At 41.2% G+C, this 59,941-nt stretch overlaps 5 protein-coding genes and 1 pseudogene across 8 annotated transcripts; 3 read left to right on the forward strand and 3 right to left on the reverse strand.

Annotated features, from left to right (window-relative positions):
- The first annotated feature begins 6,346 nt into the window (after positions 1 to 6,346).
- Positions 6,347 to 17,834, forward strand: LOC115679338 (phenylalanine--tRNA ligase, chloroplastic/mitochondrial). Of its 4 annotated transcripts, XM_056310989.1 has the most exons (11): positions 6,347 to 6,728; positions 6,817 to 6,862; positions 10,314 to 10,504; positions 13,523 to 13,729; positions 13,841 to 13,958; positions 14,391 to 14,467; positions 15,307 to 15,486; positions 15,608 to 15,652; positions 15,871 to 15,975; positions 16,799 to 16,912; positions 17,031 to 17,399. In XM_056310989.1, the coding sequence occupies exons 2-11, from the start codon at positions 6,841 to 6,843 to the stop codon at positions 17,079 to 17,081; spliced, it is 1,110 nt and encodes a 369-aa protein (XP_056166964.1). In that variant the 5' UTR covers positions 6,347 to 6,728; positions 6,817 to 6,840; the 3' UTR covers positions 17,082 to 17,399. The 4 variants fall into 4 exon arrangements, with proteins under 4 accessions (XP_056166964.1, XP_056166963.1, XP_056166962.1 ...); XM_056310987.1 differs by lacking the exons at positions 6,817 to 6,862; positions 17,031 to 17,399 and adding an exon at positions 17,534 to 17,834 and having other exon boundaries at positions 6,348 to 6,728; XM_030602933.2 differs by lacking the exon at positions 6,817 to 6,862 and having other exon boundaries at positions 6,349 to 6,728.
- Positions 17,835 to 25,423: 7,589 nt separating this feature from the next.
- LOC115666202 (oligopeptide transporter 1-like) lies at positions 25,424 to 29,496 on the reverse strand. Its single transcript, XM_056310986.1, has 7 exons — positions 29,227 to 29,496; positions 28,238 to 28,677; positions 28,010 to 28,107; positions 27,352 to 27,924; positions 26,848 to 27,106; positions 26,585 to 26,767; positions 25,424 to 26,426 (listed from the first exon to the last, which is right to left on the reverse strand). The coding sequence occupies exons 1-7, from the start codon at positions 29,312 to 29,314 to the stop codon at positions 25,803 to 25,805; spliced, it is 2,265 nt and encodes a 754-aa protein (XP_056166961.1). The 5' UTR covers positions 29,315 to 29,496; the 3' UTR covers positions 25,424 to 25,802.
- A 4,688-nt stretch (positions 29,497 to 34,184) lies between these two features.
- Positions 34,185 to 38,189, reverse strand: LOC115663028 (oligopeptide transporter 1-like; annotated as a pseudogene).
- On the forward strand, positions 38,139 to 41,222 carry LOC115663029 (uncharacterized). Its single transcript, XM_030585084.2, has 4 exons — positions 38,139 to 38,164; positions 38,239 to 38,975; positions 40,082 to 40,479; positions 40,571 to 41,222. Exons 1-3 carry the CDS (start codon positions 38,139 to 38,141, stop codon positions 40,435 to 40,437), a joined length of 1,119 nt encoding a protein of 372 aa, XP_030440944.2. The 3' UTR covers positions 40,438 to 40,479; positions 40,571 to 41,222.
- A 1,179-nt stretch (positions 41,223 to 42,401) lies between these two features.
- On the reverse strand, positions 42,402 to 44,678 carry LOC115663030 (uncharacterized). Its single transcript, XM_056310397.1, has 5 exons — positions 44,067 to 44,678; positions 43,889 to 43,994; positions 43,221 to 43,260; positions 42,908 to 43,156; positions 42,402 to 42,769 (listed from the first exon to the last, which is right to left on the reverse strand). Exons 2-5 carry the CDS (start codon positions 43,895 to 43,897, stop codon positions 42,402 to 42,404), a joined length of 666 nt encoding a protein of 221 aa, XP_056166372.1. The 5' UTR covers positions 43,898 to 43,994; positions 44,067 to 44,678.
- A 3,120-nt stretch (positions 44,679 to 47,798) lies between these two features.
- On the forward strand, positions 47,799 to 48,596 carry LOC130138059 (lysine-specific demethylase JMJ26-like). Its single transcript, XM_056310990.1, has 2 exons — positions 47,799 to 47,996; positions 48,105 to 48,596. The coding sequence occupies exons 1-2, from the start codon at positions 47,955 to 47,957 to the stop codon at positions 48,444 to 48,446; spliced, it is 384 nt and encodes a 127-aa protein (XP_056166965.1). The 5' UTR covers positions 47,799 to 47,954; the 3' UTR covers positions 48,447 to 48,596.
- The last annotated feature ends 11,345 nt before the right edge of the window (positions 48,597 to 59,941 follow it).

Here is a 59,941-nt window from a genome sequence, read left to right on the forward strand (position 1 = left end):
GGTTGTTAGAGTAACTGGGGTCTAACTATTGGAGCTAGGATAAAATGCTATCAAGCTACCAATGCATCAATAAATAATTCCAAATTTTCAAACATTGAAGAACTCTAGTGTTTACTGTCCAATGGTTAGAGCTGTTTCCAAATGAACCACACCTACAATATCCTAGCTTCTCATATAAAAGTAGCAGTTTAACCGTACTACTCCATTTGTCACCTTAGATTGACATTCTCAATATCGATAGAAAAAAGACAAAATCCTTACCCTTTCAGAGTATATTATTATAAATAATCCACCTGTCCACAATGAAGGAACTTTTCCTCGTGCTAGTGCATCAAGCTCCCTATGGGATAAGGATACTAAAAGTGCCTTAACTTTTGTACAGCGCTCACTTGAGTGCCATAACTTTTTTTGGCTCACTTGAGTGCCAAATGCCACTTGGCAGCCGGAAAATCTGACGTGGCTTCGCCGGAGCTGACGTTGACAATATTTTAATATATATTTTTTTTGAATTTTTGAATTTTTTATTATTTTTTATTTTTGCAAAATAAAATTTCAATTCCGGCGAGGGTCACCGGCGACCCTCGCCAGCTATGAAGGCCTCGCCCAGATTGGGCGAGAGCCGCCGTGCCCTTGGCCGCGAAGGCCCTGGGCGAGGCCGTCGTGGCCTCGTCGGTGCTGGGCGAGGCCGCGAACGCCATTTCGCCGGCCGCGGGCAAGGCGGCCTCGCCAGATCTGGCGAAAACCTCCACCGCTACGGGCGAGCCAGCCTTGCCAGATCTGGCGAGGCCCTCGCCATCTCACCTGCGCTGGTGAGGCCGCGATAGCCTCGCCAAGGGCCTTCGCCGCTTCGCCCGCGGCCGGATCTGGCGAGAGCCATCGCTGCCGTGGGCGAGGCAGCCTCGCCGGATCTGGCGAGAGCCATCGCCTCCACGGGCGAGGCGGCCTCGCCGGATCTGGCGAGTGCCTTCGCCGCCACGCGTGCGACCGGTGAGGCCGCTGGCGAGAGCCTTCGCGGCCACCGGCGAGGGTCACCGGTGACCCTTGCCAACCTTTAAAAAAAAAGAAAAAAAAGAAAGAAAAAAAGAAGAAGATAAAGACAAATTAAAATTAAAAAAATCAATAAAATAAAATAAAATAAACATTAAAATAATCCACGTCAGCTCATTTGCCGAAAATGGCACTCAAGTGATCCATTTTCGCCGGAAATAGCACTCAAATAATTAATTTTACTCCGATGTGGCACTCAAGTGAGCCAAAAAAAAGTTATGACACTCAAATGAGCGCCGTACAAAAGTTATGGCACTCCTAGTGTCCTTATCCCAGCTCCCTATAACTCATCCACAAGATATCTCATAAAAAATACCAAAATAAACCATGCTGAGGTACTCGGACCAAACGAAAAGCATACTTGAACAAAAGGTATTGAGATAGATAAGGTATCCCCTTGTTAAGAGGAGCTTGGGCCCCATTCATTTGAAAGAGGAAGTAGCCCCAACTTTCACTTTACAAGTAGCTTTCCAAAACAAAGGCCTTTAAACCATTCCATTGATTTTTCATAATCTCAATCAAAGCAAAGGATTGCCAAATTCTCTTTTGGCCAATATCTTCAAAACTTGTAAAATAATAAAGCAAAAGATTCTTGGTCGGTGCATCTAGTATGGATTGCTACTTGGTGGATAAACCTACATGGACAACAATTAATAGTTGAATATCATTGGTAACAAATATTTTTAATTGATTCATCAACGGTAATAACGCAGCGGAATATAGAACCCTAGACAGGATTCATGTGTATATTGAAATCGAAAAGGAATTTCGAAACGTACCTTTTGCAGATTGAAGATAAATCGACAACCGATTGTGTCTGAATTAGCGCCTCAAGTATTGCGCCTCTACCGGTATCCACACACATGAACGGAATTCTCCAACGATCCACGTGCTAGCGAAAGATCTTGAAGTTTCTTTTCTTCAACGCCTTTTGATTTTCGATACTATATCGAAAAAACCCTAGACAGAGAACGATTCTCTATCTATTTATACAGTCTCATTATCCAGCGAAATTAAAAGAAGTGGGCCAGGTGATTTGGGCCCGCCAAACCATCCACCTTCAATCGTACATTTAATCGTTATCTCATAACGTGCACGACCGCATAGATAAGTTGAATAGGAGAATAAATTAAAATCTACTTCTTATTTTAAGTAGATCCCGGCGCACAGAAAATATTAACTCAGTTCGCTTTTGTGTGCGACCCTGTAGGTTCACTAAACATTAGCAATGTGCTCAAAACTCTTTTTGGCCCACAAGTCACAAGCGGTCTCTAGCAAGACATTATGACTACCTACGTATAGTGAAGGTCGATTTTCCGACACAATCTAATCCACAACTAATATTAGAGTATCAACCTTGATTGATTCCTAGGGCAGACCACTAATAATTTCGTTATTCGTTATATCTGAGTGAGTGATAGTTAACTTGATATGAGGAGCAGAGTCTTGGTGGATGCCACGTGAAATTTTGTTTCTTTGGATGAAATTAAGTAATTTTTGTTAATAATATTGAGTAAATTAGGGTTTTGGAATTTGAAAAGTGGATAATATCTTTTGAATTTTTTTAAAGGAACTCGAGCTTTAGCCCGAATCTGCCCCAAGTGAATAATTTTGATCCAGTTCTTTTTCATTTATCAAGTTGGGCCTACATATCTAGCCTATAAAAGTTAGGCCTAATTTGGTCATAAGTGATAGTATCGTGCTGGCTACACTATGGTGTTAGTGTGACGGGAGTCTAATTATTGGAACCGGGATAAAATGCTATTAAGCTACCAACGCATCAATAAATAATTCCAAAATTTCAAAGAATAAAGAGCCCTAGTGTTTACTATCCAACGGTTCGAGCTGTTTTCGAATAAACCGCACCTGCAATGTGATAGCATCTCATATAAAAGTAGCAGTTTAACCTTACTACTTCATTTGTCACCTTAAGTTGACATTCTCAATATCAAGAGAAAAAAGACAAAATCTTTACCCTTCCAAAGTATATTATTTCAAATAATCCAAATGTCCCCAATGAAGGAACTTTTCCTTATGTGAGTGTATCCAGGCTCGCTTGTAGCTTTTCCACAAGATATCTCATGAAAAAGACCGAAGTAAACCATGTTGAGGTCCCTGGAACAAACGAAAAGCAGGCTTGAACAAATTGTGTTGAGACAGATGAGCTTTTTACTTGTTAGGAAAAGCGTGGGCCCCACTCATTGGAGAGAAGAAGTAGCCCCAACTTCCACTTCACAGGTAGCTTTTCGAAACAAAGCCTTTCAGCCATTCCATTAACCATTGGGGTTTGCCCCAGTGGCCACCATTCCTACTTAAGAAGGGGTAGATTGGGAATTGAATTCACCACCTTCTCAAGAAGGATTAGGAGTGAAGACGTTTAATTTCAAATGTGGGTTTCAATTCCCACGCACTATAAAGAGGCAGGGTAAAACTCTAAAAGTGAAATGAGAGTTAAAGTAGGATATTCTCAATCAAAGCAAAGGACTGTCACATTCTCTTAGGCCAATATTTTCAAAACTTGTAAAATAATAAAGCTAAACATTCTCGGTCGATGCATTTAGTATGGCTTGCCACCTGGTGGATCAACCTCCATTGACAACAATTAGTAGTTGGATATCATTGGTATCAAATATTTTTAAAAAATATTTCATTGCCTATTGTGTTTGAGTGGGTGATAGTTAAGTTGATAAGAGGGATAGATTTTGGGTGGATGCCACGCGAAATTTCATTTCTTTAAATGAAATTCAGTAATTTTTGTTAATTATATTGAGTGTGCTAGGGTTTTGGAATTTGAAAAAGTGGATAATATATCTTTTGTATTTTTTTAAAGAAACTCGGGCTTTTGCTTGAATCGGCCCCAAGTGAATAATTTCAATCCGGTTCTTTTTATTTATCAAGTTGGGCCTATGAATCAATGCTAGAAAAGTTAGGCCCAGTTTGTTTAGAAGTGACAGTATCGCGGTGGCTACACTAGTGTTGTTAGTGTGACGAGAGTCTAACTACCGGAGCCAGGATAAAATGCTATCAAGCTACCAAAGCATCAAGAAATAGTTCCAAAATTTCAAATATTGAAGAGCCCTATTGTTTACTATACAATGGTTCAAACCGTTTCCAAATAAACCATACTTGCAATGTCCTAGCTTCTCATATAAAAGTAGCAGTTTAACTGTACTTCTCCATTTGTTACCTTAGGTTGACATTTTCAATATCAAGAGAAAAAAGACAAAATCCTTACCCTTCTAGAGTATATCATTTCAAATAATCTACATATCCCTAGTGATGGAAGTTTTCCCCGTGATAGTGCATGCAGGCTCTCTTGTAGCTTATCCACAAGATATACCATGAAAAAGACTCAAATAAACCATGCTGAGGTCCCCGGACCAAACGAAAAACAGGCTTGAACAAAAGTTGTGGAGACATATAATGTTTCCCCTTGTTAGGAGGAGCGTGGGCCCCGCTCATTTGAGATAGGAAGTAGCCCTAATTTTCACTTTACAAGTAACTTTCCAAAACAGAGGTCTTTTAACTATTCCAGTCTTGACCCAAAAAAACTATTCCATTGATTTTCCATATTCTCGGTCAAAGCAAAGGACTGTTAGATTCTCTCTTGCTAATTATCTTCAAAACTTATAAAATAATAAAGCAAAAGATTCTTGATGGATGCATTTAGTACAGCTTGCTACTTGGTGGATAAACCTCCATTGACAACAATTAGTAGTTGAATAACATTGGTAACAAAATATTTTTAAACGATATTTCATTACCTGATATGATTGAGTGAGTGATAGTTAACTTGATAAGAAGGGGAGATTTTTTGTGGATGTCGTGCGAAATTTCGTTTCTTTGGATGAAATTAAGTAATTTTTGTTAATTATATCGAGTATGTTAGGATTTTAGAATTTGAAAAAATGGATAATATCTTTTGAATATTAAAAAAAAAACTCGGGCTTTAGCTCGAATCGGCCCCAAGTCAATAATTTCGATTTAGTTCTTTTTCATTTATCAAGTTGCGTCTATGGATCAGGCCTAAAAATAACTCTATGCCCAACAAGTTTGCTCCCCTAGCTACATCTACCAAAATTTATGGTAATCAGAGGAGTACTACTTTTAAGTCATAGGGACCTATTTGGGAAAAAAATCAATGCATTACTTCTCCTTATTAATTTTCTTTCAAAATGTAAATAAGATTATGTTAATGAGTGTTACGGAGACACTTTTTAAGTATATTTAACTATGAATAAGTCAATTTTCAATGAATTAATTATACACAATACGGAAAAAGTCAATGCATAGAAAAATATAAATTTTTCTAGATTGATCGCTTAATAAGTATCTCTGAGCACTCGTTAAGAAAATTAATTTGAATATGAGAAGATATGTCGAATTTCAAGAATCATGAAGGGAATTAATATAGTAATACATATTGATATTGAAAATATTTGAATATCGAATATCTGGATAGACGGTTACTTTTTGCTTTTTGCTTGGTTTAAATCTTACAACAAAGGCATTTTGACTTTGCTTTGACCTCACAATATATGAATTTTTGACATGTAAATTCACGTACGATTTTTTTCATATCCTTTTAAAAAATAGTTTAAATTTTTGGGGAGAGTCCAAAAGTTGCTCTTTGCTCTTTAATTATGTTTTTATTATTATTATTTAACAGGATATTTTTTGGGTCACAAATTTTAAGGGAAATTCAAACCGACCTTGGTTTGGCTTAGGAGTGAACAAGATAGACTGCCTAAATCGAGACCGAATCGGACTGACCGATTTGGTCCGGTTCTCGAGAATATCGATCCGGTTTCCGGTTCCTAAAAGTGGAACCGATTTTTGGGCGGTCCGGTTTCCCGTTTTAGAGTGGGAACCGGACCGGACCGGACTGATAAATATATATTTTTCTAATTTTTCATATATATAATATTTAATATATGTATGAAAAATATTTAATATTGGTCCCATTGGAACCGATTGTTCAATTTTTTTTATATATTATATATATTTTTCTAATTTTTTCTATAGCCTTACGAGATCAAATCAGAACTACAAAGGAAAAAACGAAACAATCGGTTCCAGTTCATAAATAATATTTAATATTAGTTCCATTGGAACCGAACCGGACCGGACCGGACCATCGGTCTAGACAAGATTAGCCGGTCCGATTCCCGATCCTAAAAACTGAAAACCAATCCTCCCAATCCGATTCCCGATTCTTAGATTGGGTCGGACCAAACCGGGACCGCTCACCGCTCACCGCTAGTTTGGCTTGCTAATCACTCCCCGTTGTTCTGCTGACTTTATTTCCTCTCATCAGCTTTGCGAATCCTATTCGACCCTCTGTGTCCGCATTGCTGTCCAGAAAACATCATCCCTTCAAGAACGTATTAGCCACTGAAATCTACTGACATTCGACACTAAGTTCTGGGTTAGAGAGAGAGAGAAGATGGCCGTGGCTATGGCGTTTGCTCAGTCCACCGCCTTCTCCTCCAGAGCCTTGCTCTTTCTCCACAGGAGCGGCAGGAGGAGCTTCACCGCGTTCTCGGTGCCTTACTCCTCGTCCGCGACCGCCGCCTCTTCTTCCTCGGCGTTCTCTTCCGTTGACAACCTTCGCCGCCAGAAATGGAGGGCACCCGTTGCTTCGGCGCTTGAGCGAGGCGGCGTCAAGATCGCCAGAGACGGTAACGGCTGCTGTATTCGCTTGGTGGTGCATTCTTGCTTCGTGGGTTTGTTTGGTTTCCTCTGATTCTTTCTTGTCGTCGTGGTTAGGAATTGATTCTTGATTCGATACCAATGGTGGTTGGCAATATAATGAGTAAGCCTTTTGTCTATGAGTTAAAACTTGGGCATATGTTGTTTGTTACATGGCAAATGAGAGGCACTTCACTCTCGAGTGTTATCTTAAATGAACTATTAAATGTGAAAACATGGTTCTCTGTAGTGCCATCGTGCTTAGGTACACTTAGACAGAGATTGACAAATTTGATGCTAACCCTGTTTGATAAAATGCTGGAGGAGGATTGGGAGATGGCATCTAACTGGATCATCGTCATTCGTGATCCTCTGACCAGTCCTAGTTTAACGACTTTCGGTCGTACAAGACAAATATATGATAATTGGGAAAAGAATTGGCTTGTGCCCAAATGCTATGTGTGCTAAACGGGGAAGACTCGTCAATGCTTTTAGCTGTCTCATTGACTTACGAGCAGGGTTGTTAATCCACAATGGTAAAAGGAGTCAAAATATTATCCCACTGTAACTGAAGCGGATAGTTCATATGGGGCGTAGAAGAAATTAATAAGTTCAGAGAAGGACTAAGAGCGAAGGAGTATCCAAACCATTTTGTTGAGCTTTGCTTGCACTCTGTCATCCCATTCTATCATTGCTCACTATACTCATGATGATCAATTCGTCAAGGAAATGGGCATTCTTTTCTGTGTGAAGTTGTCTAGTGTGGAGCTCATCCACTTTACAGAAGTCATAGCTTGTTTGGCCTGTGTTGAATTTCCTGGAAAGGCAGATTACTGGGAGCTTATTTGCATCGGTCTGCTGATAGGTGTGGATCAGCTTATTGATATTAGCATGGCAGACTCAGTTATTGTCGAGATATGCTGGTAGCGCGATTGCGTGGAATTTACTAGGGTGATATTATGAGATGGATGCTCATCTTGTGAAGGCACCAGTCATCACATATACAGGCACTCTGTCTTGGATTGCATGATAAAGGACTCAATCATTTTAAGTTGGTTAATAATGCTTTCTCCACGGACCATGCTGGACAGAAAAGAACAATTAAGGCTCCTCGGACTGTGCACAATACTGTTCCCAAAGAGGTGGAATCACTAGTTGTTGACCTACTTTTCTACTGGAGTAATATCATGCTTTTTCACAATGTACTCTTCCTGAAGGCATGGATTGTGTTCAACTCTGTACATTTTGGGGATGAATATATGCTTTGGAGTAGGACCGTCAACAACAACCTTGTGCATCAATGTTTGCTTGAAGACTTTGAGGTGCTAGGCAGTTGGGTCTAGCCAACTGAACCATAGGCGGAGTATGAATTTTCGCTTCTTGAAAAGTCAGCCTACTATGTTCAGAATTGAGGAGCCAAGATGGGTCAGATACATTAAGCTTGGTTTACACCGACATTATGAAATTGCGTATTGTTGCATCTTAAGTTCCTTGTTGGTCTATGGTGTTGATGCGGTAAAACGCGCGATGGAGGATCTAACATTGGGTCAACGGCATTCCTATTATTCGGATGTACTTGGAAGCATAAGCAAATTAGGTTCTGTACATATTTCTTGCCTAGTGATAAAACGGGAGACATATTGCAACTTTTTTTCCTCTTCTACAAGAAATCAAGGGCAGAGTGATGATGAGACATGTTGCTGTGACACCTTGTGGTTCTTAATCGCCTTTAGGTGCTTCAAGTGTGGGACAAGAAATTTTCCATGGACAAGCTCCTTGTACATATTTCCTTCTCAAATTGGAACTAGTTATCAGCTGCAACTATTTCATTATTTCAGTTGTTTGAATGAAGTTGAAATCAACATTAGTGGCAGTTGAGTAGAGTGTCCTGAACAACCTGAATTTTCTGCAACTGTAAAACAGCTACTTAAGTTGCATAGATGGCATCGGGAGGGAAATTGTGAAGTTGTGTGCACTGCCTTATCTCTTTAGACTATTAGGCCACCTAAAGACTTCAATGCTCAATTTATAACTCTCTCACCTATAGTGGGACTTGAAGAGCGCATTTTGTTTGAGAACATTGAGCTATACACAGGGGGCTCTATTGCCAAGCCAAGGTACGAGTCTTGGAAAGAAAATTTTAAAGGTCTTGGTTGAAGCATGAAGTACTAAATGAGTGAAGAAGGGGTGCATTTGGAGAAAATAGTACAACTACAGAGATGTATCCATAATGTGTTCCTTGAACACAAGGAAGATTTTGTCATGGGGGTAGTGTCATGATCTATGGTGTTATAGGTGATGGCATGATTTTAATGTGCTAGCAATAGGTGTTGATTTTGTAATTTTATTTGTTTTGAAGTATCAGCTAGTTAGGGTTGATTAGGTATTTTCTATTATGCCATTGTCATGTGACTGGTACGTGACTAAGGCTGAATTGTAAGGCCATATAATCTCATTTTCACTTTGATTATAATTCAACAATGCTGAATGGAATTATGCCTTTTCTCACCTATCGAGCCTCTCTGCTCTTTCTTTGCCTCTCATCTCGTCATTCTGAATTCTTCTTCTCATACCCGATTCTCTTCTCATGTCACTCTAAATTCTCTTAGTGCATTACAAATTAACTTGCCTTTGCTGTTCCACGGTTACTGAGTGATTTTATTGGATAGAGGGTCTGTGATTGGAATTGTATATGTGCTGGGGTTTTGGTTTTCCTATGTACAGTTGCACAATTAGACTAACACCTGGAAAGACGAATTATTGTACTGGCTTCAGTTGAATACTAGTCTTGTTTTAGCAAGTTTTGGAGAAAAGGGTAAAGTTTACACTTGGTTTGCTTTTATCTATTGCAAAAAGTGAGGTCTGCTTAGTCTTTTTCTCCAATTAGTTCTCTAACGCTACCTAACTGGTAGAATGTTGGGAATGCTGGGCTATGTGTTGCTCTTCATTGTCTTAATCTGAGCATCTGCAATGCTCATGCATATGTATGGAACTGACAAATTGAGTTATGCTCCGAATTTTGTTATGTCTCAGTAGTTATGATGAACTGACAAAGTGAATGGATGCTTGATTATGTGAATTGCTTGTTTTGCGTATCCAACATCACCTTCATCATCGCATTAGTGATCTAATAATGTGTATTCATGAGCTATTAAGTCTATGACTATTCTTTGTACTCATGAGCTTATAATTAAAGTGGAATGACTGCAGGTGCCTTTTGTTTTCCTTCAGGTTGTTATTACTCTTTTGTCCCATTTGTAGTTCTTTGGTCATTCACACATGCCTAAATTGGTGTGGCATGGTAGTTTTGTGAAGTATATTGAACAGATTGAAGTTTTTCAATGGAAGTACTGTAGCCTGTAACTATTTTCTAAGTATAATTAGAGAATTATAACGTTACCCTTTATAAGTAATATTGCTTGGTGGGTGAGCCTATCCCTGCCCTTATACTGCTTGACGAGGAAGTACATGGTTTCAGGATAGGCAGCTTCTCTGCAATGGTGCTATAGATCATGGATGCAAATTTTGTAATGCTGTTAGATTTTCTACTTGTTGACCATTTGGTTGGGTTGCAGATGTCGTGCGAGATGAGCCTACAAACAATATCCCAGACACTATATTTACAAAACTTGGACAGCAGCTTCACAGAAGGAACCAACATCCGATAGGAATTTTGAAGAATGCAATATATGATTACTTTGATTCTAATTACGAGAACAAGTTTGACAAGTTTGATGATCTCTGTCCAATCGTCACCGTAAAACAGGTCAGGCTGCAAACTTGTCAAACAAGCTGATATAAATTAATCAATCATTAAAGCTATGATATGTATGGTCTTCTTTGGCAGGTCTCTCAGTATAGTGTTGATATCTTTTGTCTCTGTCTTTCTGCCTGTCTCGTACTTGTTCTTTTGAATTTGATTGTTTTTGTCTGTCTTTTATTTTTATAAGAAGAAGTGCGGTGGTGGAAGTTCTAATGAATTTCAATATGTTTTTGGCATATTAGCATTTCACTCCTGCTAAAACACAATTATCAAACGAATATCAGCAGTATTCATTGTGAGAGGAAAAGCTCCTCGGTTTATATTTGAGATGGCTAGGCAATGATGCTATCATTTCTATGATCAGAAGAATGACACAGTTTCAATTTAAGCAATCATGCTGTTAGATCACACCAAACATCGAGGTGTAATCGTTGTAGGCTTTTGTGTCCAGGCCTCACGCCAAATGAAAAGAGAATACGAGTGATATTCTTCCTAAAGGGGTGCCACCTGTCCGAGCAATAGTTAAAAATGTTTGATGAATTGTGACCGCATTTTGATTCCTCTCTTTAGTGCAAGAACTCAAGTGTTTATGCTCAGGATCTTCTGATCAGTTCTTTTTCAGCTGGGGCCATCTCAAATCTAGCTTTTATGTGTACTTCCTATCTTCCTACAGAAGTTGAATACCAGATGAACGTTGAACAAATAAAAGCTAAAATTATTAACTTAACTTCAGATTTTTCGATCTGGTTCTTCAAATCTAGCTTTTATGTGTACTTCCTGTGGCATATTTCATGGATTAGAAAAATCATGATGTTGTTGAGTCTCTTCTGGGTATTTAGTTGTTTGCCTCGAAACGTTCCAACACCTTAACTTCCAAAGGGACTGTCAACATATGTTCTTATGTGTAGCAAAGCAACTGTGAATTTTTGTTCCTGAGGGGATTTGATGGTTTTTCTGCAGCTTCTCTTTTTTTGGTTTTCTTGGTCTTGAGAATAATTATGCAACTGCAAAAGACAATTTCTATTATATTTTAATTTTACCAGTAAGATGTGGCCATATGAGTTTATCCTAACACTATCAACAGAAGGAGTTAGGTGTGAATCTATTCATCTACTTTGTATATCAAATTAATATTAGTTATTGAGAGAAGGTTCTGCATAGAAGTAGGCCTCTAAGATTGGCAACTCTTACATACACCAGGCAGTGCAAGAACCAGGAAAATGTTGTCATGGGGTTCACTAGATTTTCCATCAAAAGAGTATAATCATATGGAGGTTTCCATTATGCATTTCTCATATCAATCAAAGGTCCTCCCTTCAATTTGTTTGTCATAATAGTTTATTTCCATGCTACGACAGCCTAACAGATACATAGAAAGGAGTGACTGTTATTTCTTGGTAGATTAATCAATGTGCTCTCTGTGGTGTCCGGCATAAAAAATCATGTAGGCTAAAAGCCCACTAAAGCATCATGCAGAACTTATTATCCTAACCGAGGAAACAACAGGATGATGTTAGGCTCTTCTTAGACCATGACCCTTTTGCCATTGTATAAATGGAGAGTCTTATACTGTTGACGTTGCCTATGTACAAGGCTAGGTCTTCCTGGTTTCTTCATCAGAAAGGGCCTTAGGTTCTATATATCAGATGTGATCATTATAATTTTCACCAAATTAATGTCTTGATCCGTGTTTAAAAAACCGTACTGGTGACCATACTGGATGGCTGACCAGTACGTGCTCCGACCAATCGGGGGAAACCAGTAAAACTGGCTGGTTCAAATAAAGTAGAAATATATGTAATATAATGCATTAGTATGACAACTATTTTGCTCAACCTAGCGGCTCAAGCAGCATAATTATTTTGCTAGGATGCAGGAGACTCGTGGATTATTACCTGACAAACCATTTTCAGTGAAGGAAGTAACTATAGAATAAGCAATATTTGCCAAAAATAGTCTTGTGATGATGTTTAGTGCGGCTGGATGCGTGCATTCTTGGCCACTCTGGTTCAGGGGTTTGATGCTATCCTTCATTCTTTATCATTGAGTCAAAGAATCAGTCAAATGAGCCGGTTTGAATTGAAACGGCACAACCAATATGGCAATTCTGGACCGGTTTGGCTGGTTCTTGACTGGTTTTGACCAGAGCCGGCATGGGACCATGAATCGGACCGGAAGCCAGGCCAGTATCCGATCGAACCAAGTGAACTAGCTGGTCCGGTCCAGTATTTAAGACACTGGTTGTGACAAGCTTTCATTCATTGTGAGCTTATCTATCTATTTAGTTTCAACATGAAGTGAATCCGAATACCATGCACATCATATAACAATCTTCCTTATGAGATAAGGAAATAAGCCATATCCATGGTTGATGCTCAATCACTTGATTGATTAATATTTCTCTATCTTGTCTACTCAATTTAACTGATTGACCAGAATGGTGATTTCTATGGGTTGTTTATCTTCAATTTCTTGGTGAGGAATTGAATTATTTGGAAGGATTTGTTTGTCTTTTTTAGTGCATGACCTGAATGATATGCTTGTTAATTATTTAGACAAACAAGAGGCTGCAGCTTAAGCATCCTTATTGTTTTGTTGCGGATTCTTTGCTGGGTGATAGCAATTGATCGTGTGGCTAGATGTTAAACTAAGACAAGAGATAAGGATAAAATTAGTGATGAGTTATATTATTGAGTGATCATCATATCATATTCAAGTATGGGTGTTATTGTACTGGCAACCCTGAAGTATGGAGTGTTGCAGTCAACTACATTAAACTATCAAACCTTGAGATGCTTCGAGATTTAGGGTAAAGTTTAACAAACAAACATGTGAAATGCATCCTCTTTTGGTTAAATCTGCCAAGATATGCTGCTGAGGACAAATGTTTATATGAGTATTTGGTGGTTGCCATATTAAAAGGCGGTGCTTTATTAAACAATGCTCTGCTTTTTTGAGATTTAGGGCTGAAAATGAAATTGTTCTCACAGAGCTAGCTTCGTAAAAAACCCTGTCGTGCAGAACTTTGATGATGTCCTTGTTCCTGCTGATCATGTAAGCCGGAGCTACAATGACACGTATTATATCGACCCTCAAACAGTTTTGAGGTGCCATACAAGTGCTCATCAAGCAGAGATTTTAAGCAAGGGTCACACACAATTCCTTGTTACTGGAGATGTTTACCGGAGAGATTCTATTGACTCGACGCATTACCCAGTTTTTCATCAGGTTTTATCTATATCATGAAGCGCCACCTGCTTTTACATCAGATGTATATCGTAGAATCGCATAGCACTATTCTCCCTAGTGTTGGTTTCAAATTTCCCATGCATTATACAGATGGAAGGTGTCCATGTTTTTTCTCCGAATGATTGGGAGTCATCTGGCCAGGATAGCACTGCTTATGCGGCAGAGGATTTAAAGAAATGTTTGGAGGGTTTGGCACGCCACTTATTTGGTAAGTTCACATGGGAAGCTTGAAAACCTATTATAACAAGTGTTGTGCTTCCATGAAACCAGAAATGGGTAGTGTAGAGTTTGCCATCAAGGTAGATATGATGTCTCATATGCGATAGAAATTGGCAGAAATGGAAGATCCCTGACTAGGAACTTGTTATGGTACAGAGGAAGACATGTATTTTTTGTAATTTTAATGGAGTTTGGAATGATTCCAATAATATGTTCAGGTTGCAGAATGATGCCGTAAACTCGTGTAATTTTGAGAATATAATAGTGTGCTGCAGTAATTGACTTCTATGGTCCTTTCATTAAAGAAAATGTGAAATGATTTTGTCAACGAAGCTAACCAAAGTTGTTGTTTCTGATGACCGCACTTGTCTGCTATGTTTAGAATTATGTTCTCACCATTCCAGTACATTGGAACTCTTAGGTGCTGTGGAAATGCGCTGGATTGATACATATTTCCCATTTACTGATCCATCATTTGAGCTTGAGATATATTTTCAGGTATGGGTCTCGCCTTCTCATGAGCTTGATTTTGGGAAAATAACTGTTTACTCTTAAAGGCAAACAACTTTTCTCTAAGGCAATGACCATAACTTTTGAAAGTAATGTAGAGAACAAGTACAAGAACAAAGAAGACAACTTCAAAGATCCTTTTTTCCCTTTTTTGGTGGAAGTCTGCTGTATTTCTGTCTACTACTTTTCTCTCACGGCATGTCATCTTCCAGTGTTTTGACAATTTTTGTATGATATATGTCTAAGTGGAGAGTACAAATAATCTATTTTCCTACAGTAGTGAAAATGGTCTTATATACTGTAAATATATAGCAGAACCGGGGTCTGAGCTATGTTAATTGGTGCTGTATAATATGCGCAGCTACAATAATTTTCCACTCATTAGGTGGTGAGTTTTGGCATTTATTTTTAAAGCATGTTCAAAGTATGCAGTTGAAGTTTACATCCAAAAGGACAAAATGTGTGCTTGCAGTGTCTATCCTTATTCTCCAAGGAAAGTGAGCTAAAACGAATGTTGTTTGCTCTGTATGTTGTGGAGTTCAGAGACGATTTAAACAACCGACGACCTCCTAGAAGAAGCCTGTTACTTCAACATATTTACTCTTTTTCCTCTAGTTGATTTTGCATTGTTATTCCCAGCAGGGTCTGCATAGTGACTATCTATAATAGCATTACTGCTTTTCCGTAGGGTTGATTGAATTAGGACTGAAGACTTTGTTAAGATTTTTTTTTATGTTGCTAATGTACTGATTGGACTGCTTGGAGACAGTTGACAGATTTAAACAACAGGGAGTTGAATCTCATTAGCTTATCATTTGTTGTGTCAGGAAAAGTGGCTTGAAGTTTTGGGATGCGGTGTTACAGAACAAGAAATTCTGAAGAGAAGTGGTAACTCAAATAATGTTGCTTGGGCATTTGGACTTGGATTAGAGCGACTTGCTATGGTTTTATTTGACATACCAGATATTAGGCTTTTCTGGACAACTGATGAGCGATTTACGTCTCAGGTAATTTCTGGTTTACGATTTTGCATGTCATATATTACTTTGACTATTTATGCAGTGCAAGTTTTATGGGAGATCTTGTTGACCTGATTGTACGAGTATTGTATTGTGCTTTGATGCTCAGTTCTCTGAAGGCCAGCTTGGCGTCAAATTCAAGCCATTTTCAAAGGTAGGATTAGCTTTGGTTTGTTGGTATTCCTTTAATTTTGAATATCCATATGAGAATTTGATGCGTGAGTGGTCATCAAGAAAATTTTCACTGCCAGTATCTATGAAATACCGGGTTTTGCACAATTAAGTTGGAAGAGCTATCGTTTACTTTAGTTAGTAACCTAGCATGGAGATCCTTCTACAATTTTATCTATGGAAATAATTTTCTTGTGGCAGTTTCCTCCTTGTTACAAGGACATGAGCTTCTGGATCAACGAGTCTTTTACTGAAAACAACCTGTGTGAAGTGATCAGAGGCATTGCCGGCGATCTTGTTGAGGAGGTTTGCATTCTAGCATTGTTCTTTTCTACATGTCTTCTTTAAGCGTTGCTTCTTGTAGATATCATTGCAAGTCTCTGAAAAAATTCTGAGACTCTGCTTGGATGGATTTTCGTGATAAACGGAATTTGGAGCTTGTACTTGGACTGTCGAAGCTTCTTGCTTGCATTTTACTTCGCTGTTGTTGGGTTAAGTACTTTTAGTATTCTGGAATTCGCAAAAAGCCACTATTATAGGGCTAGACTGAAGAAAGAGTAATGATATTCGGAGAAATATATGATAAAGGTGCAGTTAGTTTGCCTGGGTCCATTTGTCGCTAGTTTCTGCAAAGAGAAAAACTTACCTTGTTGCTAGATCATTTTGTCTTCCTTTAATTTTCAGGTTCAACACATTAATCACCAGAGGAAATAGGACTCACTATGCATAGAACAGTATTTAACCCACGATGATTTCTCTTTTGTCCAATTGTCCCGTTCTTTCTGCCCATGCCTTCATGACTTGTTGCTTGGTAGCTATAACTTATAAGCATACAAATACCGATTCTCGAGTATGAATGCATACAGGAATTATGGTCGAGATGAAAATATGTTGTTGGCTTAGACATCAACAAAATGAGAATTATAAGCCACTATATCAGGCAAAAGTTTCTGCCAACTGAGATTAGAATAAGATAATGAAATCTCTGTTAAGGAGGTTTCATCTGGATGACCTTCAATGTGCCTATAACGTGTCAACTAATTTGGGAAAGGCTTGCCTATTGTTTCTGCTGGTTTTTTTCCTCTGCCATTGAAGCATACTTTGATCTGATTTGAACGGTTTCTCTCAGGTATGCTTGATCGATAATTTCACAAACAAGAAAGGGATGACCAGCCATTGCTACAGGATTGCTTATCGCTCCATGGAGCGTTCACTGACAGATGAAGAAATCAATGAGTTGCAGGTAAGAGAACTACGTGGTTTTAGCTTCTGTTCGGCATTTCAATTTTTCCCTTTGCTGTTTGACATCGCACTCATGAAAACGAGTTGCTAACGTAGCAGAGCAATGTTATGATTTGCAGTGGAAGGTGAGAGAACAAGTGGAGAGCCACTTAAAGGTGGTCCTAAGATAAGGGTTCCTTGTGCTGTACTATAGATGATCTTCTCATAATTTTTCCCCTAGTTTTCAAAAGTTAAGCCCGTCCGTTGGCACCTTGTACATCCATGTCATTTTTTTCATAGCGACTAATCATGGCTGAAGTCGCCCCCCAAATGGTGTCAAAGGAGAGAAACATGGCGTCATTTTTACTTTTTTTCTAGTGCGACGTGTATCCCAATAGTTTAAATGATTTCCGTTCTACAAATGAAAGTGCAAATTTGTATGAGAATTGTGCAACTCGGGTATAGCGACTTTCATTTTGACAGGGAGTGCAGATCATTAGGGCCATGAATTTGTCATGTGCACATTGTTGTCTAAATGAGTTTGCTTGGCACATGATGTAATGTCGTGGCTAAGTCATAGAGTGTGCCCTTGATTCTGCTTGCCAATGTTGACTGCCTATCGCGGCTCGGGGAATTCCTGCAGATCATTGCTTTGTCGTGACGATTCGGTCGAAAAGCTGGTGTAGGGCTCCGGATGGTAAACGATGCATGCATTCTGCATGGAGCAGTAAGGTTATGGAGCACTTGATGGCCAGACAAATTTTGTTGAGGGATTAGGCCTTGGAGAAAAATCCCTAATTGGGCCCATGTGGCCAGGGCCCAACACGAAATCAATTTTGGGCCCTTGGCCTCGAAAATTGGGTCATTGGATCGGTGACCATTGGGCCAGGGCTTGCTTCCAAGAAAATGCTTTCTGGATTTTCTGGCGTTCGGTTCACAAAAAATAATCTGCGCAAGCAAAAAAAGTTTCCTGAATGGGAAAAACACATTCAAAAGTGGATAAAATGAGAGAGGAAATCATTTTTTATATCTTCTTTCTCCTCACTTTCTTTCACCAAATACATTTTCATTATTGTTTCTTTTTTCTTTTTTAAAAAAAATCGAGTTTTTTATTTTTCTTTTTTAATTTTTTTCCCTTTTCTTCTTCCTTGCTGCGTTCGACGACCGGCCACAAGTGAGCTTGAGCCTCGCCAGATTCCAACGCGGTCAAGCCTTATCAATGTCTGACGACCTCAGGCAAAGCACAAGCCTTGCCAAGCTTGCCGAATCTAATGAGGCCCAAGCTCACCTAACCGGCCCTAAGCAAGCTCGAGCCTCACTAGATCCGGCAAGCTGGGCAAGGCTCGAGCCTCACCTGAGGTTGCTAGTGCCTTGCCAACCTCTGGCAACCTCGTCGGAATCTGGCAAGACCAACCGGAGAAGAAAGTAAAAAAAAGAAAAAGAAAATTAAAAATTATTTTAAAAATCAATACTAAAAGGTAAAAAAAAATTATTAAAAGTAGTGCATGGAGGAAAATCAAATCAAATTTTTCACATCAAATGCAAAAAATATTTTCCGAGATATTTTCAGATTTCAGCCGAATACCAAAACATTGTGCCATTCTCACAATTCTGCCAAACGAATGGAGCCTAAAACCTGCAGTATTTTTTTTTTTCATTTTTTAATCTTCGTCTGGGCTGGCTGAACCATAACACTAGCCACACCCATCGTTAGGGATTTGCATTTTGGTTTGGTGAACATCATACTAACTGTTTTACGTGGGGCAACCGCTCCTATTCTGCAGAGATCAGTGGAGGGACATCTACTGAGAGCTGCTCAGAGACGTGATGTATTTGCCCATATATTAATATGGCATCTGCTGGTTTGCGAATATTAATGTTTTCTTTTTCAAAATCGTCTGATGGAATCAATGAAATATGTTCTTGTTGTGCTTAATTTGTTTTTTTGTAAGCTGCGATTGTCTAACTGGCAGGGGGAGACTTGTGCATCAAAACCGAGGAAAGATACTGTTGTTTCTGTGAAGGTGAAGCCATGCCTCTTTCCTTTGATAAATGTTTTCCATGAAACTCTGACTTATGGAAATTGTCGAGTAGTATTCTCTTATGTCTTTGCTCCCGCGGCTTGTATAGAAGAATCTCTCAAAAAAAAAACAAAGAAGCTAGGGTTCGGCTGCTAATAACTAATTTAAACGCTGGATGGTCCATTCTTTATTTCAAACATTCTGAAGTAATTATGAGAATTGATGACAAGCGTCGTGAAATTATCACTAGAGAAAACTCTATTCCTTTTATTTCTGGAAAATTAGGAATTTCTCGGCATTTCCAAAAACATTAGATTAATTAGATTTGTGCGCACGACTGACTTTCGGACTATACATGCTTTTCTTTTGTTTTCCAAGTGAGGCATGATGATCTTGTATTGGGCATTTTAATCATTTGCGGTTGCAAAAACTCTATACGATATTATTTAGTTTGTTTGTAGCATCTTATCGCCCTACTAATATTTTAATTTGCACATATTCACAATTAGGGATATACAAAATGGACCGTCCGAACCGAAAACCGCCCCAACTGGATCGAACCGGCCAGTAAGGTCCAGTTCCTAGGAATGTCAGTCCGGTTTTCGGTTCCTAAAAGTAAAAGCGGTGTCCAGACGGTCCAGTTCTTGGTTATAAAGGGAAATTAGACTGACTACATATACTTTTTTTTATTTTTTATTTCTTCAAAAATATTAATAAAATATGAATTAAACCCACGTACAATGCTTTCCCCTTATCGTCCCACAACAATGACTCTTCACTCATTATCGCTTCCGTCAATATCTTGAGATTCGTCAATCTCTCTCATTACAGTGGGAAAAAAATAAAAAAGTGACCGGTTCCATTGGACCGGACCGGGAACCGATCACCCCTGTTCACAATTCAAGAAGACAAAATTATTTAGCATGTATTGGATTGAAGTTGCTGCTCACGGATAAGATTGAACTGGAGGGAGATGACCTCTATTTACACGTTGAACACTTCGAAATTTACAGATAAGAGGATAAGAAAGCCCGCCCCACTCGCCAAGTCAAAAACGAACCGAGAGAATAGCCAACTGACGCCCATAAGTCTCTTCTTCCACACCTCTCTCTCTCTCTCTCTATCTCTCCTTTGAAGCCAAGCGAATAGGCCGGCGTACAGGACGTGGTGACCGCTCTCAACGTCTTAACTGACGCGACAGAATCGATTCTCATCATATAAGAGATTTCTGGGATATTTCCTAAGGTTGGATTACGATTCACATCCTAGAAAGCTCTCGATACTGGCTCAGGAATTTCCCCGGCTCGTCCCTGTTTTTGGAGCGCCATCGCTGGAGAGTTCGAACGGCGGGCCGCAATCGAGTCCCTCGCAGATTCTCAAGCCGTTTTGTTTGAAGCCCATCGGTCGGTCGTCGCCACAGGTAATTCACCTTTTGCTAGATTGAACTGAGTATCTTCTGTTTTAGATATATGGGAATGAAAACAGGGGCCGAGAAATCTAGTTCCTGCAAGCTCGAAAACCGTACATGTCGGAGTTTTACACCCGTGATTGCTACTCGTCTGCGATAGTTCCATGTTGAACCGGTTTTGATTTCCACTAGTGAATGATTGTTGAAAGCAACTCGGCAATAGTTTATGAAAGTTTTAATGACAAGTGGGTTATGTATTATTGCTCATGCCATTAACGGAACGAAGGAACCCCATCACCTTTGAGATTGCTTGTTAAGTCCAGTTCTGAGACATACTTTTGCTCAATTATTAAAAGGCCTCTACGTTAACACACGCACACTGACTCAGAGACTTGGTCATGTTTCAGCAGATACAGAAGCAAATAGTGAGTTGTGTTCTAAGCAGGGCACTTTCTTCAAAATTTTAAAACTACCATGGCTGGCTCGCTGCGAAAATAATACTGATAACCAAGTTCACCGTTGAATTGCACTTCTACTTCATTCGTTGTTGCGGTTGAAACTTACTGTGGTGTTCATAGATAGACCAGACACCTTTTATACAGCAGAGAGCAAAGAAAAATGCAGGAATATAATTTAGCGGGAACATCATTCAATGAAAAGAAGTGGCTTTATGTCGGAACCCAACATCAAAAGTTCACTAAAGAGAGATTCATTCACCAGAACTGTCGAAATTGTGACCATTAGGTTGACGCTTCTTGGGCTGATAAGGGCCCGTTTGGTAACGTGCCAAATAGCGAAAATTTCTGTTCTTTTGTTCCCAGAAATAGTTTGGGAACAGAAATGCGTTTGGTAAACTTTTTGTTCCTGGGCATATTTTTGCAAAAATTTGTGCCGAGAAACAGTTTTGGAAGAGAAACAAGAAGTAAAAAAAAGTTGCTTCTTGTTTCTCGGCACAATTTTGAGAATCAGTTTTTTTTCTTCTTTTTCTTTTTCTTTTTCTTTTTTTCTTATTTTTGTGTTGTTCTTCCCTAGCTGGGCCGGCTGCCGGCGACCGGCCACAGCCCAGGGCCGGCGAGGGCGTCACGGCCCTCGCTAGCCGCTGGCGGAGGCGAGGGTCGCCCTCGCCGGCGAGGGCGAGGGCGGACCCTCGCCGCCGGGCGAGGCGGCCTCGCCCGGATCGAGCGAGGTCGAGCCTCGCCGTCTGGCCGAGACGGCGAGGTTGGCCTCGCCCAGAGACGGCGATCGGGAGGCCGAGCCTCGCCGTCGCGACCCACGGCGAGGTCGGCTTCACCGTGGGTCGCGACGGCGAGGCTCGGCTCGCCAGATCCGGGCGAGGCCGAGCCTCGCCGTCTCTCGGGCGAGGCCGCCTCCCCGTGCGGCGAGGGTCCAACCTCGCCCTCGCCGGCAAGGGCGACCCTAGCCTCCGCCGGGCCGGCGAGGGCCGTGACGCCCTCGCGGCCTCGGGGCTGTGGCCGGTCGCCGGCGACCGGCCATGGCCAAAGAAGAAAATAGGTAAAAAGAAAAAAAAAATTAAACAATTCAAAATATTATTAAAATATTATTTGGGAACATAAATTTTGTGTAGTTACCAAACGCATTTCTGTTCTTTTCTACTCTAGGAATAGAAATTTTGGACAGTTTATCAAACGCCTTCAAATACTCAGAAATTATTTCCGGGCACAGAATAAAAAAAAATCATTTCTATTCAGAAATAGCTCCCGGACACAGAATGGTATTCATGCGCACCCTAAGAGAGTGAAACTCCACGGTTGTCATCCTGTCGCTCCACTCTTGATCAGTGATAAATTTTGTTTCTCACTTTCTAAAGGAAAAAGGCTTAACACGCCTTAAAGATTATAGTCTCCTATAGAGCATCTGCCGGCAAGAAGAATATTTGTTAAGGTACTTTTAAGTTTGTCATCTCCGCATGGATTCTATTGCTATGTCAACTTTGTTTTGCTTTCGTTTTCAGTGTCTCTACTGCGCACAGCGGCTTATGATGGATCACTCTCAAACTCAGAGTACTAAACGGAGGCACAGTCCAAGGAGAGATTGTTGGTGATCTGATTCTTTTGGGACCCTCTCAAGTTGCTGCCGAGTGGAATTGAGAAGAAACTGCAAAGATTCCTCGTTGGAAGTGAATAAGTCATCTGAACGGCTGCGTCCGCGAGTTGTGACGCGGTTATTTGACTTGTGAAATTTTGCACCCCAAGCTTTTGTCTTCTTCCATGTGTTCATTAATTGCCGCATCCCTATCCTTCCCTTCAAGTCACACATTCACATGTATTCTGTAGTCTGTACTCTAGAGAGAGAGAGAGAGGGGTAGGTGCGGCGCGAGTGGGTTGGTGTCGAATTAAGGTATCGTGCTAGTGTCACGATCCCGAGGTAGAGTCGGCCCGAAGGGATATATTTACTGTATGAAGGTCACACGAGATTCAACAACATGACATTCTCACGTGCTCTTATGTATTCTGTAGTATGTACTCTATAGAGAGAGAGAGGTGTGGTCCAAGTGGGTTGGTGTCGAATTATCGGATCATGCTAGTCACTAAGAAGGGATATAATTACTATATGACGGTCATGCAAGTTTAAACAACATGACATGCTCACGTACTCCTATGTATTATGTAGTTTGTACTCCAGAGAGAGAGAGAGAGAGAGAGAGAGAGAGAGAGAGAGAGAGAGAGAGAGAGAGAGATATGTGGTCCGAGTGGGTTGGTGTCGAATTATTGTATCACGCTTATCACTAAGAAGGGATATATTTACTATATAAAGGTTGCGTGAGGTTGAACAACATGACATGCTCACATGCTCTTATTCATTGAGTTCTTAATGGTTATTAGCACTCCCGAACATTTATAGGCTCTTTTCAAAGACTAGTAGACAGTCACGGGCGTTGCAAATGGGGTTGCGTTTTATATTGCGTCTCAATGCTTTTTCAGAAGCAAATTAAACCACATTTTGTAAACACAGAGTCATGTACGAACAACTTTAATTTTTAATAATAAAAACGCAACTGCATATGGAACGAAAATGGGAAAAAATTGGTCTCAAATTGCATGTCTCTTGGCTATAGCATCCACATAGAAGATACAGATAACATTGTTCTACTATGTTACACAGAACATCTATTCATTATAAGTGTTAATTATATAAAGCATCAACTAACATAATTCTATTTTTTCTAATCTCGTCATTGACATCGTTTTTGTAACAACTTTTAAATATTTTTCAGCGCAACATCCTTTTTCTATCTTGATCATATAAATTTAATCAATCGTAAAAAAATAAACTCTTAGAGGTTCCTATCTCTTGTTCTAAGTTACTATTTTGCAAATTTACTAATATATAGAGAGGTCATAAATTTGTAACCTTTTGATCTAAGTTATTATTTTATTGATTTATACATAATAAGTTAAGGTATATCAATTATGCTTCGAGATGTATAGAAACCAAATATGGTTAAGCATAGTTTACGGTTCTTTATTGGATATTTGGTTAACAAATAAATTATAGACAAAATATCACTACAAGGAAAAAGAAGAAGAAGAAGATGAATGCAACAATATTAAGCATCATCTAGCTAGTTAATTATCTATCAACGTTAAATGATTTGGTTGATTGACCCTTGGAAGGACCTCAAATATAAAGAAAGATAAATCGGTATTATCTTTGTAATAGAGAAATTTCAAATGACAGACCTCAAGTGTAATAGTTTTTATAAAATAGAGTTGAGAGTGAATTTTGTCCCAAATAAAGCTAGATCAATGAGCTTTAAGCCATAGTTGCTCGAGCTTCGAACTTACGGATATGCTCGCTCTCTCTCTCTCTCTCTCCTCGCTTGTGGTTCTCTAGCTCCTCTCACTCACGGCCCGCTCTACCTCCTCTCACTCGTGGCCAGAAGTTGACCGAACCGACTGAGCCAAACCCCAACACCACGGCCATGGAAGTGCCCTGACTCAAGCAGCCACAGAGCTATGGCCATGCGAGGCTAGCATCCGGAGGTCGCGACCTCCGTGGGACATAGGCCGCAAGCTCTGCATGGAGAGAAAAACAGAGCAAGGAAATTTCAGACATAGAACTAACAATCTCTTGAAACGTTTGTCTGAGTCCGTTCGGATAGATTATGCAATTGAAAGCGCAGGTCTAAATCACGACACATGAATTTGTCTTGAAAAACAAAAAACGTTAGTCGTGTCAACAACCGCATGTTCTGGTGCCACATCCGGCAGGACCACCATTTTCCGAAAGAAATTCTACTCTTTCCCTTCCACTTGCTCTCATTTTCTCAACACAGTCACTGACCCGTTTTCACATTCCTCGATCATACTTGAATGCATCTTCTGCCTCTACCCGCTGTTCTCTGTCGATTACTTGTTCCTTGTCTACGGCATCTTGCCGAGGGATTTCTATAAACTAGTTCCGGTCGGAGAATCCATTGTCAATTGGTGGATCCACAACATACCGTGGCAAGAACATCTATACAGAAATCACAGTAGTTCGGTCGGTCCATGTTTACTGTAAGCTAGTTTTTCTTGATAAATGTTCCAAAGCTATAACAACCTTACCAAAGAACGAGTCTCCAAGCACTATCACACTCATTACATGCGTTAAGCACATAAGACATTTGCAGGCCAATGAAGAAAATTGCCTGAAGATTAGTTTGTCCTTATAGTCCTGGACAGCAATTTTAGTAATTAATTGATGTACTGATTTACAAAATGAAAAGCTGATTCTCTCTCTTTAGTGCCAACAAAAATGAAGGGTCACTTTCAGGCATCTCACACAAAGTTAGCCTTTCAATGCTGAGTGTGCGCGATGCTGGCCTGGGATGATATTCTTGTCCATCGGAACAGGAATTGCCCTGGGCTAAACTGTACCGCGAAGTGTTTGTCAAGAAATGAGTGTGCAAATGAACTACATTATACAGTTAAGACTTTCAATTGCATGTTGCGACGATCTAATGGTTTACAACGTGAAGATCTAGGAACATTAGGCCTCTCCATCTTTGTCTGCAGCCCATTCTCAAATTCAGTCATTAACTGTTGTGATTATGTACACAACTCTCGTTTAGCTAACACCAGATTCAAATTAGAAAGGAAAGTCTGTCAAAACCAACTAATGTTTAATTACTGGCAAAAATTACAGCAAAATTGGCATGATGTAAAGGATCCATGATGTAGATTGTTAAGGTCACTGATATTAGGATAATGTCAGCAGGAGCAGGTGTGTTCTCTTTTTTGTTTGGCTTCTACACTCTCATTCTCTTCACCATGGATATTAACTCATGATGCTGATTGGTTCATCAAATTAACGGTTGTAGTGAAAAATGAGGGCGAAAGATCTATCCACACTACAAGTTCTATGTCGTTTTCTTCTTCTGTACTTGAAGATTTGACAGTACAAGCATCTGTAAAAAGTGACCAGGTAGTGAGAAGTACAGATACTATTCCCCTTTACATTGCATATCGGATGTCCTCTGATCAACGAAAAACAGGGCAATGTTTAACCTGAATGCCTGGAGCGGTTGGACAATGAGCGAGAGGGCAGTGATCATCCAATTCCAGGCCCCACCAACTCATCCCATTAATGTCCCTAATCTGCAATGTGAAATAGCAAAGTACCGCCATGAAGGCGACGCCGGCATCGAGCCCAGCAGACAAAATATAGTTGTGCCTAGCCCACCAACTTTTGTACCTCCTGTACACATATATGTTGAAGAAAACTCCGACGGTTATCCAACATATGTAATTCACTGATGTTGCCAGTGGCATATTCCCTGCGCCACTTATGATGATAGGCATGTTGATGAGCCTTATCCATTTCTTCTCTGGAAACATTAGAGAGAGGATCCAGACCGGGACTGGAGCGAGAATTCCGATGAGAAAAAAATAGTTCATCTTGGCATAAAGCCCAAGGCGGCCGAACATCCTGAGTGGTCCCACCACGCCCCAAATGATGGAGGCATTGTAAAATACATCGTACCCCGGGCACGTCCACGGGCTTCCCTCAGGCAATTTGGACGGGTCACAGATGTAATCCACCGATGTGAGGAGCCACCAGGCCGTACCAAAGTAGACTGAAGATGCAACTAACGTTCCCACCAGCTTCATTCAGGAGAAATAAGTCAATGTTAGTTTCTACTATTTGAATGTATAAAATCATCTGAAAACAGTACTAAGCATAATATGAAACATATTTAGCAAAAAAAAAAAAAGCATAATATGAAACATGGTAATGGTAAATATCAAAACTCGGACATTACCTGAACAATGAACATGGACTTTGGTGGGATTTTCATGTAATGGCCCAACTTAAAGTCCGAGAGAAAAGTTATCGCTTGCACCATGCTTATATAACCATATGTCTTGAATGCCACATTGGCCAGAGGCCTTCCAGGATACATGAAACCGATTATCAGCTCCGTGATGACGTTCAATCCAGGTTGCTGAACATGAAAGTCAATGTCTCGTCAATAACGAGAGGAGATTTTTGCTGAAGATCCGAAGTGATTTTTATTGACTATACCTGGTTTGTGGTGGCCGTGATTACTCCAATTGGCAACAGGAAGAATACAGCTAAACCAAGTGCTAGGAGGACTCCCCAGTACGGAAGTTGAAGCTGTCTGCCAAATCCTTCACAAGCAACCATGGCAAGTCCGGTCATTACTAGCATCAGCGAATAGAACCACCATTGTGGGACAGCATCATAGTTCTTCTTCATCAGTCTAGTATGCACGTCATCAAACTTATCCCGAAAAGTTGCCTTCGTTTGTTGCCACATAGTCCTGTAAATGGAATGTTAGAATATTTTGAGATAATTCACCATCTCACGGGTCCGCAACTTTGTGCGCCACCAACTTTATAAACCTCACGGTTTTTATCATTTAATCACTAAATGCTATTCTGTTTTACTGCAAGAGTTTTGTAAGATTTCTTGATGTATTTTGCAGGTGATTAAAAGAAAGAACAGAGGCAGTTCTCTATCCATCTAGTGATACTCATAATCAGCAGAAGAGTAAAAAGCATTCACCTGCCATGGAAGAGAGCGACATGAGATACAGTAGCTGCCAAGGTCGCAAAGCTCAATCCATAAGCAAAAGCAAAGAAGATACTCAGATGAACTTTACTGTAATCATCATATCCATGCTGATTAAATTGGAAGTTTGTCTCGTTCAGGACTAATCCGACATCATAATCGACTCCCTTAGCATCAAACACGTGCGACGAGATAATGGGGAACCGCTTGGCTTCGAATGCGTTGGTCCAGTAGGCAAATGGGATTAACACATATAGCGTGAGGAAGAAACCGATGCTTATGTTTATAATTGCAAAGCCCGGGTAAGCTAACGGAGATCCATTCCAGGCAGCAACAGTAGCCCAATCCAGGGCAAAGGAACCAATACCGAGACCATGACGTCCGGAGCCGATTATTTGCGCTGTGACTGAGTGCTTCCATATCCAACATACAAAGGATAGGGCAGTTATGGATGGAAACAGATAGTTAGGAACGACATAGTACGCGAAACTCAATATGAGGACTACGAGGAAGAACTGCAGCCTTGTCAATCCTTTTTTGGGCCTCACCTCCTCCTCATGCAATGCCCTGAATGTCCAACGAAAGTGGATTCACGACAACGAAAGAAGTAACTGTAAAGAATGAAGAAAACAAAGAAGTCTTGATGGCATACCTGAAGAGAGAGACTTGAACCAGGTTCGCTGGCCACCACATGTATGGTGAATCAACGAGAAACTTTCGGAAAATCCCCGCCCATCCATATCCAAGCATCTGCAATTTATCGTACATTTTGTTCCATCATGGAAGGTCGATAATCACAGTAGCTTGTAGACAGAGCAAGAAAACACCAACAAGAATGATTGTCAAACCCCAGGCCAAGAGTGATTACTAACAAATATACCTGTGTAGTCAGGGTCAGCAACATGGCTGCTAGAGGATGAATATGACGGTGATAAAAGGCCATGACAATGGTGATGATGTTGATAGCGTACACGCCGCTCGAGCCCGCGTTGGCAAATATGGTTATCAGGACATGTTCCTTCAAGTTGAAGGGTCCCGGATTCAATGAGAATGACCATTTTGTTCCTAGGACACGAACAGCTTTCTTCGGTAGAACTGCTGCCATAAATTTTCCCAAAGGAAGTACGGCAATCTGAGCAGAAACCGACGTCAAGGAGAGCGAGTTTTGCCGGAAGCCGAAGAACTGATTTAAAAAGGACAGAGTAGCACATGCGGTGATTCCTAGAAACCATGTTCGAAATGTCAAGCAGGGCAAGGTCGGATCGTCCTTAATCGAAACGGTCAACCTCACTTCCTCAATTGGAGAATCATTCACTTCATCTGCAGATAATTCATCATCCACTAGTGAATGATTGTTGAATGCAACTCGGCAGTAGTTTATGGAAGTGCCAATGAAAGATGGATTATGTAATATTGCTCATGCCGTTCATCAAACAGAACGAACGAACCCCTTCACCTTTAAAACCGCTTGTTACAACCGTTTCTGAGACATGCTTTTGCTCAGTTATCACAGGCCAGTATGTAACACGCACACTGACTCAGAGGCTTGGTCGTGTTTCAACAGATGCATAAGCAAATGGAAAGTTGAGTTCTAAGCTGGGCACTTTCTCTGAAATTTAAACTCCCATGACTGACTCGCAGCAAAAATTACACTAATAACCAAGTTCGAAGTTGAATTGCACTTCTGCTTCAGTCGGTGTTTGCCGTGAAAACTCATGTGGTATTCTTATACAGATCAGACACCTTTTATTCAGCAGAGTGCAAAGAAAAACCCGAAAACATAAATCAACACGTACATCATACAACGAAAAGAAGTTGCTTTATCTCGAAACCCAACATCAAAAGTTCACTAGAGAAAGATTCATTCACCAGCATTTTCGGGCTTGTGACTATCAGGTTCAAGCTTCTTGGGCTGATAAGAGAGTGAAACTCCAGAGTCATCATCCGGTTGCTCCATTCTTGATCAGTGACAATTTTGTTCTTCACTTTCTAATGAAGGTCTTAACACGCCAAAGAAATCATAGTCTCTTATAGCATCTGCCGGCAAGAGAAATATAAGTTAAGGTACGTTCAAGTTTGTCATCTTCGCATGGATTCACTCAATATGTCAGGTTGAGTCATGCTTTCATTTTCAGTGGTCTCTACCGGACAGCTGTTCACGAAGGATCATTCTCAGACTCAAGAGTACAGTCCAAGGAGAGTGTTGGTGATCTGATTCTTTGAGGACCTCTCCAAGTTGTTGTTAATGGGTATTTGGCTGAATCTGCAAAGATTCCTTTTGGAAGTTAGCAAGTTAACGTTACGTTAAAAGACAAAAGATCCGAACGGCCATATCCACTAGCATTGATGGGGCTATTTCCAATTTTGCCTCCCAAGCTTTGTCTTCTTCAAGGCACACATTCACATGTAATCTCTTGTCCTTACACTGGAGAGGTGTGGCCCGAGTGGATCGACGTCAAATTACCGTATCTTCAACAATATAGTATGAATGGTTTATATGGTAAACTGATTGGATACATCTACTACTTTTATTTTGGAAAAATAACACAAATGATCTCTAGACTTTAGCCCAATGTACAATGTGATCTATGAACTTTCAATTTATTCAATGTAGACCTTAAACTTTAGCCTTATGTGAAATGTGATCCCTAAACTTTTAATTTGTTCAATGTGGTTCCTGAACTTTTAATACATGTTCGAACTAGTCCCTGGACCTTAGAAAAATATTCAATGTTATCCTTCCATCAATTTAAGTTTGACCATGTATCAAAAGTTTAAGAATCACATTAAACAAATTAAACGTTTGATGACCAAATTGCACATTAGGCTAAAATTCAGGAACCACATTAAATAAATTGAAAGGTCAGTGATCACATCGTACATTGAGTCAAAATTCAGGGACCATTTGTCATTATTCCTTTTCTTTTGCAATCTCAATCTTGAACAGTACTATATTCTGTGTGTCAATGTCTGTCAATGTTTTCATTCGTAGATGAACCTTTCTTCGGTTTTCATGATGAAGTTAAGCCAATATGATTGGTTTTACGATGGTCCAAGCACAGAGAGAGTAGCTTTTTTGACACAGTCCTGCTTTTGGCAAGTTCCTTCCACCTATGAAATGCCTAGGATGGATGTCACTCTACGTCGCCACTCACGTCCAAGTTGAAGCTGACAAGTAGTAAAATTACTAGGAAACGAACAGGATTGCATTGTACCTCAATATCTTGACAAACGGCATTCTCTTTATCTATTTTTTACCCTAAAAATATAAACTGACATAACAGATGTTAGTGACGGAAAAATTTGATTGCACAAACTTTGCAAGATAAGGCACTTCGTTGCATAAAAGAAAAGTTAGAAAAGTAAATTGTACAAACATTACTTTGGAGGTAAACGTTTGGTGTAATCTGTTGGTTGTATTGTAACTATGCTTTGTCGTGCTACTAGTTTTAGTGTGAAGTGTTTGATGCTACATAACTCACTGCAACACCTAAAATTAGCAATTTTGGACTTGACTTATTTACACGTCATGTAGTTAATCGAGGGTGCTCAGTTGGAGCTTAATTAAGTTCACGTCATGAACGGGTCAACCCAATCATTAATACAGATAGCAAACATGGGGTTTACCTAATGACCCTTTCAACCCACTTATGACATACTAGGCAGGTCTATTTGAACAAATTAGCATGTTGATCGTGTCAACATGATTTTACATGCATTTAAACACATCTCTACACATTAAACACGTCAATAAACGTTTGTCAATTCCTAGTAGGGTCAAGAATAATTTAATCCTATGCATATGTTAGACCTATCTTATTAAAGCTTCTATTAAATTATATCTCAAGTTTTAGTCATTTCACGGAGCCCGACCCCGATTGGATAAATATCTAACTTTGACAGCTCGATTAAATTCAAGAGTTCGACTCACCAAGGTTGGACGAACAAGAGGAAAGATGGCCAATACAAAACAAATTAAAAGCTCCCTAAAGAAATGCTTGGGGACCTGTTTCTCTATTCCTTAGCCTGCATGGTAGCTGGACATAGGAGGGTCCAGTAGAAAAATGGTAGGTTTCTCTCGCAGCTCTTGCAGTGGCCGTCAGCGGGTTGTTGAAGGGAGCCGCCCGAGGACTCCACGAAGCAGCCGCACAGTGAACTCCTCGAAATCTGCGAGTTGAGTTTCATTTGGTCGGTAAATACCGGAAATTTGTGCTGAGTCTTTATATCCCTTCACCTTTGGAACTGCTCGTTACAACTGGTTCTGAGACATGCTTTTGCTCAGTTATCAAAGGCCATTATGTTAACACGCACACAACTCAGAGGCTTAGTCATGTTTCAACAGATGCAGAAGCAAATTGCAAGTTGACTTCTGAGCAGGGTGCTTTCTCTGAAATTCAAACTACCACAGCTGACTTGCGGCGAATATTATACTAAAAACCAAGTTCGCAGTAAAATTGCACTTCTGCTTCAGTCGGTGTTGCCGTTAAAACTTATGTGGTATTCATATATAGACCAGACACATTATATTTAGCAGAGTACAAAGAAAATCTGAAAACATTATTCAACACGAACATCGTACAACAAAAAGAAGTTGCTTTATCTTGAACCCCAGCATCAAAAGTTTACTAAAGAAAGATTCATTCACCAGAATTTTAAGGTTGTGACTATCAGGTTCAAGCTTCTTGGGCTGATAAGAGAGTGAAACTCCAGAGTCATCATCCGGTTGCTCCATTTCTTGATCAGTGACAATTTTGTTTTTCACTTTCTAAGGAAGAAACATGCGTTAAAGGTACGCTAATGTTTGTCATCTTGGCATGGATTCAATTGATAATGTCGGGTTGATTGAATCTTTCATTTTCAGTTTTCTGTCTCTACTATACAGCAGGTCGTGATGGATTACTCTCAGACTCACGGTACAGTCCAAAGAGTGAACGTTGGTGATCTGATTCTCTTGGGACCTGTCTAAGTTGCTGTTGAATGGGAATTGAGAGAAATCTGCAAAGATTCCTCTTTCCGAAGTCAACAAGTCATGATAAGATAAAAAGACAGAAAATCTGAAGTAATCTATCATCTAGTTTTGATGGGATTATTTCAGTTTTGCATCACAAGCTTCATTATTATGCCCATCCCTATCCTTCCCTTCAAGGCGCACATTCGCATGTAATCTCCAGTATGTACTCTGAAGAGGTGTGGCCCTAGTGGGTGATGTCAAATTATCGTATCATGAACAGTATGATCTGAATGGTTATCCCTTAAACCGACTGGATACGTTCAATGCTTTTCTTTTGCAATCTCAGTCATGAACAGTGTGATATTCTAATGTTTCAATGTCTGTCGATATTTCCATTTGTAGATGAACCTTTCTTTGGTTTTTCCGAATTGAAGCGGACAAGAAACGAACAGGATAGCATGAGACCTCAACATCATACGAACATACCGCATTCCCTTTTTCTATTTCTTTTTCCAACAATAGAAATTGAGACGACGTCGCAACAACAATGTTAGCAACGGGAAAATTCGATTGCAATAATGTGCAAGTTAAGGGGACTTCATTGCATCAAGGAAAAGTTAGAAAACTAAACCGAACAAACAACACATCTTTGGAATAAATGTCGGTTTGGTGGAGTGTGTTGGTTGTCTTGTAACTATGTTTTGCTGCGCTATAATTTTATTGTAAAGTGTTGAAATTTATGTATTTGATGACACAGAATTCACCGCCAACACCTACAGTTAGCGATTTTTGACATGACTTATTTACACGTCATGCAGTTGATTAAGAGTGCTCGGTTCTGAGCTTAATTATGTTCGTGTCATGAAAAGGACGGGTCGACCCAATCATTTACAAAGAGCAAACGTGGCATTTGTTGATTGATCCTTTCAACCCATTTATGACATTCTTAGACACGTCTAATTGAACAGTTTAACACGTTGGTTGCGTCAACATGATTTTAGATAAAATTAAACACATCAATATACCCTTAAACCCATTTCTACACATTAAACATGTCAACACACGTTTGTCAATTCCTAGCAGGGTCGACAATATTTAAATTCTACACGTATGTTAGGCCTATCTTACTAGAGTTTCTAACCAAATAGATAAACTAATCAATAGTTTCTAACGTGCCAAGGATGGTATCTAAACTTCTGCACCATTGCATAGTGTCTGACACATTATAATCATTCATTCTTGTTTTTCTCCCTTAATGAAGTTGTTAAAAGCAATTTATGATAATTGATTTCACTGCAAATTTGGACAAGAAACATTGGATCCGACCGTTTTCCAAGTACTCGCCCACCGGTTCCTCAATGAACGAGAACATGTTATAAGCCAGGCCTACAAATTGCATATTCTCAAGAGGATCCTTCTTGTGTGCACCCTGGAAAGAAGACGAGGCATTTCATAAAATTCCGGTTCAAAGTCCTTCAAGCAAAAGAAAGCAAAATGGAAATTTCTCCGTAAAAGAGAGTCTCCATTTAAGAGCAAGAAAGACATACGTTTTCCATTTCTGCTTCAGTACTTTGGGGGTGTCAAAATCAAACTATCACCTTCTGTTTCTCCAAAACACGAGCAGCAGCAATTCTGTTCTTAATTTTCGTTAGCTCCCGGTCTTTGCACATCTTCAAATGGACCCTCTTGATACAGTTTTCTTGTCAAGACGGACTAATGTTTAATTGCTTGCCAAAACTACAGCAAGATTGGCATTATGTAAAGTATCCCGTGATGTAGATTGTTAAGCTGAATGATATTAGGATAATGTCAGCAGAAGCATGAGTTTTCGTTTTTTGGTTCGACTTCTACAGTCTCATTCTCTTCAACATGGTTATTGACTTATGAAGCCGTTTGGTTCATCAAATTTATGGCTGTAGTGAAAAATAAGGGCAAAAGATCTATCCACACCACGAGTTCAATTTCATTTTCTTCAATTCCACATGAAGACTAAACAGTATAAGTATCTCTAGAAAATGAGCGTGTAGTGAGTAGTACAGATCTTTTTCCACTTGACATTGCATATCAGCGAAGAACTTGAGATGTCCTCCGATCAATGAAAAATGGGGCAATCCTTAACCTGAATGCCCGGAGCAGTAGGACAACTAGCGAGGGCAGTGATCATCCAATTCCAGGCCCCACCACCTCATTCCATTAATGTCCCTAATCTGCAATGTGAAATAGCAAAGAATGGCCATGAAGGCGACACCGGCATCAAGCCCAGAAGACAAAATGTAGTTGTGCCTTGCCCACCAACTTTTGTACCTCCTGTACACATATATGTTGAAGAAAACTCCGATGGTTATCCAACATACGTAGTTCACTGCCGTGGCTTGTAGCATGTTCCCCGCGCCACTTATTATGATAGGCATGTTGATGAGCCTTATCCATTTCTTCTCAGGAAACATTCGAGAGAGGATCCAGACCGGGACTGGAGCGAGAAGTCCGATGAGAAAGAAATAGTTCATCTTGACATATAGCCCTAGGCGGCCAAACATCCTGAGTGGTCCAACCACGCCCCAAATGATGGAGGCATTGCAAAATACATCGTACCCAGGGCACATCCACTGGCTTCCCACAGGCAATTTGGACAGATCGCACAAGTAATCCACAGATGTGAGGAGCCACCAGGCGTGCCAAAGTAGACTGAAGATGCAACTACCATTCCCACTAGCTTCATTCAGGAGAAATAAGTCAATGTTAGTTCCTACTATTGAATGTGTATAATTATCTGACAACAGTACTAAACATAAGATGAGACATGGTAATGGTAAATATTGACACTCGGAAGTTACCTGAACAATGAACATAGACTTTGGTGGAACTTTCATGTAATTGCCCAACTTAAAGTCTGAAAGAAAAGTTATCGCCTGCACCAGGCTTACATAACCATATGTCTTGAATACAACATTCGCCAGAGGCCTTCCAGGATACATGTAACCGATTATCAGCTCCGAGATGACATTCAATCCAGGTTGCTGATCATGAAAGGCGACGTCTCATCAATAGCAAGAGGAGATTTACATAGAAGATTGAAAGCGACTTATATTGACTATACCTGGTTTGTGGTGGCTGTGATTACTCCAATCGGCAACATAAAGAATAGAACTATACCAATTGCTAGCATGACTCCCCAGAACGGACGTTGAAGCTGTCTGCCAAATCCTTCACAAGCAACCATGGCGAGTCCGATCATTATCAGCGACAATGAATAGAACCGCCATTGTGGGACAGCATCATAGTTCTTCTTCATCAGTCTAGTATGCACGTCATCGAACTTATCTCGAAAAGTTGCCTTTGTTTATTGCCAAATAATCCTGTAAATGGAATGTTAGAATCCGCTTTTGAGATGATTCATTCTCACTGCTCCGCAAGTATGTGTGCCACCAATTTTGTAAGCCACATGGTTTTTATCAGTCAATTTCTAAAAGCTATTCTGTTTTATTGCAACAGTTTTGTAGAATTTGTTGATTTATTTTGCAGGTGAATGACAGAAAGAATAGAGGTAGTTCTCTATCCATCTAGTGATACTCAGTGACCAGTACAAAGAGTTAAAAGCATTCACCTGCCATGGAAGAGAGCTACATGAGATACAGTAGCTGCCAAGGTCGCAAAGCTCAATCCATAAACAAAAGCGAAGAAGACACTCAGGTGAACTTTACTGTAGTCATCATATCCTTGCTGATTGAATTCGAAGTTTGTCTCATTCAGAACTAATCCAATGTTGTATTCTCGTCCGTTCGAATCAAAAATGTGCGGTGAGATAATGGGGAACCGCTTGGCTTCGAAGGCGTTGGTCCAGTAGGCAATAGGGATTAACACGTAGACTGTGAGGAAGAAACCGACGATTATGTTTATAATTGCAAACCCTGGGTAGGCTAACAGAGATCCATTGAAGGCAGCAACGGTAGCCCAATCCAGGGCAAAGGAGCCAATACCGAGACCACTACGTCCGGAGCCGATTATTTGTGCTGTGACCGAGTCCTTCCATATCCAACAAACAAAGGATAAGGCAGTTATGGATGGAAACAAATAGTTTGGGACAACATAGTATGCGCAACTCGATACGAGGACTACAAGGAAGAACTGCAGCCTTGTCAATGCTCTTTTGGGCCTGACCTCCTCCTCATGCAGCGCCCTAAAAGTCCAACGAAAGTCGACTCTTGTCAACGAAAGAAGTAACTGCAGAGAAAGAAGAAAATAAAGCCGTCTTCTAGGCATACCTGAAGAGAGAGACCTGAACCAGGTTTGCTGGCCACCACATGTATGGTGAATCAACAAGGAATTTCCGGAAAATCCCCGCCCACCCATATCCAAGCATCTGCAATTTTTCGTACATTTTGTTCCATCATGGAAGGTCAATAATCACAGTAGCTTGTAGACAGAGCAACAAAACATCAACACTACTGATTGTCAAAGCCCAGGCCAAGAGTGATGACTAATGAATATACCTGTGTAGTTAGTGTCAGCAGCATGGCTGCTAGAGGATTAATATAACGGCGATAAAAGGTCATGACAATGGTGACGATGTTGATGGCGTACACGCCGCCCGAGCCCGCATTGGCGAATATGGTTATGAGGACATGTTCCTTCAAGTTGAAGGGCCCTAGATTCAATGAGAAAGACCATTTAGTCCCTGGGACGCGAAACACTTTCTTCGGTAGAACTGCCGCCATAAATTTTCCCAGGGGAAGTATGGCAATCTGAGCGGAAACTGACGTCAAGGAGAGCGAGTTTTGGCGGAAGCTGAAGAACTGATTTAAAAAAGACAGAGCTGCGCATGCGGTGATTCCCAGAAACCATGTTTAAAATGTCAAGCAGGGCAAGGTCGGCTCGTCCTTAATCGAAACAGTCAATCTCACTTCCTCGATTGGAGAATCATTTACTTCATCTGCAGATAATCCAATAGTGAATGATTGTTGAAAGCAACAAGGCAGTAGTTTATGGAAGTTGCAATGAAAGATGCGTTATATATTATTGCTCATGCCATTCATCAAATAGAACGAACGAACCCCATCACCTTTGAAACTGCTTGTTACAACCGGTTCTGAGACATTGTTTTGCTCGGTTATCAAAGGCCATTATGTTAACACCCACACTGACTCAGACGCATGGTCATGTTTCAACAGATGCAGAAACAAATAGTAAGCTGAGTTCTAAACAGGGCACTTTCTCCAAAATTTAAACTTCCAGGACTGACTCGGAGCGAAAGTTATACAATTAACCAAGTTAACAGTTGAATTGCACTTCTACATCCGGTGTTGCGGTTAAAGCTCACCGTGGTATTCATATACAGTTCACACACCTTTATTCAGCGGAGTGCAAAAGAAAAATCCAACAACATATTTTAACGCAAACATCATACAATCAAAACAGGTTGCTTTATCTCGAAACCCAATATCAAAAGTTCACTAAAGAAAGATTCATTCACCAGAATTTTCGAGGTTGTGACTATCAGGTTCAAGCTTCTCGGGCTGATAAGAGAGTGAAACTCCAGAGTCATCATACGGTTGCTCCATTCTTGATCTGTAAGAATTGGTATCGCTTTCTAAAGAAGAAGGGCTTAACACTCCGTAAAAATCAGAGTCTCTTATAGCATCTGCCGGCAGGAATCATATGGGTTAAGGTACGCTTAAGTTTGTCATCTTCGCGTGATATGTCAGGTGGAGTTAGGCTTTTATTTTCAGTCTTCCCGACTACACACAGCTGCTCATGATGGATCACTCTCAGGCTCAGAGTGCAGCCCAAGGAGAGAACGTTGGTGATCCTACTCTTTTGGGACCACTCTAAAATGGGATTTGAGAAGAATCTGCGGAGGTCTTTCTTTTGGAAGTCAACAAGTCACGTGAAGTTTAACGACAAGACCTATGTTGCACCGACACGTTCCGGAGGCGAGAAAATATTAGGCAGGACTCGCATTCCACCGTGGCAAAAAACGAGTATCCCAGCGTGCGACACGTGTCTCCGGGCCCCACCCGGTCAGACCTCCAATATTTTGAAAATATAGCGCCTCTCTCCTCTCATCTCTCACACTCGCGCGCCCCAACCCCCCTCTCTCCTCCCGGCTCAGAACTTGGCGCTCCCTCCGATTCTTCCGACGCCGGCGCCTCCGCCTCCGCCTCCGACGCCGACGCCGACGCCGACGCCGACGCTCCTCTACGCGCTCGCGCTCCCAACTTCTCTCTTCTCCCAGACGTGCCGCCTCCGACGCCTTTGCACTCTGAGAACTCGCGCTCCCTCCGACACCGCCTCCGACGCCCACGCCGACGCCTCCGCCGACCCCTCTGCCCCCAACCCTTGCCGACGCCTTCGCCCAACCCTTGCCGATGCCTCCGCGTCGGCCATGCCCTAGCCCTAGCCTCTGCCTCGACGCTCTGCATCCGCAGGCCCCGAAGAAGCGACGGTGGAAGGCGAAGCCGTAGCCAAAGGAGGAGCTCCACCACCACCAGCTGCAGCCGGCGGCGGCGGCGGCCAAGTCTTCGTCGTCGTCGTCGGCGATGGCCAGGGAGAAGAGGTCGCAGCAGCAGCACGCGATCGACGAGAAGTACGCCCGGCGGAAGTCCCTCGTCCAAGTCCTCTACGACTGGCTGGCCAACCACAACCTCCTCTGGCGTTCTCTCTCTTGCCGGTACTTCAAAGGCCTCCTATTTCTCTGTTCGCTGTTTTGCACAAGCTTAATTTCTCTTTATATCAATATTAGTTGGTGAATGTAAGTGGAGTCGCACAAGGTTCTCTCGGATGAGTTTGCAATAGCTGGTGCTGTGCGTGAGTTTGGTGGGCTGGAAGTTATTTTGGACATGATCCAGGTGAAAAAATTTTTGCAACAGCGAGTCCTCTGCTTACCGAAGATGTCCTCTGCTTACCGAAGATGTCCTTGTGCGGGGATCTGTGAAGTGTAGATATGTGCCTACGGATTTGCATTTTTTAGCAAAATGAAAAATTTCCCTTTTGTGGATATGTACAGAGTGTTTTTAGATTCTCTGGACATCTGCTGATAATAGTGTGCATTCTGATTTTGTATTCTGCTATTCTATTCATTTCATATTCCAGAACTTGGCTTTGGACATTGAAACATTAGTTTTTTGTTAGCTTACGAAAATAGTGTAGGAAATAGAGTATGGCTGTGGGGAATTTTATGCTTACTTGTGTATTCATATCACTAGAGGACTATGAGGTACTCCATTTGGTCATCTAAAGTTTCAATTGAATGGTTCTTTGAACCAAAAAATTTGACTTAAGAAAGGAAAGAGCTTCTTGTGCTACAGTTGTTAGCCAAGATCGTTCTGAATGTAGATTTGGCTAAGTTGGCATTCCACATTCTTAAATCCTGCAAAAAGGGTCTCTAGAATCAAATTTTCAGCTAAGCAAGGAGAAGCCAGCTTTGCTAGCGATGGTGGGGGATCTTTTTTGCATGGATATGGCTTTACATGCAACAGGAGAATTGTTAACTCCTATAATTGGTGAAAGAAATTCCTTTGAAACTTTTCTTTCTATTTATTGTTTTTGCGAATTGATACTTGCAGATCTTGTTAACTTAGAATATTTGATATCCTAAAGTTGGAATGTGAGTGTCCTGGGATTATATCAGTCTTTTGTGGCATGCCTACCTTTATTTTTATATACAATCCTGCGGAGTCCATCCTTCATTGTTAACCTCCTAGGATTTGGCATGTTCTCCGAACTGTCCGTCCATGATTTTGTTGAACCTTTAGTTGTGACCCTTTACATTGACAGGATGTTTGCAGCGGGAAATTGTGCTTTCCATGCACGAGATACTTGCGTTGAAGAGAAACACGGTTGCTCGTTCTATGCCGGTTCAAGGTCCTTTCTTAGCTACTGATGCCAGCTCTGAATCTGCCACCACATCGCTGAACTACAGATCTGGCAATGAAGCAGTTCAGAAATCGAATGAAATGACCGTGGATAGCTCAATTTCTATCAAGCGACGAAGTAAAGTTCCTTCTCACACCAGCACTGCCCAAAAGACTGATGGCAGCCCTGGATCACAGCCTATTGTGATCCGGAAGCCAACAGAAAAGGCTCCATTCTCTGGGAAACACATTCCTCAGAGGCCACCAGTTGCATCTTGAAATATTCTGAATGATGGAGAAGTGAGGTCGAGGTATAAGAAGGTATAATTTCGCCTTTGTTTGTCTCACTTCAACTGCATGTTTCCGTAGCGAGGACCTGGTTTTTCATTTCTCTCTACGCATTCTGACTCAGCATCCAGAGACTTTCGAGAAAGAGCTGGTAATGACTTCTGATCAAGCCGACTTGAAGAATAAGATGTTACCTAAAGGTTATGCATATGTACCATCAAACAGCATCCCAAAGGATAAGTGGATAAGCCAGGATGGTTCGAGCGAGCCATTGGAAGATGGTGGCTAGTCAAAGAACAGTCTCCTTCTGGTTTGCGAGTCGCTTGCTGAAGGCTTCTTGGTGTCTGTCACGGGTAAACGAAGCTTGTGCGGCAGAAGTTATTGCCTTTGGGTGATCATGAAAAAGGAAATCAAGGCATTAACGGTGAGATCATGCCCAGCCTGGTCAGGGATCATTGCACTTACACCCTGAAGGGAGCCAACGGTTTGCTTGGTTTTGACCGTGAAATTTTGGCACCATTGCTGTACATTCATTGAGAAGAGTTCAGAGTGTACAGGAGGTCAGGGTTTATTCAATTCTTCTTGTCGATTCACATTGCTCGCCTGGGGTATGATGGGTGGTTGGTGGGCGTAACAAAAGCTATAGAGGCTTATCGCCATCCACTGCTGCTTGTACTTGAATGCCCAAAATTAACACAGATAGAATCCTTTAGTGTGCATGTAAAGTTTAGTGCATGTACATAGTTACAGTATCAATATTCAGCAGTTGTGCCAAAGTCAATTTGCTGGAATGCTCCTTGCAGTACTTTACAATGTGCGCTGGCTTTTTGTGGGATTTGGATGTTGATGTTCGGAATTGTGCTCATTCATTTTCTCTTGTTGGCTGAAAGATACGTGAGTCACTACATTGGTAACGGAACGAGTTTTTCTGTTCAAGCGGTAAGCTTTTATTCAGCCAGATCAAACAATTTGGTCGACAAGTGAACGATTGTTTTGATTGAGCGTTGCACCTTTTTGTCATGCGAAGCGAACTCTGAGGCACTCAAGTAGAGTTTTTCCGACCAAAAAAAAGAAAGTAGGGTTCATAATTGGCCATCAATCAAGAAAATGGGGTTAATTGAGTGACTTCTCTCCTCACCAAATTAGACTGTAAGCATTTTCAGATGTTCCGGACAGGCCAGGAATAGGGTAATATACATTCTCATGAGAAGGGATCATTTGAGCGTATCGAAATACATATTATATTTACTTATGAATCCTTACATTGTTTCATTCCATTTAGGACTACAAATAAGCATAATTAGACTCGCTTTTTAAATATCTCTCATTATTTGGGACCTTATTCAACTCTTTTAGCTTCTATTGAATTGAGAAATGGGTTTGATCGTTCATATAGAAAATTTTCAAATGTCCACAACATTTCTATGGTTACGAGGTTTTCCGTCTTTCGTTCCTTTCACTTGGCAAGTTTGTGTTGGAATTTGGTGGCTTTTCCTCCATCCATATAAATAATTAGCCGAGCAAATCAATATAGAGTATCAAGCTTCATATTTGTGGGTTCCAATTTCTTCCGAAACATCGTGTCCATTTTGGGGACAAAAACCATCTACCCCGCATCGATTGACAAACTGATGTTCTTCCCCTCCCCCTTGCCTACCTTGTTATTAAGCATTACCCCACTCATGTGCTTCTGCCAAATTAGAATAAGCATACCAGACACATGATTTTCCTAGTTACGTTCTGGTTGCGCCCAGAAAAAGAAATATAGTTCCATGGTATGTTCAAGATCTATGATCAAAATTGCATATATTCAGGGTATACTAGTGACAAATCAATTCAATACGCATTTAATGAAACAAGCAAAACATACTGGACACCAGCCATTTACACTTCTCTAGGATCCCTCCCTCCCTCTCTCTCTCTCTCTTCCTATGAATTCTAATTTTCTCCTCCTATCAAACAGTGACCGGCTGCATATGATGCCTTCGATGGTGAATCTGTTGAAGCTCCAGGCTCTTCAAAGCATTTTCCCCTCCATCAACCATTAAAGTAATTTCCAAGATAATGCCAATAACCTCCTGATTCGCTGATCCATCAAGCAAATCTTTCCTGAGTGAAGAAATCCTAGATGAAGCTGCTGCAGCAGCAGTAGCAGCAGCAAGAACAGCCTGGGCTTCCTTGTGCTTCCGCTCCTTCCTACCCAGCTTCTTTGCCACTCGGAGCTCACAAAGATATTTGTTGACAAGCACGGCATCCCATACTTGACCATGAGCTGAATCAATCTCTTGTGGCAGATCCTTTCTAATCTTATTAATCAAATTATCTGCATGTACATTCCAGAAAGGAAACAATTAGTCAATGTCACAGTTCCATAATCGATAAAGATACATCATATGAAAGAAAAAACAAAGTTCATACTCAAACCAAGCAATGAATCAGATAAAGGAGAAGAAAAACAAACCACTATATCGTTTTCTATCAATTGCATTGCCAAGCAATCTACGTTGAAAATAGAGTATCTCTCCTTCCACTTCATCATTTGGGGACATCTCTAGCACTCTTGATCGCCCAGCATTGACCAAACTTTCTGAATCTTCTCCAGCTGATTTACAATTTACCGTGTTGCAAATAATCTGCCCATTTTGGTGATCGCAGCAAACACTGGCACCACAAGAGGAACCAACACGAGCGGTTTCTCCTCCTTTTAAACCTGCAAAGTCAAATATCTGTAAGACCTGAAAAAAAATGCTAGCAAATAACTGAAAAGGCTTTACCGTCATTCTCATCCATAACATTCCATAGAAGTCCTCTGCCCTGCATGTACAGCAAACTCTTTTGGATATACGGATGCATGTAGAAACTTCGTAGTGCTTCTGATTTTCTGTAGTCATATTTGACTTAGAGACTGATTTTATGCAACCATAGTATCAAAAAATTTCAGGAAAACCAGGACAAAAAATTTCAGAACGATCTTGGCTAACAACTGTAGCACAAGAAGCTCTTTCCTTTCTTAAGTCAAATTTTTTGGTTCAAAGAACCATTCAATTGAAACTTTAGATGACCAAATGGAGTACCTCATAGTCCTCTAGTGATATGAATACACAAGTAAGCATAAAATTCCCCACAGCCATACTCTATTTCCTACACTATTTTCGTAAGCTAACAAAAAACTAATGTTTCAATGTCCAAAGCCAAGTTCTGGAATATGAAATGAATAGAATAGCAGAATACAAAATCAGAATGCACACTATTATCAGCAGATGTCCAGAGAATCTAAAAACACTCTGTACATATCCACAAAAGGGAAATTTTTCATTTTGCTAAAAAATGCAAATCCGTAGGCACATATCTACACTTCACAGATCCCCGCACAAGGACATCTTCGGTAAGCAGAGGACATCTTCGGTAAGCAGAGGACTCGCTGTTGCAAAAAATTTTTCACCTGGATCATGTCCAAAATAACTTCCAGCCCACCAAACTCACGCACAGCACCAGCTATTGCAAACTCATCCGAGAGAACCTTGTGCGACTCCACTTACATTCACCAACTAATATTGATATAAAGAGAAATTAAGCTTGTGCAAAACAGCGAACAGAGAAATAGGAGGCCTTTGAAGTACCGGCAAGAGAGAGAACGCCAGAGGAGGTTGTGGTTGGCCAGCCAGTCGTAGAGGACTTGGACGAGGGACTTCCGCCGGGCGTACTTCTCGTCGATCGCGTGCTGCTGCTGCGACCTCTTCTCCCTGGCCATCGCCGACGACGACGACGAAGACTTGGCCGCCGCCGCCGCCGGCTGCAGCTGGTGGTGGTGGAGCTCCTCCTTTGGCTACGGCTTCGCCTTCCACCGTCGCTTCTTCGGGGCCTGCGGATGCAGAGCGTCGAGGCAGAGGCTAGGGCTAGGGCATGGCCGACGCGGAGGCATCGGCAAGGGTTGGGCGAAGGCGTCGGCAAGGGTTGGGGGCAGAGGGGTCGGCGGAGGCGTCGGCGTGGGCGTCGGAGGCGGTGTCGGAGGGAGCGCGAGTTCTCAGAGTGCAAAGGCGTCGGAGGCGGCACGTCTGGGAGAAGAGAGAAGTTGGGAGCGCGAGCGCGTAGAGGAGCGTCGGCGTCGGCGTCGGCGTCGGCGTCGGCGTCGGAGGCGGAGGCGGAGGCGCCGGCGTCGGAAGAATCGGAGGGAGCGCCAAGTTCTGAGCCGCGAGGAGAGAGGGGGGTTGGGGCGCGCGAGTGTGAGAGATGAGAGGAGAGAGGCGCTATATTTTCAAAATATTGGAGGTCTGACCGGGTGGGGCCCGGAGACACGTGTCGCACGCTGGGATACTCGTTTTTTGCCACGGTGGAATGCGAGTCCTGCCTAATATTTTCTCGACGGAGGCGCATGACACGCGGCGGACACGCTCGTCCACGCGGTCAACGCGTGTCGGAGATCCGACACGTGATCAACGCGCCAGACACGCCGGCGACACGCGAGTCCGGAGCAAAAGGGAGAAAGAAGAAAGAAAAGCCCCCCTCCTCAGATCTGTCGCTCGCCAGAGCAATGAACAAGGACACATACCGCATAATCCCGATCCCTTTCGACAGCGAGTACCCATTGATCTGGAAGTGGGGAACGGGGAGGTGGGGGATCCGGGAATCGGTCCGGATTGGGGGGGGAGAATTTGCCCCGGGGAGGGAGGATCCGGAAATCTAGGTCGGGAAGGGTTTTGAGAACTCACCGACGACCCCCCCCGATCCTCCCGAGCCAATCGTCTTGGATAAGCGAGCTGAGAGAATCGGAGTTTCTGCGGCGGCCAGAGCTGCCGGAGATCTGATCGGAGAAGTGATAGAGAGCGAGATAGAGTCAAGAGAGGAGAATCTAGGGAAAGAAAAGCAAAAGCCCAGACGACGACGATAGTTTCTTAAAAGCTTTTTAAAATTGATGGAGAAAGGGAGGAGGAATGATAAAAAAACTGAACGGGCAGAAAATAAAAAATGGTGGGATTGAGGAGGAAATTTGCGATTTCTTTGTCTGATTGCGAGAGGGTGAGAGAGGGGAAAGAAAAGGTAATCTTTTGGGGGGCACGTGGGCAGTAGGGGAGCCCTTACAGTACAGTACGACAGGGAGTAAAAAAACACGAAAATGGGTATTCCAAGAGAAAATGAAAATATTTAGACTTGAAAATGAACCGGAGAATATTTTGTGTCATTCGATAGGGAAAAGATGATTTGATTTTACTTTGCACTACTTTTAATGTACATACCCCCCGATCCGACCGAGATCACCTGGTCTGTTTGATTGATTCATTTTGCATAGGCTAGATGAATTCATTTTTCATTCTCAAGACGTTTCGTTCGAAGCCCATCGGTCGGTTGTCGCCGCAGGCAATTCACCTTTTGCTAGATTGAACTGAGTATCTTCTGTTTTAGACGTATGAGAATGAAAACAGAGGCCAAGAAATCTAGTTCCTGCTAGCTTGAAAACCGTACATGTCGGAGTTTTACACCCCTGATTGCTACTCCTCTGCGATAGTTCCATGTTGAACCGGTTTTGATTTCCACTAATTGACCGCTGAGATGTCTGAACCGCATTCATTACTAATGAACATACCCCCAGATCCGACCGAGATCACCTCGTCTGTTTGATTGATTCATCTTGCATAGGCTAGATGAATTCGTTTGTCAGTCACTTTACAGTTGATTTCCGAGAATCTCGATTTCAACATGCATCACGTGTTTGCATGTGTTAAGCTAGGTTCTCTGGAATTATCGGATAATGTCGACATGCTGATTCGCGAAAGCTTGATGGTTATCGCTGGAGAATTCATTAGGTACATTCTGGAATGAAGAATTATATCAGTCTTGTGTGAGAGTCAATGAGATATCTCCCACAGATTGTCTTTGCTGAATGTGTCTTCCCTGTGTAAGTGTGTCATTTAAGTGAATGCATTTTCAGTATATGCAAATACATGCGTTCTGGGTGTGTATGTCTTCTATTTGTATGCCCATGACGCTTACTTCCGAATACACGGGGTTCTACGATGTGAATATATGAGTTCGGGCAGTGCAGATATGAGTGAATGGATGAAGAATGATGAGTGAGTTGAGCAAGAATGGAAGAAAGTGTAACGAAGGTTTTGAAGAGATGGGAGCTTCCTGAACTTGAGGGTGAAAAGGGTTCTGGGTCAAAGGGATTAAGGGACTAATGAGAAGCACTAAGAAAGAATTGGACTGACAAGTATCGCAGGAGAAAGAAAAATAATTTAAAAAAACGAATATTAATAAAAGAAGTAGAGTTCCCAATTGGATAGTAAGGTCTTAGTAATGAGCTTCAGTAATAGGCTTAATCGAGTTTTCATATAGTTTAGGATGTTGTCTTTTTCTTGGTTTTTAGGGTAATTTGATCTCCTGGATAGTTCTTCTTGAGGTTAAAAATAAAATAAAAGCAAAAGGATAGAAATAATAAAAACAAAGAAAATAGAGTGATATTAAAAATATATAATAAAAAAATTGGTTAGCGTTTATGTTAGATGTACCTTTAGGGAATAGTTCATCTTTAGCATTTCATATCATTAGTGAAGATCTTTTAGCCGGAGATTTCTGTTAGTCAAAATTAAACATCGATTTCAATTTTAGGGACTTAGCTCACGGGATTCATGTCCCGGGGCTTAATAATGAGGCGGTCTATATTCTTTGCCAAACTTGTCATGGGGATTATGTCTTGGGATTCATAATAATATACTTTATCCGACATCGCATCAGCTTATTTTCCACACTTTTATATTTTACTTACCTTTTATTACCGCCTTTGATTTGTTGGTTTCGATTCTTTTATGTTGTTTCCCTTGATTGTGATTCGATTATGTCATTTCGCCTGGTTGGGTACTTAGGTCACCCACTAAGATCATAATATACATAAAAATATTGCATGGATATTTAGTGGATAAGAACTTTCAATACTCATAATTGGATAAAGGACTGCATGTGACACTTATTTGATAATCAATCAAATTAAGGTACCGAGAGCGCACTATATAACTAGTGTAACCAAGTCATCGGATTTAAAGCAAATATATCTCTGCGAATCAATGTTCCATACAATGAATCAATTTTTTGTAACTTAATTTTGTTGCAAAAAATAAATAAATTAGGTTATATCTTAGTCATTGCACTTTTTTTTTCTAGCTTTATTACTGATAAAAATGATAGATCTATCACCAATGGTCGTTTATTTGATGTATAGGAAATGAAAAAAAGAAAAGAAAAAAAGAATACTTATTTTGAAAAACATCATTAAATTTATTCTCTTTTTTAGCCAAGCAAATTAATTTCAGATAAAGACCATCGCATTTATTATTTCTCAACATGCAGGTTAAGTCAAGGGATCCTCAACGTGTTCTCACTCCTCGGAACGGCAATGGCAGGGCGGACCTCTCATTGGATCGGCTGCCCCTACACAATTGTGTTGGCGGGGGCCATCTTCTTCATCGACTCTGCTGACAATTACTTGTATTGTCCGGCATCAAGTGCAATTTTGGATGAAGAGGAGCTTCTATGCTTCCAAAGTCACTGGATTAAAGGTGAACATGTCATAGTTTGAGTATATCTCTTTTTTCTTTTCACGCATTTAAGATCATCTTTTATCATACCTAGAATGTTTTGTTTATGACACTCGATTGAACTTTCAGGTGGCCATTGAATGGGAAGCTAGCACTGATGGGAGCATCAATTGCGCTCCAAGTGAGATGAGTGGATGTGGCAATCATAAATTAGAGCTTCAGCGCATACATGATAAAGATTGGATAAGCAGGCTTGAGTTGCGAGCAAGAAACTTGCTGGAAATTGGCAAAATTGAACATACCACTCAGAAGCATAATTGCTCTGAAATTGGGGATAAGATGCTACAGAAATCCGCATCCAGAGAAGATACACTGACAATTACTTGTATTGTTCAGAATCAAGGGCGATTTTGGATGAAGAGGAGCTTCTATGTTTCTGAAGTCAATGGAATAAAGGTGAACCTATCATAGTTCGAAATGTTCTAGAGCGGACCCCTAATTTGAGCTGGGAATCCATGGTAATTAGGCGTGCATTATGTGAAAATATGGATTCAGTATCTGGTTCAAAATTTTCCGAAGTTAGAGCCATTGATTGCTTAGCTGGTTGCGAAGTAAATTTCATTAACCTACCTTTAGTTTTTCAAATAACATGTAAAGACATAATACTACTTGTCAATGTGCTGAGGATTCTTATAATTGTAAGAGATATTTGGAGACATTGTGTTTTGGAAAATTTAGTAAGTATAGTCCATTTTTTTATTTGAGTTAATATCACAAAAAATTTCAAATTGGTATACCCGCGACAAATTTACCCCAAACTAATTTTTTTATCACCAAAAATCCTAAATTGGTACACTTATGACAAATTTACTCCAACTAATTTTTTGACCATAAAAAACTCAAAACTGGTACACCTATGACAAATTTACCCCCCGTTAGTTTCCGTTAACTTGGATTAACATTACGAAAAATCACAAACCGGTACACATGTGATAAACAGAGGGTAAAACCCCAAACTGGTACACCCGATAACTGTCACGTACCATTCAACTTAACATTTTGACGGTAAAATTTAACGAAAATCGATGAAGAGTAAATTTATCATAGATGTACCAGTTTGGGGTTTTTCGTAATCAAAAAATTAATTTATGTTAAATTTGTCACATGTGTATCAGTTTATGATTTTTTGTGGTATTAACCTTTTTTATTTAAAACATTTTATAGTAATTTAAAATTATGAGAATTGATGACAAGCATTGTGGAAGTATCATATTAAAAAACTCTATTCCTTTTATCTCTGGAAAATTAGGAATTTCTAGGAATTTCCAAAACATAAGATTCCCTAGAATTGTGTGCACGACTAACTTTCAGAGTCTACATGCTTTCCTTTGTTTACCAAGTGAGGCATAATGATCTTGTTACGGGATAAATTAAAGTTTGAAAAGCGAACATGAAGAATGCACATTCAAGATGAAAAAGACAAAATATTAATGAGAAATAAAAACATGAAAAAGATGCTACAAAATTAGGAAGAAAAAAAGAAAAGAAAATGAGTCAATACCTCATGGAAGGAGGCGAGGAAGCCGTGAGAGAAGCAAGGAAGACCTCGGCGATATAGACTTTGAACAAGAGGACGTAGCCGACACCGACACTGGCGAAGCGGCCTAACAAGAAGGAGACATAGTTGGGGGCAAACCCCATGAGGAGGGGCCCGGTGAAGAAGATGGCCCCCGCAAACACGATCATGTTGCGGCGGCCGATCCAGTTGGAGGTTCGCCTTGCCATCGCCGACCCGAGGAGCGAGAACATGTTGACAATCCCGTCAGGACTTAACCCGCACGTATCTTATCTTCAAGTCCTTCTTTATGTAAAGTACTGCTCCGCTTATCAATCCTATGTCTGCCCAAATTCAAAAAAATAAAAAGAAAATCTTATTTGTCATCAGAATGTATCCACATAAATCGTAGCTATATACAAGAAATTGAAAAAAAAAAGGGCTTAATATCACGAAAAATCTCAAACTTGTACACTCGTGACAAATTTACCACAAACCATCAAAAACCCAAAACTGGTGCGTCTGTGATAATTTTAACTCGAACTAATTTTTTCACTATCAAAAATCCCAAACTGGTACATCTGTGACAATTTTACACCAAACTTAATCCCAAACTGGTACACCTGTGACAAATTTACCCTCCATTAGTTTCCGTTAAATTTTGCTATCAAATTGCTATGTTTGATGACATGTGGTAATTGAGGGTAAATTTATCATGGGTTAATACCACGAAAAATCCTAAACTGGTACATTTGTAACAATTTTACTCCAAACTATTTTTTTGACCATAAAAAACCCCAAACTGGTACATTTGTGACAAATCTACCCCAAACTATTTTTTTGACCACCAAAAATCCCAAACTGGTATGCATGTGACAATTTTACCCCGAACTAATTTTTTAATACTATTTTTTATTTTTTCGAATTTTTTTATTAAATTTTTTTATTTTTTCTTTACTTTTTTTTTCCTTTCTCTTCAACCTCTGGCCGGTCCGGTCCGGCGACCGGCCAGAGGCGGAAGCCGGCGAGGTCGGCCCCGCTGGCCGTTGGCGAGGCTCGACCTCGCCCAACGCCGGCGAGGTTGAGCCTCGCCAGCGGCCGGCGGGACCGGGCCCTCGCCAGATCTGGTAAAATTGTTACATGTATACCAGTTTGGGGTTTTTTGTGGTCAAAAAAATAGTTCGGGGTAGATTTGTCACAAGTGTACCAGTTTGGGGTTTTTTATAGTCAAAAAAATAGTTTTGGGTAAAATTGTCACAAGTGTACCAGTTTAGGGTTTTTCGTGGTATTAACCCATTTATCATAGGTGTACCAGTTTGGGGTTTTTGGTGGTCAAAAAATTAGTTTATAGTAAATTTGTCACAAGTGTATCAGTTTTGGGTTTTTGGGGGTCAAAAAATTAGTTCGGTGTAAAATTGTCAAAAGTTGTACTAGTTTTGGGTTTTTGGTGGTTAAAAAATAAGTTTTGGGTAAATTTGTCACAGGTGTACCAATTTGAGGTTTTTAGTGGTCAAAACATTAGTTCGAGGTAAAATTGTCACAAGTGTACCAGTTTGGGGTTTTTCGTGATATTAACCAAAAAAAAAATTCGTGCCCTATTTTCCTCCCTTTTTTCTTTGAATTTATTTTCCTAATTTATATGATTAGAAGATAAGAAGGATGAGAAATAATAAGTGCGATGGACTTTATCCGAAATTAACTTGTTAAGCTAAAAAAACAGAGAAAAAGGTTGATGATGTTATTCGAAAATAAGTGTTCTTTTTTCTTTTTTTTGTGTTTTTTGCTTTTTTTCATTTCCTATAAATTAAAAAAGGGTTGATACCATAAAAAAGCCCAAACTGGTACACCTGTGATAAATTTAGCCCAAACTAATTTTTTGACTATCAAAAACCCCAAACTAGTACACTTATGATAAATTTACGTCAAACTAATTTTTTTACTTCACACTTGTGATAAATTTACCCTCCGTTAAATTGGATTAATACCACAAAAAATCACAAACTGGTGTACCAGTGACAAACGGAGGGTAAAACCCAAAATTGATACATCCGTCAACTGCCGCGTGTCATTTAACAAAACAATTTGAAAATAAAATTTAACGAAAACTAACGGATGGTAAAATTATCACAGATATACCAGTTTAGGGTTTTTGGTGGTCAAAAAATTAGTTTTGGGTAAATTTATCACAGTTGTACCGGATTTGGATTTTTTGTGGTATTAACCCATTAAAAAATTACCGTTGTCAATAGATATATCATTTTTATCGATAATAAAGCTAGACAAAAAAAGTGCAATGACTAAGATATAACCTAATTATTTTTTTCTCCAATATTTTTATGTAGCAAAATATTGATTCATTGTATGGAATATTGCTTTATAGAGATATATGTGCTTTAGGGTGTGTTTGGTTCGGCTTCCTTAAGTCGCTTGTGAAAAATTTAGGTTATTTGGTAAAAAAAAATTGGACCACCCTGGGAAAATGCCATCAATGGTAAAGCCGAAAGCCCTAGGCAGCTTGGGCTTTCAAAATTTTTGGAAGACAACTTTCAAGGTTAATGAATTTTTTTCCTTTCAAAATTGCCCACACTTTTTTTCCAAATTCCGATCTTGCCCTCTCTCGGCCACTATTCATCGGAGAATTATGGGTTCTCGCCCAAAATCATGCGCCAAGGGTCTCCACTTAGGTCGTCGTCAACGGCCGCTGCGCCTGGTTCATATTCTCTAATGTTTCCTTTGCTTGCGACTATTAGGTGAGATCTAGAGGGTAGTAGCCTTAGGAAGTGTAGAAGTGGTTGGTCCTGAGCTTGCAATTCTAGTAGGAGAGGTCCGTGCGAATGTCCTGAACAATGCGACCTACTGAGTGCTTGGAGAGGTCGCCGTCGAAGGGGACGAAGAAGAGGTGGTCCTCGCTGGGGTTCTCGATGACGAAGGGGCTTCCGAGGAGGGAACCGAGAAAGAGCAATTCAGCTTCCGATTTGAACTTGAAGGTCCTACGGGCGCCATAGATATAGATTCTAAAGTTCCTGAGCATGTCGTTCTAGTTAGCAGCGAAAATGGCAAGTGACAGATACGGTAGAGGAGGAAAAGGAGTCAAGTGTGAGAACAGGCGAGTGAGGTTAGAGAGTGGAAGGAGGACGAGAGAGAGGTCAGTGATGAGTATTTTTCGCAAAAGGTGGAGAGAGGATGAGCAATTTATATTGTGATATGAGATCAAAGCAAGATTTTGATCAAGGAAATCAGAGAACGTCTCCTGTTTGATGAAGAATTAGAGAATGTCCATGTTTTGGGATTTGACAAGGATCGAAGATCGTCCATGGAGTTCCTATGTTTTCCTCTTTTGTTTTTTTTTTTTAACTTCAAAACTATTTACTTCACCAAAATCACTAACAAAATGGTATTTACTTTGAACAAATACACTCGGTGTAAGAATAATTATGGCCCCCATGATATTATTAATGTTTAATAATTATTTAAATGGTAAAAAAACGTATTGGCTATGAAAAGTTGCAATTTTTTATGAAGATAGAATATGAGAAGTTGCGACTTTTATGACGATAGAGTATTTTATGTGCTTTGATTGAAGGCACTTATTATTGATAGCTTATAAAAGAAGCTTGGCCCTCTCTCCACCCACATAGGCAACAAAAGTTGTATTCTATCATGCATAAGATAAAATACATCAGAAAAAGTGGGTTAACAGAGAAAAATCGGATTTCTTCGTTTCTCCTATTTCTGCAACAATCATTTTCTCAAAATTATTGCTATGGATAAAGGTATGTGTCTTCATCCCTCTTGTCGTGAATAAATCATGAAGATCTAATATTCTTTGATTATGAATTTCTACTTTATCGATTACATTATCGCTAACGGTTGGTATTAGAGCATGGTTTAAGATCTCATGATTTTTCCGATTATTAAAATATATGGTTTCATTAATGTTCTCTCATTAATGCTCGTTAAAGAGATGTACACATCAAATTGATTAATACAAATACTTGCTTAATGAAATCACATGTAAATTATTGTTGGATTTAATGCTCTTGGTGTATAAATTTTTTTTGATGTTTTACAGCACGTTAATTGTTTTGCTATATGTATTCATATATTTATATATGAATTAACACACACACACATATGTATTCTTGAGGAATCATAATGTGTAATTTGATTCTCATACCTTTATGATGATTTTATTTCCAAAGTGATTAAATCTTAAAGTTTAGAGATAATTAAATTATGAAACAATTATTGTGTATTACAATCGAAAAATTCAATTATGAATGATTTGTTAGTCACCAAAATGGTCGAACCTTAAGGTCTCTTGAATTTTTAAAATTATATAATGTTTCATTTACCCATGATTAATTGATGCTATGAAAGAAATTGATTTATTACATATCCTTATTGGTGTCATGGATATATTGTAGTTCATTTATTTCTAAGAACTTAGGGATTCACTCAAAGGTTAATTAATTTCTTATAATTCATCAACGTAATAGTTGGTAATTATATATCTTGTTAGATTTGTTTGTATATCCAAAGATAGCAAATAAATTTTAATGAGGTGTATTTATAATTACCAAATAAAAGTTATTAGCATCATTATGGTTTAATGTATATCGTAGGATCACCCAAAGGAGAACTATAATGTACACATATTGTTTAATTTGAATCTAATTATATGATATTCTCAAAGCACTAATGTATGAGTGTTGTCTTACATATTTGCAGTATTTGTACCTGTTTATCTTCATTCACATGCTTCGTGTAACAGTCTGAATTTTCGATCCTTTTCCCGGGATCTATGAAATGAATATTTTGGCCAATGCACTTGTAGTGAAATCTCACCCGGAAATGCGCATTCACGGGATGCTAACCTTAGGGGTAGGGCCGTTACGGGATTGAGTTCGCACGACCAAAGAACTCGACCTGGGTTCGACTTCGACCATATCGATTGACGAGGGAATGTTTTGAGCCAACCGAGACCGATCTATTTGATTGATCGTGTCCAAAGGGCACTAGTGACAGACCCTCGCAATTATATGACAACCGAGGTCGTCCCGGGTGGAGTAAACTTAAACGTGATTTGACTTAGTGTCGGTCACGGGTCGAGAGCGCGTAATTCCAGAGAGCCACCCGTTAGCCAGAGATAAGCTAAAGTTGCTATTGCTCGATTTTAGTCATTTCTTGGAATTCGGGCCCGGGAATCGAGAATTTTGAAAGTGACAATTTTGGACGGCCGATGACGTTTTGGCTTGGCCAACCTTGGGGCCACCCATTTCGCAAAAAATGGATTTCGGTCGGGGGAAAAATTACGGTTTGCCCCGTGGCACCGAGGCTGGATTCGGAGGCCGTTTGAGGTTATTTTTCGCGGCCAAGGTCATTTTGGGGTGGCCACGCACATTTAGAGTGGTTTTGGCCAAAAATTGGAATTTCGACAAAAATTGGAAAAATAATATTATTTTATTCCCGAGACTTTGACGTGGATTTTCGAGGGCTTGCGCGATGAATTTCGCGATTCCGACGCCATATTATGTTGGCCACGCATATATGGAACGCGTATGTGCAAAAATTGGAATTTCGGTTCGGGATCGGAAAATTACGAAAATGCCCCTAGGCCATTTTTGATTAATTCCGAAAATTGGATTTAATTTTGGGATTAACCAAGGTGAGTTAGGCTTAACTCAGGTCTGGTCAACCATGGTTAAGAGCAAATGACCATTCTACCCCTAAATTATTGGATTGGATCATTTTTGGGCCCTTGGATTAGGGGCAAAATTGTCCAATGGGCCTAGATTGTGACACTTGGATCCCACTAAGCTATCTTTGACCTATTTGACCAGACCCTCTCTCTCTCCTCTCAGCTATTTGGTTATTTTCCCCGTGCAAGTTCTTCTTCTTCTCCGTTTCTTGTTCGCAGATTACGTTTACGCCATTTTCGATCTGTTCACGCCGAACCAGTACAAGGTCGCCCCACTAAGCCAACATCACCAAGCAACCATTTCCACCTCGTGCAGCCACCACGGCCCCAGTTTTTGTCCAAAACAGCCTTGTTTCTCTGTTTTTTCTCTTTCCTGTCTGCAAACAGATCACGGAGTCTCGATCGCTGTTCTGTCGACACCCGGCCGTCCAGCCTCGCCAGTACGTCGCCGTCCGGCGTAGTCCGTCAGTGCAGGTGTCCGCACGGCATCGTTCACCCGTCCGTACGGATCACTTTTCACGCCGGACCGTCGCGCCATGGTATCACCGGCACCTCTCCTGCCACCGTCCCTACTGTCCTGTAAGTGTCGTACGGAGCAGATCTGTTCATCGCGTCCGTACGGGGACACTGTTCACTCCCGTCCGTACATCGCCGGCGACGCTGCTGCCGCTGTCCCGGCCCGTTCCAGCCCCGTTCTGTCTCGCCTTTTGAGTAAGTGTTTTCCCCAAATGTCATTTAGGACCTCGGGTATTTCTAGGCTCGTTTGAAGTTCGGTTTAAGTGATTTTAGGGACTGTTTGCTGGCTGTGATATGCCGTGTGATGTGCTGTGAGTGGCTGTTCGATACGCAGTTAGTACCATTAGGACCGGCTCGTAATTTTATGAAAGTGCCGTGAAGAGCCGGGAGTGAGATATGGTGATTTTGAGGGCGAAAAAGACTGATTGATGGCTGTGATGTGTGGTTTTAGGTGCTGTGGGGTGCTGTTTGTCGTGTGGTTGGTACTGTTAGGTCCGGCCCGAGATTTTGTGAAATTGTCGTGAAGGGCCCGAACCGATTTGATAACGTTTGGGTGTGGAGAAATGCGGTTGTGTGTTGATCGTGTGTGTTGTGATATGACTGTGTGGTTGTGGCTGATTTGGGATTGTGCTTGGGCGATTGTGGGACCGGCCATGTGTCGTGTGTGTTTGGCCGTGAAGTGTGGTGGTGTGGTAGTGCATTCGCGTATTGTATTCGCGTGCCAACAATGTGTGATTGGGTGTTCGTGCGGTGTTTGTGTGACGAGGTTGTGTAAATGTGAAATGTGTGTGAAGTGTGTATGTTTGGCAGTGTGTTTGTGTGGTGGCGTGGCAAGTGTGGTTTGAGTGGAACGAGGATATGGAAATGTGGTTTGGTTGGAAAGGTCCGTCCTGAGGCGTGTACGTTTACGCGGGACGATGCCGTCCCTGACGAGGTGACGATGCCCGGCCCGACGGGGTGTCGATGCCTGACGTGGTCAGAAGACCGTTGGCCTGATGCGTTTTACGCGGGCGCGGTAGAAGAAAAGTGTGTGTAGGATTCCGTCCCGAGGCGTGTACGTTTACGCGGGACGATGCCGTCCCCGACGAGGTGACGATGCCCGGCCCGACGGGTGACGATGCCTCGACGAGGTCGAAGACCGTTGGCCGATGCGTTTTACGCGGGCGCGGTAGTGGTGGAAAGGTTGAGAATGAGTAGATTTGGCAAGACAAGCGAGAGGATTGTGGAAAGTGACGCATGGTGTGAGTAGCGTGCGAGTGTGTTTGTATCGCGTGATGTGATGCTTAATTATGGGGTAGAAACCGCTAGGCACGGTATGGGACGTGCCCAAGTGGTTTCTGTCTTATAATTGAGGCACGCGCGCGTCTGTGATTCCTTGCTGTGATGTGTTGGCTGTGTTATTGTCTAACGTGCAGGAACGTGCGTGATAGATTCTAGGTAGGGTCGCATGTGATTGTTAGTTTGGCCGATCGTTGTGTGTTATGTGTGTTTTCGTCTGGCGGTACGTGAGTGCCTACGTGGGGTTTGGGGTTGTACACTTATTGAGATTCGTCTCACGGTTGTATAACCGCCACTTTCGCACTCCACCCTAAACCCGGGAAGTGCGCCTTTTCTTTTTGGAAGTCCGGGAGCGCTGTTGGTGCCCGGTGGAGCCGCAGGTGAGTTCCGAGTTTCAAGCCGAAATTCGTGGTGATCGGACGAGGCGATCCTTAGGTTTTTCCCTAGGATGTTTTAGGGGTTGTGTAAATCGGGTTGACCCATAGGGAAGTTAAGTTAACCAGACCTCGATCTTTTGTTTAAACGGTGACTGAGGATGTTAGTCTGTATTTATGTCTCGGAATATGATGTTTGTATATTTGGTGTTGTATGAATATGTGGTTCTTTGGATTGTTCTGTTGTTCTACCCCGTTGTCGTCATTATTTGTCCGGGGTTTTATTATTCGCTTCCGCATGTGGCTACGATGTTTGGGTTGGGTCGGCGACGTTCCCGGGACGTCGCATCATTTCGACCGGAGCAGGGGATGTCGCGAGCTCGATGGGGTTCGGGGCGTGACAATCCCCGTTTGAATTGGTATCAGAGCAAGGTTAGCTCGATATCAGTAAGGTCGAGACCTGGAGTGATAAGGAGCGACGACTTCAGGGTAGTCAGTTAGGGAGCCCTTTGTAGATGCGTGTTTATGTTGTTTGTATGTGTTTTGTGAGTACGCGCCTGTTATCGCTGAGTGATTTATTGTAGTTATATTGATGGTTGAGATGAAGGTGCGGCAGGACTTGAGGTGAGTACGAGAACCCTGTTGAGTGTTTAATGGTGTTGGTTTGATGTTAGGTTATCGATTTGATGGTGGGTTCTTTGGTTGTTAAGTCTTTGGTTGTCGAGTTCGTGCTTAGGGTTTGGACTAGTGTAGTTGGCCTAGACCTCTGATACCCGTGTGGACTTATAGCAGGTAAGAGAGTAGTAGGAAGCTGATACAATGAGCAGCCAAGGAAGAGGAGTAGGAAGAGGTACCAGAAGGGGTGCAGGAAGAGGAGTAAGGGGTCGAGGTCGTGCTAGAGCTAGAGCCGTAGAGGATCTGGGTATGGATGCTAGAGTAGTAGAAAATCCTGAAGTGGGTGTTAGAGCTGCAAGGGACCCCGGAGCTGATGCTAGGCTCGCGGAAGATCCGCGAATGGAAGGAGTTCTCGTGGTATTAGAAAGGATTGGGAATATGCTGGATCGGCAAGCCCAAGAGCGAGATAATGCGACTGCCCAAGCTGCTGAGGCTGCAGCTGCTGCAGTTAATGAAAATGATGGTATTGGAGGGAATCAAGCCCAGCAAGGGCAGGTTCAACCAGCCGGGGTTAGACAAATGCCCCAGTTAGTAGAGCAATTTATGAAATTGAAGCCGCCTAAATTTCATGGTCGTGGTGACCCCGAGGCTGCGCCAAGGTGGGTAGAAGAACTGGAGAAGACTTTTAAGGTTTTGGGGTGCACCGAGGAGGAGAAAGTGACATTGGCGGTTTATCAGTTACAAGAGGGTGCAAATGATTGGTGGAATGCTGTGGAAGGTAGAGTGTTTCCTGTAGGAACGGCCCCGACTTGGGCTGTGTTTGTGGAGAATTTTTATGAAAAATATTTCTCGGAAAATGCGCAAGAGAAGAAGTTGATGGAATTTATGCGCTTACGCCAGGGACAAATGACTGTGGATCAGTATGAGGCCGAATTCGCGAGATTGGCTAAGTTTGCACCGACCATGGTGGAGAACCCGAAAGATAGAGCGCGAAGATTTCGGGATGGACTAAAGCCGGATCTTCGGAGTCTGATATTATCGCATGACATTAAGGATTATGGAGAAATGTATAGGCGGGCTCAAATTATTGAGCAGGATATGATGGAAAGAACCGTCGTGTCTGGATCACAACATATCTCAGCCGGGGACGATCGTCAGCTGGGGAAAAGGCCGATGATAGAAATGCGACGTTTTGTCCCTCCGGCAAGAAGGAATATTGGAAAGTCGGCATATTCGTCTAGTTCCGCCTGTAGACGGTGTGGGAGATACCATGGGAATGGTCCCTGCCCAAGTGTGACTGGGGCATGTTTTGGGTGCGGTGGAATGGGACATCACATAAGGAATTGCCCGAATCTTCAAGTTCGACCACCCCCGTCAGTGCAGGCACCTCGGATTGGGAATCCGACTAGTGCAGCCCCACCGGCTAATTCGAGCAGACCGCCGGCACAAGGACGTGTGTATGCCTTGACGCAAAGGGGAGTTGAGGATGCGCCAGGCGTAACCCCAGGTATGGTTCTTGGTATAATTAGGTGGCATTTGTTTTATAGATTCGGGGCGTTGCACTCGTTTGCGTCTGTTTGATTTGTTTATATGGCTGGATTGAAATTATTTCTAGAAGTACAAGCGTGTGTGATTATGCCATTGATGAATAAGATGTGCATGCTGTTGGGATGTTCAGGCTGTGAAATGGTGTTTGGTGGTGTAGAAAGCGGGATAGATTTGGCTTAGTTAGTTATGTGTGATTTCGGTTTGATCGTGGGCTTAAATTGGTTAGTCAAACAGAATGCTGTAATGGATTGCAAAGCAATAGGGTGATTCAGTTTAGTCGTTGGACACCTTAGATTTGAGATTGTAAGGAGTCGAGAAGGAACCTCGATAGTTGCGTTGTTGACAGGACTTAAGTAAGAGATCTTATTGGATGACCAGT

Source organism: Syzygium oleosum, unplaced genomic scaffold, assembly GCF_021117445.2.
Source record: "Syzygium oleosum isolate NSW1041296 unplaced genomic scaffold, Sole_v2.1 Sole_v2.04, whole genome shotgun sequence".
Classification (NCBI taxonomy): Eukaryota; Viridiplantae; Streptophyta; class Magnoliopsida; order Myrtales; family Myrtaceae; genus Syzygium; species Syzygium oleosum.

What these genes read in the sequence shown, in the direction of transcription:
- LOC115666202 (XM_056310986.1), bottom strand. Translation starts at nt 29,314, where the DNA reads ATGGAGCAACCGGATGATGACTCTGGAGTTTCACTCTCTTATCAGCCC. An exon ending in TGCTGACCCTGACTACACAG is followed by an intron (nt 28,108 to 28,237) that starts GTATATTTGTTA and finishes GATAAATTGCAG; the next exon opens with ATGCTTGGATATGGATGGGC. An exon ending in GTCGCTCTCTTCCATGGCAG is followed by an intron (nt 27,107 to 27,351) that starts GTGAATGCTTTT and finishes TTCCATTTACAG; the next exon opens with GACTATGTGGCAACAAACGA.
- LOC130138059 (XM_056310990.1), top strand. Translation starts at nt 47,955, where the DNA reads ATGAAGAGGAGCTTCTATGCTTCCAAAGTCACTGGATTAAAG. An exon ending in CCAAAGTCACTGGATTAAAG is followed by an intron (nt 47,997 to 48,104) that starts GTGAACATGTCA and finishes TTGAACTTTCAG; the next exon opens with GTGGCCATTGAATGGGAAGC.
- LOC115679338 (XM_030602933.2), top strand. Translation starts at nt 6,494, where the DNA reads ATGGCCGTGGCTATGGCGTTTGCTCAGTCCACCGCCTTCTCCTCCAGA. An exon ending in CAATCGTCACCGTAAAACAG is followed by an intron (nt 10,505 to 13,522) that starts GTCAGGCTGCAA and finishes CCTGTCGTGCAG; the next exon opens with AACTTTGATGATGTCCTTGT. An exon ending in AATTCAAGCCATTTTCAAAG is followed by an intron (nt 15,653 to 15,870) that starts GTAGGATTAGCT and finishes TTCTTGTGGCAG; the next exon opens with TTTCCTCCTTGTTACAAGGA.
- LOC115663029 (XM_030585084.2), top strand. Translation starts at nt 38,139, where the DNA reads ATGGGATTTGAGAAGAATCTGCGGAG. An exon ending in TTTGAGAAGAATCTGCGGAG is followed by an intron (nt 38,165 to 38,238) that starts GTCTTTCTTTTG and finishes CACGTTCCGGAG; the next exon opens with GCGAGAAAATATTAGGCAGG. An exon ending in TGGCGTTCTCTCTCTTGCCG is followed by an intron (nt 38,976 to 40,081) that starts GTACTTCAAAGG and finishes TTACATTGACAG; the next exon opens with GATGTTTGCAGCGGGAAATT.
- LOC115663030 (XM_056310397.1), bottom strand. An exon ending in TGTTATGGATGAGAATGACG is followed by an intron (nt 43,157 to 43,220) that starts GTAAAGCCTTTT and finishes TTGACTTTGCAG; the next exon opens with GTTTAAAAGGAGGAGAAACC. An exon ending in TGATAGAAAACGATATAGTG is followed by an intron (nt 42,770 to 42,907) that starts GTTTGTTTTTCT and finishes ATGTACATGCAG; the next exon opens with ATAATTTGATTAATAAGATT.